This window comes from Vombatus ursinus, unplaced genomic scaffold (genome assembly GCF_900497805.2).
Source record: "Vombatus ursinus unplaced genomic scaffold, bare-nosed wombat genome assembly UNPS02014735.1, whole genome shotgun sequence".
Taxonomy (NCBI): domain Eukaryota; kingdom Metazoa; phylum Chordata; class Mammalia; order Diprotodontia; family Vombatidae; genus Vombatus; species Vombatus ursinus.
Window position 1 is genome coordinate 3,456,070 of NW_020954513.1, and position 72,089 is coordinate 3,528,158.

General features: G+C 40.0%; 2 protein-coding genes across 2 annotated transcripts; one reads left to right on the top strand and one right to left on the bottom strand.

Moving 5' to 3' along the window:
- The first annotated feature begins 3,294 nt into the window (after window positions 1–3,294).
- Window positions 3,295–13,059, top strand: MCTS1 (MCTS1 re-initiation and release factor). Its single transcript, XM_027861403.1, has 6 exons — window positions 3,295–3,426; window positions 4,964–5,116; window positions 7,151–7,248; window positions 8,628–8,761; window positions 12,078–12,145; window positions 12,880–13,059. The coding sequence occupies exons 1-6, from the start codon at window positions 3,416–3,418 to the stop codon at window positions 12,959–12,961; spliced, it is 546 nt and encodes a 181-aa protein (XP_027717204.1). The 5' UTR covers window positions 3,295–3,415; the 3' UTR covers window positions 12,962–13,059.
- A 7,463-nt stretch (window positions 13,060–20,522) lies between these two features.
- C1GALT1C1 (C1GALT1 specific chaperone 1) lies at window positions 20,523–27,639 on the bottom strand. The gene is made up of 2 exons (XM_027861423.1): window positions 27,539–27,639; window positions 20,523–23,982 (listed from the first exon to the last, which is right to left on the bottom strand). The coding sequence occupies exon 2, from the start codon at window positions 23,975–23,977 to the stop codon at window positions 23,024–23,026; it is 954 nt and encodes a 317-aa protein (XP_027717224.1). The 5' UTR covers window positions 23,978–23,982; window positions 27,539–27,639; the 3' UTR covers window positions 20,523–23,023.
- Between the last annotated feature and the right edge of the window lie 44,450 nt (window positions 27,640–72,089).

The following is a 72,089-nucleotide window of genomic DNA, read 5'->3' on the forward strand; positions in this document are numbered from 1 at the left end:
TTCAATATGGACTTAAAGAAAAAAAGCCAACCTGTTTGTCTCATACACAATCCGTTTTTCTTCTCTTCTTCATAAGAGGAAATGTTTATGTTTGTTAATTTGCCAAATTCATCTTCATCATAGTGTTAATAATAATATAACAAGTAAAAATAATATTAGTGATCTCTAAGGCCTCTTTCAGTTCTAAATCCTATGATCCTAAAAAAAAAGTTCTTCTGTCCTGCCTTTCTACCATGCATCCTGAAATCTTCCTCCTTTGTATAGTGGAAAGATCACTGGATTTTGAGTGAGAAGATCTGAGTTCGAATTCTGACTGCTGTTGGACCCTGGGCCAGTCCCTTCTCCTCCCTGGGCTTCAGTTTCCTCTTCTGTAAGATGAGGGGTTGGACCAGCTGACCTCTGAGGTCCCTTCCAGCTCTAGATCTATGATCCTCTGTGTGACCTTGGGTAAGTCCCTTCCCCTCCTTGAGCCTCAGTTTCCCCATCTGTAAAAAACGAAGGGGTTGGACTAGGTGACCTCTTCCAGCTCTATTATCTATGGGCCTATGACCTTGGGGTTCTCTTTGCCTCTTCCCTCTTCTTTGCTTCTCATATCCAATCATCCCTTACTATGTGGCAGACACTGTGGTATCTGCTAGAGATGCAAAGACAGGCAAAAACAACGTCCCTCCCTTCCAGGAGCTGACCTCCCCTATCTTTTGAAGCTATATAACCATTCATTGGGAGTGTTGTAGAGGAGATCCTTGCTCCAGGGACAGTTTCTAGCTCTAAGAGTCTATACTTCTCTGATATTTCCAGTTTCTTATTTGTGGCTAATGAGATCTGGTAGGTTTCTCAAATCAAAAACAAGAAATTTGGCAATCTTTTAGATTACCTTCAACTTCTAGATTTAAGCATTAAAAAATAAAACAAACAAATAACTTGTTAGAGAAAGAAGACTTGGGTTCATACATCCAATTTCTGACACTGCTGTGTGACCCTCTGTACTTCAGGTAACCTCTCTGAGCTTCAAGTCCCTCGCTAGGACTCTGACTCAGTTTATGTATAAAGAAATCTTCTGGACTTTTTTTTTTTTACCTTGAGTGATCTGTGATGTCATGATGATTAACATTTGTCTACTAATCCTGTGGCACTTTTGACCATATTTGATCATGTCTGCAGTAAGCCACGTTTTATTGTTCAGTCAGTCATGTCCAACTTTTTGTGACCCCATTTGGGGTTTCCTTGGCAAAGATACTGAAGTGGTTTGCCATTTCCTTCTCCAGCTCATTTTCCAGATGAGAAAACTGAGGCAAACAGGCTGAAGTAACTTGCCCAGGGTCACACAGCTAGTAAGTGTCTGAGGGCAGATTTGAAATCAGGAAGATGAGTCTTTCTGACTCCAAGCCCAGTGCTTTATCCACTACGTTGCCACATAGCTGCCCAAGCCACGTCAATGAAATGAATGTTATTATGTAATGTGAATTGGTATTTTTGATTCTTCATAGTTCCCTACCTATTAACTTTAGCCTGGTAGGGGAATTGTCTCCTCACCAATACAGTTTCCCTTCATGTCCTGGGAGCTGCTGAGTTGGATCCAAATTGTCAGCCCACAGCTGGCCACCATCCTAACCTGTCCTAAATAATTCTACCTACTCAACAATGGGTTTCCACTATATCATCATGATTATAATGTCCGAATCTGAAATCAGGAGGATAGTCTAAAAAGGAATTTTTTTTCTGATTTCTGAATTTAATTCTATGAAAAATATGAAAAAGTAGAAATAAAATTAGACTTAGTTGTTCACCTAATGATTTAATGGCTGGCTTTTTATTGAACTAGATGAGAAGAGAGACAATGGAGTGGGGGGGGTAAGCGTCACTGACTATAGAGGCAGAGAACTTAGCTTCAAATCTGATCTAAGAAAGATGCTTACTACTGTGGCCTTGAATAAGTCATTTCTCCACACCAGGACCCATTTTTTATGTTTGTACAATGACAGAGAATTGGACAAGGTGGTCAACCGTGCATCAGTCAATAAGCATTTATTAAGAGCCTAGTATGTGTCAGGCCCTGTCTACGGGCTAGGGAGACAAAAAGATGCAGAGGGCTGGCATTGCTCTCAAGGAACTCACAGTCTACTGTGGGGGACAAAAAGCAAACCAGCGTGTACTGGATTTAGACAGGATATAGACAGGATAAATTGGAACCAAGTGTGGCCAGACAAGCTCTCTCCAAGATCAATTTGAAACAATTAAGAGAGGGAAGGCACTAGAAGAGGGGCTGGGAAAGGCTTCTTGGAGAAGATGGTCTATTGGTTGAGACTTGAAGCCCAGAGAGGTCAGTAGGCAGACATGAGGAAGGGGAGCGTTCCAGGCATGGGGGACAGCCAGAGAAAATGCCTGAAGTTGACAGATGGAGAACAGCCAGGAAGCCAGTGTCACTGGATCAAAGAGTATGTGGCAGGGAATAAGATGTAAGAAAACTGGAAATGTAGGAGGGGGCTGTGTCATGAAGGTCTTTGCCAAACAGAGCGTCCTGTAGGCAATAGAGAGCCACCGGAGTTTATTGAGGAGGGACTGACATGGTCAGACTGGTGCTTTAGTACAAATAGGGAAGTTTGGAAGAGGGGTGGATTTTGGGGAAAATATAATGATCCTATTTTGGATAAGCTGAGTTCACAATAGTTTCCTTCCTTCTACTCCCATGACCTGTACCCTCGTTTTGGTGCCAATTTATAGGAATAAGATGGCTTTGACAGCCTCAGACATTTAACACTTACTAGCTGTGTGACCCTGGGCAAGTCACTTAACCCCACTGCCTCACCAAAAGGAAAAAAAAAAATTTTTTAAATAAAAAAAATTAAAAAAAAAAGATGGCTTTGGGATCAAAGGACCTGCGTTCAAATTCAGCCTGTGACACTTTCCACCTGTATGACCTTGTGAAAATCTCTTCTCCTGCTCAGGCCTAGGTTTCTTCAACTGGAACATGAGAGGGTTGGACTAGATGGCCTCTGAGGTCCCTTCCAACTCTAGAGCTCAGATCTTACTTGGGATCTTGGGCAAATCAGTTGCCTTCAATGGGTCTCTTTTGCTCTTCTGTACTATCGGAGGCCTGGACTAGAGGAGCTCCCAACTCTATTCCTAGGGATTCGGGGTCTCCAGCGTCCTTGGTGACCGATCCCTCCCTGGCTCGAGGGGCACCGGGCACGCAGGGAGGGGGGGGCTATAGGCCGAAGGCTTGAAGTGATGCGCAGGGCGGGGCAGCCCACGTGTTTGGCGCGACAGAGCCGTAAAGGGCTCCTGCCAGCCCCAGAGAAGGGCGCATTGGCACCTCCCTCCCGAGCGGGAAGGTCACGTACTGTCCCTGTGGCAGCCTTCTCAAGGAGCGTGGTGCGGCCGGCTGCTCCCGGCGGCTCTCTTCATAGCGGGGACCATGTTCAGAAAGTAAGTCTGGGCTCCGGGGAGATGGGAGGTGGGAGGCGGGAGGCCCTGGAGCCCGGCGCCTCCCCCTGCCCGGGTCTCCGCCCCTTCGCCCCGCCCAGCCCTCCCGGCCACCCCACCGGTCATCCCCTCTCTCCTCTCTTCCCTAGTCTCTCTTCCGAGTCCTTTTCCGACTTCCCTGCTCCAGGGCGTGGGCAGGCTTTTCCCTAGACCCATTAGTCATCCAGATCTTGTGTTGTAATTAATTTGAGACTCCTCTCAGGCTGCTGCTGAATTAATTTCTCCGGCTAGGATCTGAGCCCCACAGCTGCAAGAGATCTTTGAGGTCATCGAGTCCAACCCTCTTATTTTCCAGAGGAGGAAACTGAGGCCCCAGGGAGGGAGGAAGTGACGTATCCAAGTTCATCTAGAGGATTTTTGATCTGGAGCTGGAAGAGACCTTGTAATCTAACCCAAAGCTCTCATTTTATTGATGGGGAAAAGAGGCAGGGAGAGACGTAGTGAGAAATTGAAGAATTGTTGATTCAGAAATGTTACTATGCAGTACCCTTTCTCATTATAAAATATATGATTCCTATATTCATATTCTTTCCAGAACAAATACTTTTTGTCTAGTACTGTGCTTAGCAGTTTGTGGCAGAAACCAATTTTTACAATCTAGTCATGGAGCCAAGACTCAGGTGCATATAGCACCTTCAAAAACTCACATTTTAAAAATGGTTTGTTCTGTGTAAGAAAGATAGTGAGAATGGGCTCTTCCTGGTCCTAGTGAGAATGGTTCTTTTGAGTAACCTTGATAGGTCATTGTCATGAACAGCATATAGCTTATGGAAAATTGGGATTTGAAACCATATTAGGGAGAGGAGAGTGGGAATCAGTTACTCCTAGAGAGAAAAAGGTCCCCCTCTTCAAACCAGGAAGCATTTATTAAGCACCTACTGTATGCTAGTTGCTGGGGATGCAAAAACAAATGAGACATTCCCTGTCAAAGGACTTAAAAAGTTTGTGTACCAGTTCTCATAGTATATTGTTTTCTAACTGCCTTAAAGACAACTCATTTGATCCTCCCAGCAGCCCAGGGAGGTAAGATGTACCAATATTAGCTCTATTTGACATAGAATGATGAAAATAAGGTTCCCTGAAGTTAATTGACTTGCCCCAGGTCACACACAGTCAGTAAATAGTAACTGCCTAGAAGGTTTTCTTTCTGCCTTCAAGTCACTCTTGTCATTTATATTTTTAACCCTAAAAGCGCTTCTTCCTCTTCTGTCTCTATCCCTTACCCTGCTGCACAGCAGACTGCTGTAGATATGACAATTGAACTGGGTTTGTATGTACCAGAAACTAAAATGAGGTAGCATCTTTAAAAGAGAAAAAAGGAAATTTGGTTTTAGCTGTCCAAATAGATGTGTCAAAAAAAGTCCATAACTAAAATAATACCTTTAACCTGTTCTATGATGTCTTTTTGCCTAGAAGATCTCATTTTTCAAGTAATACACTGTGGTGCTGAAATGTTTTTTCTGCAAAAATCACTTGGCAGATTTGATGAAAAGGAGAGCGTATCCAACTGTATCCAGCTGAAAACCTCAGTTATTAAGGGCATTAAGAACCAACTGATAGATCACTTTCCAGGGATTGAGCCATGGCTCAATCAAATTATGCCAAAGAAAGACCCAGTCAAAATTGTCCGATGGTAAGTCACTACTTTAGTATGTGGATTTCAATGAGGCTCAGTAATTATTATCCTTATATCCAGTGGATGTAATTTCATGGTAGGCCATTAGAGATTGGTTTTGGGGGGTGGTGAAAAAACACATATCACTTTAGAAATGTTTGTGATAAATTATTAAGATGGACATATATAGAAAAACTCCTTCAGGTTGTACGTGTGTTTAAGGAGTTCAGCATTTCTATTTTGGCCTTTTCATTTACTTCAGTATCAATGAGCATTTAACACAACACTGGGGATATAAAATGAGATAATTATATATAGTTTTAGACTACTTGAGATTACTTAATAAGAAAGAGTAAAAATGATTTAGAAGAAGGATGGTATAGTGAAAACATTGTAGGATTTGGAGGCAGAAGACTTGGCTTCAGATCCTAGCTCTTCTGTTTATTCTCTATGTGACCCTGGGTAACTCCTTTCCCCTCCCTGGGCCTCAGCTCATCCTCTGTAAAATGAGGAAATTGGACTTAATGGCCTCTGAGGACCCTGCCAGCCCTAGACCCATGAACCTATGATCCTATGATCATTAACTTTGGGACAAAAATTGGTTGCAGCTAGTTCCTTTCCCATTCCACCAAGATGGATACTGTAGGAAAAATGTAAGTGTTCTTATTTTAAATATTTGGAAAGTTTGATTCCCGTCTGAATGTTAAACTTTTTTTAACCATGTCATAAAATGCAGCTCATTTTCTAGATACCTCTTTGTCTTTAGATAACACATTGAACTCACTTGTATTTTTAAAAATCAAATTCATAATTTTTAGCATTCTTTTTTTTTAAATTTAGAGTTCCCAATTTTCTCCCTCCCTCCAGTCCCTCCCCCACCCATTGAGACAGAAAGCAATATGATATCAATTACACATATGAAATCATGCAAAACATATTTCCATGTTAGCCTTGTTGCAAAACAAATCAAGAAAATAAAAGAAAATGAAAATTATACTTCAATTTGTACTCAGAGTTCATCAGTTGTTTCTCTGGAGAGGGATATTTTTTCATCATGAGTCCTTTGAAATTGCCTTGAATCATTGTATTGCTCAGAGTAGCCAAGTCTTTCACAGTTGATCATTGTTACACTATTGTTGTTTGTGTGTACAATGATCTGGTTCTGGTCACTTCACTCTCCATCAATTCATATAGGTCTTCCCAGGTTTTTCTGAAACCATCCCCTGGTCATTTCTTATAGCACAGTAGTATTCCATCACAATCATCTGCCACAACTTATTCAGTCATTCCTCAGTTGATGGGCGCATCCCCTCCATTTCCAATTCTTTGTCACCACAGAAAGAGCTGCTGTAAATATTTTTATACATAATCCATCCTTTTCCCTTTTCTTTGATCTCTTTGGGATACAGACCTAGTAGCAATATTGCTGGGTCCAAGGATATGCATGGTTTTATAGCCCTTTGGGTATAGCTCCAAATTGCTGTCCAGAATGGTTGGGCTAGTTCACAGCTCAACCAGCAGTGCAGTAGTGTTCCTATTTTTCCATGTCCCCCCCAACATTTGTCATTTTCCTTTTCTGTCATATTAGCCAATCTGATAGGTGTGAAGTGTTCTTTAATTTGCATTTCTCTAATTGTTAGTGATTCAGAGTATTTTTTCATATGACTATTGACAGCTTTGATTTCTTCTAAAAACTGCCTGTTCATATCCTCTGACCATTTATCAATTAGGGAATGACTTGAACTCTCTTGTCACAAAGAAAAGCAATTAAGCAAAACCACCCAGGGCATTGACCTCATCTGCCAGTGACACTGACATTCTGCCCTAGGAATCCCTTGCCCCTGCCTTGAGGAGGGAGGGATATTTAATTATCTGCTCTCTGGGACCATCCCTCAATTTTTAATTACTCAGAGATACCCATGTTTTTTTGGCCTTATAAGCTATGTGGAGGGTGGTTTGACCTATATTTATTATTTATTGAATTTATTTATATTTTAAATTTATTTGTAAAAAAACAATATCTAATTTGACACTTTGCCATTTATCCTGCAGCCATGAACATATTGACATTCTCACTGTAAATGGAGAATTACTGTTTTTCAGGCAAAGAGAAGGAAATTTTTATCCAACACTCAGATTACTTCATAAATGTAAGTTTTATGAAAAACAAGTTATAGATGATAAGAGAATTTAAAAATATTTTCTCATAATAAAGCTATTATTTACTAGTGTAAGCTACTATGGAAAGTTAAGCTAAAATCAGCCCACCCTTTAGAAACCTGAAAAGTGTCCCCTTGATAAGCAGTTCTTCTCCGTGGTGTATGTTAGCAAATGTAGAGCCCAGGAAGAAGACATTTATGTTGCCCGATAGCAATTGCTACTCATAGATCTGAATTGACTCCAGTGGAGTGGCCCATTAACTACCAGAATGCTACAGGCCAGGTATTGTGGAAAGTGCACTAGTTTTGGAGTCACAGGACTTGGGTTCTAATCCTGCCGCTAAATGCTTACTACCTGTGGGACCTTGGGAAGTTGCTTACCTTCCGTGGTCCTCAGTTTCATCCTATAAATTGAGGGGATTGGAGTAGATGGCCCCTTTCCACCTCTAGATCTGGGATCCTATGATCCTAAGCCCTATTTGCATACTGCTTGGCTGGGTGGTGTTCACATACAGTTTATCTCAGAGAAGATAATAGGCCCACCCTATAAGGAGCATTCAGTTTTGAAGACAGACACTGGCTTAGATTGACTGGGCAAGAATTCATTTTAAATAAGCTTCCACAGAGCAAAAAGAAGGATGTGTGTTAGCTCGGCCTGACTAATGAGTTGGTATTTTTGAGGGTTAGTCCTTCATTTATGTGGTGATGCTGAGGGCAGGGGCAGGAGGGCTATTTCGGTACAAGACTTTAAGAGGAGGGGAGGCAAGCAGATCATTGGCATTTGGCTAGGTAAGAGTGATAGCAAGGTTTTTTTTTTTAATTAAATGAGGATAGGGAGAAATGAAAGAGGCTAGTAAGTTTTTAAAGTAAACCATTTTGCAGCTCTAAAGATGCTCATATTTAAAATGTTGAAAAAGCTTGATGCCTAATGAAAGAATAATCTACTTACTCACTGGCTAATGCACAAGCCAGGTGCAAGAGGCTGAAAAGCAGGTGTTGGGTTATGAGCTGAGACTAAAGCCAGGGCTAATGATTCGAGTTCATTGATTTATATTCCTTCTAATTATTAGTTGCTGCCAGTGAGACCTGTGAGCTCCCAGGGGGCACAGGTTGGGTCTTATCTGGGATACTTTTCATTACCTCCAGTACTTGAACACAATAGGCACTTCATAAACATTTAGCTGAATGTTGTCCCGTGACCATTTCTTGGTACCATTCAGCATCCTACTGGGAAGGACTGGGGTGGGTGGAGCTCGGAGAAACCTTCTAGAATGTCTACAAATGCTTGAGAGCTTGACCTGGTCCCCAGTGGTGGATGCTATCTCTCAGGGTCTTTTAACTTATTAATTGAATGATTTCTTTTCTTCCAGATCCTTTTATTCTTCCACACCAGCAAGTTGATAAAGGAGCCATAAGATATGTACTCAGTGGAGCAAACATTATGTGCCCAGGCTTGACCTCTCTGGGAGCCAAGCTTTGCCCTGCTGCATCTGACACTATTGTTGTATCCTTCTTGGGGAGTGATGGCCCCAGAGTGTCGTCAGTGTCCCTTCGTGTCTTGTTCAGATTTCTGTTCTTTGAGTTCTGTTCAGAACCATTGTCCATCAGAGTAGCAGCAGTATGACTCCATGGTGATCTCCCACACACTGAAGAAGTGGGGGCTATGTTTGATTTCTTAGGACTAACTTGTTTGAGTGACACCCCATTTCTTTTCTTCTTTTTAGTGGGGGAGGGATGCAGCAGGAGAGCGAGGCCTGTAATTTCACTAGTATAAGGAACTCCAGGTGAAGAAACACCCTATCCAAGGGGCAGCTAGGTGGCGCAGTGGATAGAGCATCAGCCCTGACATCAGGAGGACCTGAGTTCAAATTCAGCCTCAGACCAAACACTTGGCACTTACCAGCTGTGTGATCCTGGACAAGTCACTTAACCCCAATTGCCTTTAAAAAAAAAAAAAGAAAGAAAGAGAAGAAAAAAAAAGAAACACCCTCTCCCAACGGAGATCACCAGTCACTGCTCTGTACCTCGAGGTTTATGGAGCTTCTCAAAATCTAGCTCAATCTAGTTCTTATCAGATTGCCTGGGATGTGGAGGGATTGTTTAGACTTCTCTTGCATTATACTTATTTTGTTAAGTTACTACTTTGGGTAAGTGATTGGGTCATTTCCTCAGCAACTCCTCCAAACTACACAGAGCTCCAAATGATTTTCCAGAGTCACAGCTAGCAAGTGTCAGAGTTGGGACTTGAACCCAGGGCGTCCTGACTCTAAGCCCAGGTGTCCACTATACTTTTGGGGATCAGTTTCAGTCGTGTCTGACTCTTTATGACCCTTTATTTGGGGTTTTCTTGGGAAAGATACTGGAGTGGTTGGCCATTTCCTTCTCCAGCTCATTTTACAGATGAGGTTTGCCATTTCCTTCTCCAGCTCATTTTACAGATGAGGAAACTGAGGCAAACAGGGTGAAGTGACTTGCCCAGGGTCACACAGCTAGTGATTGTCTGAGGCCAGATTTGAACTCATGGAGATGAATCTTCCTGACTCCAGGCCTGGTACTTTATCCACTGCAACGCCACCTGGCTGCCCACACCTTTGGGGATAGTAGGCTGATTTCTATGAGTGTATTACCTGGTTGCACTGGAATTAACTAACCTTCTTCTTACTGCCAGCACAGTGCTCTGCACATAGTAGGCACATCTGAAAAAAAGTTTGTGAAAATGAAATTATGAAACAAAGTATAGTGTTTCTTTCACTAAAGCAATAATCTTGAGTTAGATGAAGTGAGACTTAACTACATTGTTCAACTTATGAATTTATGTATTTCAAAAGTTCACTGTTTAGTTGGCTGTTTGGAACTTAGGATATTTTCTTCCCTAGAAACTGTTATAAATGGTAATTGGCTTCCCAGACTAATGCACAAGGGTCAACTGAACCAAGAATATAGCTTAAATCCTTCACTAAAGGCCTTTTCTGATGCCTTGTCATGGTGTGCAGGTGACTTGGGCTAGGGCAGTGGTGCATAAGCTCTCTCCGGGCTTTCACCATCCTTGAAAAGCTTTGAATCTGGGTCTGGTGGCCCCACTCTTCTCCCTTCAGTCTTGACCCCCATTATCAGCCACTTCATCCATGATCATGACCATCCATGGCTCCTTTGCCCTTTTATCCTCTTCCTGCTTGCTCCTTTCCAGACCCCTGCCTGGTTTACCCCACCATCTGCTCTTTCAGTTCCTGTTCCCAGGCTGCTGCAAAAAGTCACACAGACATGCTGACCTGTTCACTATCCATTTGTTATCTTATCTCAACTGGGCCTTTATTATGGCATTGGCATCTTTTTATTCCACTCTGATTCTGTATCATGCTCTGAAGTGGCTGTTTCTCGGGCATTCTTCTCTAGCCCTTATTGTCTGCCTGCTTGATCACATCTCATTAAACTATCTATGAAGGTTTGAGGGGTTTGATCTGCCTGGAGGGGTTGGTACCTACATCAAGAAAATCACACATCCTTGCAGTTTTGAAGTGGCTGAGATATGATACCGTAGCACTATTTAAGCTAAATTAAAGGCTTTGGTGTACTTTGCTGGGAACCTGGTCACTGTTTATAACATTTCTATGAGAAAAAAGAATTCATAGTTCTAGCTAATACACTTCATGTAAGCCCTTGATTGCAGGTTAGGAAGGAAATTCTCCCCCATCCCCTTAAAACACTTTTGACTGCCTGGGAAGAAGGGAATTTCTATACTAGGGGAAGTTGAGGGGATCCTCAGTCATGGTTACTATTTGTCTATAAATTGTAAATTGAGTGATTTTTGTTCTGAAACTGACCATATTAAGGTCTGCTGAAAAACATTCTGAGAACAGACATAATAATTCCTTATTACCTTGGTTATGCCCATGGTTTGTCATTTCTTTTCAGTATGTGTTGGCAGGTTTACATAATTAGCTAAATCCTTTAAATTTCATAATATTTTATGGTCTTATTTTTAAAAATTTCAGAACTTCATAGTATTTAGCATTTTGCCAACTTTTACCTTCAAATGGTACTGGAGGAAGAAAGGTAAAATGGGAAGAACATTGGATTTGACTTGTAAGATCAGGTTTTTGAGACTTCAGCTTACTAGTAGTGTGACCTTGGGTTGAGTCTCAGTTTCCCTGTCTTTAAAATGAGGGTGTCAGACTAGATGTTCTCCAAGGTCCCTTCCTGAGCTTGTCTCTTGTGATTCTTAGAGCATTCTGGGAATTCTACAAAGGCTGGGACAGATACGCTAAACTTTTTTTTTTTTAAACCAAGTTTTTATTGATGTCTTTTGTTTTTTTACATCACCATAGTTTTCCCAGTTATCTCCTCCCAGTCCCAGAGAGCCATTCCATATAACAAATAGTATCTTTTTTAAAGACAAAAAGAATCAGCATAATAGTTGATCAGTATATGGAAAAAGTCTGAAAATATGTGCAGTCTACAACACTTGTATGCACTAGCCTCTTAAAGGAAGGAGGAGAAGATACTATTGTGAGGATATTGAAATGTAAAACTCACCCATTTTTTAGTGATTGTAGTACTTGAACATTTACCCTTTCAGTATTGCGGTTTTTATTTTTTTGCGCAAGAAATTCCTCGGCTCACTGCTTTCTGAATGTGGTGCCTGTAGTGGGTAGTGAATATTATTTCTGCTAACAATTGATTGGAGAGTGGAGAGAATGTTTTGAAGGTGACTTAACTAGTAATATGAACATCCGATGGCCTCAATTTAAGGACTTGTTTTTCTATGGATCTTTTGCTGTGTTCTCACCCCAGAACTGGATTTCTCTTAACCATATTTTCAGGCAGTAATGGCAGAGGGAAAACAGCATGCACTTTCTGTTGGGGTCATGAAGATGTCTGCCGAAGATATGTAAGTCTCCCTCAAACACCACAGATCCAAAAGCCTCTCAATGATACAGGAAGCTCATTAGCTTGTATGGATTTGTGCCCCATAGATAAGCACAGACTCCTTATTTCTGAATGGTGTTAGCTCATTGAAAGCTGTTGACACTTACCAATGTGTCATTGATTTTCTGGTAGGCTTAAAAATAGCCATGTTTCCCAAATTGGAATAGTTAATAAGATTTAAACTGGGAAAAAGTCAGATTTTCCTGCTAATTTTGGATAGTGGCCTTATTCCTGACTTCACAGTATTTATTCTAGGTGGGCAATAGTATCTTTTTTACTTTCTGAATTGGGGAGTAAAGGGAAGGTAGAGAATGAGCAATATCCTGTAAGTATAATCACTCTTTTTCCCAACTTTGTCACCCATTTGATGATGAATTATTCTTATTAGTTTTTTGTAAGCTTAATGTAGCTGTTTTTTATATTCTCCTAGTGTGGAGGCTGCCATGATCCAGCTTCTCCGAAGCCACCAGCTCTTGATTCTTTATGCTTTTTCACTTTGCCACATGAACTGCAGAGGGCTGTAAACAGAGAGTTTAATATAGCTAATAACATAAGTACAATGTAAATGCCTTACACAGCACTCTATAATTGCCCAGTAGGTATGCTCCTGATCCTTAAGCTTTACAATGATCACTGGTAAGTATATAAAGCAGCATAAATATACATTCGTGCTCACTTGCTTTTGTCCTTCCACAGCGTGAGAGTCAACAAAGGAACTGGTATTGAAAATATCCATTATTTAAATGACGGCCTTTGGCACATGAAGTCTTATATGTGAGCTTCCAAAGAAAAGCACCTCACCTCAACTTCAACTGTTTTGTCATTCTGTTTTTACCTGTTAATGAATTAAAAATCTTTTGTTATGTGTTTAACAAATTAGACAGATGCTCAAATCCTGTGAGCATTCTTCATTTTTCATGTGTTCTTTTCATCTCAACTCAAGTTATTACTGGTTAGGTGTTTAATTTTTGCCATCAAACTTCTACATCAAACAGTATCTATACATCTAGCCCTCATTTCTTTCTCAGACCTTAGTTCTGCATTGCCAGCTAGCTAGCTGCCTGCCAGGCATCCTTGCCTGAGGTCTGCTAAGTATCTCAAACTCACCATGAAACTCAATTCTATGTCCTCCCAAACCCATCCTCCTCCTAACTTGTCCATTTCCAAAATTCCTAATTTTCTGACACTTTCCCAAAGTGTTGAGGGCACTTCCATCCTTCCAGTCACTTATATTCACAACCTTCCACGACTCATTCCTCTCCTTTATACCCTCTGCCCAACCACCAGCTGCTTCCACACCTCTCCTCTCTATTCAAACAGCACCATCCTAGTTCAGGCCCTCATCAGCTTGCCTATATCTAATAGAGCTATACTCATATATAATAGCTATATCTATAATACTATATAATATCTATAATATATCTATATCAATCAACATATATCTATATCTACAATATAGCTATATCAACTAGAGTCCTATTTGATCTTCCTTCCATTCTCTCCCCTCCTTAATCCTTCCTCCAAACAGCCTCCAATTGACATTGCTAAAACAGGTCTTACCATGTTAATTCCTTACTCAAAAATTTTCAGTGGCTCACTTTTGTCCTTAGGAGAAAATATAAAATCATCAGTCTGGCATTTAAAGCTCTTCACAGTCTGACTCACACTTGCCTTTTCAGTCTTACTTGGTGTTATTTGTCTTCATGTGCCATCCCTTTCAGGAAAACTGGCCTACTAGCTGATTCCTGAACCTTGTTTCGTCTCCCATTTTCATGCTTTTGCATAGGCTGTCCCTCATGTCTGGAAACGTACCCTCCTTGCCCTTGCCTTTTAGCTTCTTTCAAAGCAGGATTCAGTAACCACCTTAGACAGGAGACCTTTTCTGATTCCCTTCCCCTCCAAATTGTTAGTGCTTTCTATCTCTTGGAATTACTTGGTACTGCTTTGCATTACATGTGGACTCGCCTATACTCCCCTTCCCCCCTCTTCTCCCCTCCTCTCCCCATGCTCCTTGAGGGAGGAATGGTTTCATTTTTATCTTTGTACCCCCAGTGTCTGACAGATACAACATGAATTGAATTGAATTTTCTCCCCACCTCAGCAGAGTTTGGGAGTTAATGTTCACTTGTATATTAGGGAGTAAAAAGGGCAATTCCAGAATGAATGACTTTTCCTCCCTTTGATTTGTCTGCCTGGCATTTGATGTTGGTAGAAAGAGTACTGGGCTTGGAATTAGGAGAGACTTGGGTTTGAATCTCAATCAAACACATTTGTTTTATTTGGGGCTTTAAAAACTTCCGAATTTAACAAACACCAAATAAAAGGCAGTAAAAAAGATTGCATGTGAACCTGCAAATCTCTTATGTATAGCTTGCTTTTCCTTTTAAGTATATAATAAAATCCAGATTTGTGTAACTTTCAAAGCTGTCCCGCTTATCTGTGATTCCTTCTGCCTTGCCTTCTATGAATTAAAAAAAAATGCTCCAATGGCTTTTTTTAACTGTGTTAACACTATCACTATTTCTCTTCAAAACCTTGTAACAAATATGTATAATCAAACAAAACAATTTGTCATATTGTCCATGTCTGAAAATGTCTTACTCTGCACTGTCATCTGTTAGGAGGTAGGTACAACAAACATTAAGTGTCGACTGTGTGCCAGGCACTGGAGAGACAGAAAAAAAAATGAATTAGTCTCTACTCTAAAGGAGTTTCCATTCTATCAGAAGAGACCAGTACATAATAAGTAAGTAACCTTGCCAGGAAAGGCCTTATGTGTTCTTGCCCCGGGAGGGAGAGGTAGTACAAAGACCCCTAGGCAAGAAGGCCAGTTCCCAAATCCAATCCTAACTGTGTGACCATGGGCAAGTAAGTGGCGACTTCTTTCTGCTTGTTTCCTGTCTGTAAGATGAGACTGAATTGTAGTAGCACTTACCTCACATGTGCCAGTCAAATGAGATGTCAAATACTTTGCAAACCACAGCGTACTGTTTTATTCTTCCTAAGAGAATCAGGGTGTTCGTTAGAGCATGCCACATACAGTCATCCTTTTTGAGACAGACACAGAAATGTCCCTGGTTAGGGTACCCTGATAAATTTATAGGATACCAATTCTGTGATTCCAAACATGTCCTACTTCTAAAATTTGTTTAGATCCCCCCCACCTTTTTTTTAAAGGTTTTGCTTTCCTATCAGATTGTTGGTATTTGTCCTTTGATCTCGAAGAGAACCATGACATCTGAGAGGTGATGCCATGACATATGAGTGAACTGGATTGAAGTGAGGGAGGGCTTGGGCTGCTTTAGAAACTTGTGAGTCCTTCCTGCCTGTAGGAAGCAGAGACCCCCTTGCTGGCCTCCCCTCAGGCACCCATGTAGGATGTCAGGAACTTGAGGGCAGGGACCACTTTAGCCTTTGTCTCCCTAGCACCAAATACAGTGTCTGGCACATAATATGTTTTAAGAAATGCTTGTTGGATTTTATTGAATGTTGCTTCCCTATCACTTCTGCCTGAAACACACGCACTTTCTACATACAGTACTGCTATTTTAACAACTTGACTGGTTCTATGGATTATGTGGGCTCATTGTCCTGAAAGGTTTTGTAGACACTGTTGCAGCAATCAAGCCCGGATGTGAAGTTTTCACTGATAATGCTAGAGATGTCTGGGAGGTTTTCTTTTTGATTTGTCTTGTGTAGGCAGTGTGGCAAAGTGGACAGAGTGTTGACCACGAAGACATGGAATGAAGTAATGCCTCTGACATATACTGGCTGTGTGGCCCTGGGCAAATCACTTGACCCCTCAGGCAACTCAAGATTATAAATTACATTGGTAGAGGGAGTCTGCTCACCTGTGAGTTCCCTATACCAATGAAATCACCGGTCCATCCTCTATCTTTTGCCCAAATAGCTTTCCAAAGCCCATGAGCAGGGATTGTTTTGTATTTAGACTGCTTTATTTCAAACCTGTCTTTATTAAGGAAATGAGAAGAGAGAGATTCAAAATTTGAAAGCTGTTGGTCCTAAGATTTGGGTTAAATTCAAAACGTAAGTGTCCGTGAAAGGTCTGAAAGAGCTGTTAAAGCAATTCTGCTTCTCTCGCCATCTCATTAGCTGTTGAACACTGAAACCCAAATGTCTCTGAAGTAACCAAAAACCAGATGCTGGTCAGTAACACATTTGAGTCTGCAGGTGTCCCAATTCAACAGCAGTTTCTCCCAGTAATGCAAAGGGTAATATGATTACCTGAGACACATCTTGACTCAAGTCTGGCCTGATGTAAACCACATCAACTTGAGCCATTTAAGCCTCACTGGCGACATCTGGTTTGCTGTGAAAAGAGGAATGTGTTCTCTCTAAGCTCGGGGTTTAACAATCAATCTATATTCATTTTATTAAATGAAATTCAATGTTTGAAAAATAAGCCCTTCTGTTCTTGCCTAGATTAACTGGGGACATTTTATCTTTACCAAATCATTGCACAGCAAAGACTTCTTCAGCTTTAAAACTATGAAGCATGAAAGGGCTCACCTGGGAGTTCAAACATTTAGCTTCAACTGCTATTCCCATCAATATTGCTTTTTGTTCCTTTTATTGATGGCTTCTTTTCACATGCCCTTCATTTCTGAATGTATCCCCCCTCCCTCTCCTGACTAGGGAGACTTCCCTTGTAACAAAGATTAAAAAAGATAAAAACAAGATCAGTAAGACCAACCAACACATCGACCATGCTTGATGTATATGCAAAGTCCCACAGCAAGAGTCTCCAAGCTTTTGCCAAGAAAACGGAGAATGGCATTTTCTGTCTTTTTTTTTGAGGGAGGAATTACCCCTACAACAGGTTCTTAACCTGGGGTCCAAGAGCTTTTAAAAATATATATTTGCATAACTTTCAACATAATTGATTTCCTTTGCAAAGGAAATCCCTCCTATATATTATATATTTTATTCATTTAAAAAATATTAATCTGAGAAGGGATTCTTCCCTGAGATTCCCCAAACTGCCAGAGGGGTCCATGACAAAAAAAAGGTTGAGTCCCTGCTCTAGAAGGTTTACTTTAAAAAAAAAACCAAAAAACCCCCAATTTTTTTTTTATTGTGAACGTAACAAGCCTAAGCACATGCAAGGAACTAAAAAGAGAACTGTATATAAAACTGCAAACTTAAAAACAGGTTTTTTTAAAAAGTGCATATTAAAGGTAGCATGATAGTAACAATACAGCCCTTTCAGAACTTTTCTGTTTCCTTATTTGTATTTTAATGTTATATTTTTTTCTTTTTCTTTCATCTTTTTCTTTTTTTTTTTGGCAAGGCAATTGGGGTTAAGTGACTTGCCCAGGGTCACACAGCTAGGTGAGTATCATGTCTCTGAGGCCGGATTTGAACTCAGATCCTCCTGACTTTAGGGCCAGTGCTCTATCCACTATGCCACCTAGCTGTCCCTTTTTCTTTCATCTTTATCTCTATAAATGACCCCCATGAAAGCCCTCTCTTTTAATACAGAAGTACAGTTTAAAAAAAAACCAAATCAATACATCTATACATGGGCCATGTCTTAAAATATATGTTTTAATGTATATCTAATTCTGAACCAGAAGTAAATTTTCTCAACTATTTTCCAGGACCAACTAGTTTATTATAATTACAGTGTTCATTTTTGTTTTATTGTCCTTTCCATTTCCATTGTTGTCATCGTATACATTGTTTTCATGGTTTTTATTTCATTTTGTATCAGTCCATATTCTTCCCATACTTCTCTTCATCAACATCACTTTCTATAGTGTGGTATAAATAGTTTGTTTAGCCATTCCCCAGTGAGCACTTACTCTATTTCCACTTCCTTCCTGCCATTTAAAAAAAAAAAAGAATACTTTGGTACTTGGGATCTCGGGGGTCAAAGGGTGTGGACATTTTAGTTACTTGGTATAATTTCCAGCTTCCAGAATAGTTGGTATCAGTGTTCCTATCTTCCTGTAGCCCCTCCCATATTGACTATTTCCACCTTTTATTATCTTTGCCAATTTGCTGGGTGAGATCAAGAATCAGAGTTGTTTTCATTTGCATTTCTCTTACTAGTGATTTGGAGCATTCTTTCATAGGGTTGTAGTTTGCAATTCTTTTGAGAACCATTCATTCACATTCTTTGATTGTTTGTCAGCTGGAGAATGGCTCTGGGTCATATATTTGTGTTCATTTCCTATGAATCTTGGATATCAGACTCTTATCAGAGCTATTTGATGGGGAGATTTTTTTCCTCAATTGAGTTTTTTCTGTTATTATCCTAGCTGCAAAAGCTTTTCAATTTTATGTGCTCAAAATTATTTATTTGATCTTTTGTTATCTCTATCTCTTGTTTGGTTGAGAAGACCCTTTACCATGGTTATGAAAGATAACTCCATCTATTTCCTCCAGTATATTTTTAAGTGACCTTTTGTTTGTCAAATATTCATTTGGAACTTGTTGTCCTATCAATATTCTTATTTGACATTTCATCATGGAGAAATTTGATACCACAGGATTTGTAGGTGTTTGGCAGAAGGTGCTTTTCAAAAAGGTGTTTGTACCTTGGATTTATTGTAGGTAGCAAGGTTTCTATAACTGCAGCAAATTTTCTTTTTTAATAATTCATTAAATGTTAACCCTTTGCTTATGCTGTTTCAGGTTTTGACCTGGGGAAGATCATCTGGAAGTCTGGGTGAGCCTCTGATCCCAAGGGGGAATCTGAGGCAAGGGGGATTAGAAGAAACAAGATTTATCCAGATAATACTAAGTAAACCCAAAATGTTATTGAGGGGTACATTACTAACAATTGTGATTATCAGGAAGGGGCAATAGATAACTAGAGAACTGAGAAGGGAATAGAGTGTCTGAGGGAGAGAAATGTGAAATGTACATAAAGATAGGTTACTGGTATGTTATGAAGTATTTTAAATGCCAAACATGTTGGTTTGTTTTGTAAGGCATTAGGGTAGCCATTGCAACTTCTTCAGCAGAAAAGTAGTATGATCACAGCTGTGCTTCAAAAAGATCCATCTGACAGCTGTGGGTGCAAAAGAAATCAAAGAGGGGAGATACTGAAGGTAGGGAGACCATGTGGGTTATTTCAACAGTCCAGGTGAGAGGTATTGTTTGGATCGTACTTTACTTGTTCTAAAGGGACACAGGACTTTTCTCCTTTTTTTGGCCAGATAGTCAGGTGGTATCAGCAGGATCTTTGGAAATCTTATAATATCACTTGTTAGAGAGGTTGTTGAGGTCCAACCTTTCCTGAGGGCCATCAACCTTGAAACTGTGATTTGTGGCAATAAAAATTACCTTTGGGATGGAGGGATTATAAGGGAGAGAAGGGGGTGGTGTTTAGGGTGGGTGGTAGCTGCTTGGTAAGGGGGAAAATGCCATTGGTACGAAGATGGCAGAAAGATGAGCTTTTGCAAAGTTTTCTAAGTCCCAGCACAATGGCAGAGCTGTCAGGTACTCTGAGGTCGCCAATACTCACACAAGGTGAATGGAGAAAAGAGGCTGGGAAATAATGACATTGACCATTGACATGGCAGGGGGGGGAAGAGAAGAGAAGTCCAGAGCTGAGGAATTTAGATACGACTTTTTGAAGGTAATTCAAACATCCCACATCTGGAACTACTTAGAAACTTAGACAGGGAGTAACACCTCCCCCCCAACCCCCAATTCCCCAGTAGAGGTGAAATGCTTCAGATTGCCAAATGCTGAAAGCAAGAAAGCTCCCATGAGGCCAGTTGGGGAAATCCAAGTCTCTTTTCCTCTCACCCACTTGGGTTTCTCTGTCCCACTTCTGGAGGAAAAAGAGGGAGCAGAAGTAAAGGAGGTCCCCATCAACCCTGGACCAGCTATTCCCTCAAGCACAGAGCCAGGAGCAACTGAGAGGGTCAGAACTTCTCCATTCCCAGAACAGAGCCCTGGGCTAGGACTAGTAGCAGTCTGGGGATTGCTTTGAGTGCTGGACAAAATAAGTTCTTGTGGCCTTTTCCTGCTAGGGCATTTGCTAAAATGCCAGAGTAATGATATAGCCAATATGGCAATATGGTATGTGTGTGTGTGTGTGTGTGTGTGTGTGTGTGTGTACACACACGTCCCCCAGAGCAAGTAAGAATGATGGATGGCAATTGTGGGGTATACTTATAAGTGTACAAAAATCGTGTGGCTTGACTATCCATTTGCTGGACTCCTTGCTGGTATGGAAATATTCCTTTTGTTTCTCGAGAACCTAGCATAGCTCTGAGCTCATAGTCACTCAAGAAATACTTGTTGAATGGAACCGAAATACAGAGAGACAAAAAGAAGGTCATAGAAACAGTTATTAGGGTTCTTAGTTGAAATTTTTATTTTACTCAAGCTTTGCCAGGGCACATCTCTGAAATTATAATGAAGTCAATGGAAAGAGGTGATTCAATATAGAAACATGCTCAACAAGACTTCTTCAAGCATACAGCTAATACATACAACCCGTACAATAAAAAATGAGTCAACACATGATGATGACGTTACTGGGTCACCATCAGTAAGATATGTCCTTTTCAGTGGCTTCGATAAAAATCTGACTTTACAAATGGATTGGGGAGTGACTGATTAAGTCACACGGCCAAAGGATGTTTTTCTTTTACAAAGGATTCTGCAGAAAGGACTTTTAAAAATGGGGGTTTCTGATACAGTACAAGTTAGTTGATTTACATGCAATCCTTTAGGAGCACATCTACCACATAAAGTGAGGCTAGGTTTGCACTGGGCCATCCATACACTCACCGAGACCCTCAGTGACCAATAACACAAAATGAATTAGCTGGCTAGGGTCCGAGCAGCAGTTTGTGGCTATGGACCAGAGCACTTTTCTGTATGGAGAGAAAAATCAGTGACCTTGGCCTTGACAGCTTTATTTTTTGAGTTATTGGTCCAGGCTTTTATCTACAAAACTACAGTGGATACAAAGAGACACATAAATCTTTAAGGCAAACTGGAAGTTATACTTATGTGGCAGGAAGGGTCATTCAATATTCTGAGGACTAATTGGCTCAAATACAATGCCGACAGTGCAAGGCTGTCAGTAAATTCGACAATGGATTACAGTCTCCGAAATACTTATTAAGATTTGACTCTTGTGCGTCACCAGACCTAATAGTCCACTAGCATACTTGATTACAAATACAGTAGAAATTCCTCAAACTGCTGGTGTTGTTGGACAAGATTAACACCTGCACATCATGAGCTATTGGTTATTGTGAGGGATACTAGACATCACTAGGTACACGGGGAACACACGCTGACCCATGGTAAAATCAAAGCTGGTAGGTACTGGAAGAGTCTTGTTTTAAGACTATTTCAATTATCATTTAAAAAAAAAATCAGCATCGTAAAGCCCCCAACCTGGAGAACCTGGCTGCTGGAGGATGCTAGATTAAAACCCAGGGCTTCCCACAATTCTTGGAAGGTTTCATTTTAATTTTATTGCAATATATAATGGAAGAAGGAAATGCAGGAGCCTGGGGCCCTCTTTGGAAAACAGCTCTGCCTCTGATTGGCTAAAGTTGACGACCATTAAAACTCTAAGGATGATTAAGGCAAATGTTCAGCTCTAAGATGTCCTGGTCTTAAACCATACAGGGCTTTATTGACCTGATGCAATACGTCATTCAGGATTACATCATAAAAGAACCAGGTGCACAGGCCAGCTTATAGGGGAAGCCAACCCCAGATGTGGCATGCTTCAGTGCTATATTCTGCACTAGGTGAAGCTTTACAGTCATAAGGCCCTGTTGCACTGATTCAATGAAGAATGATGATGTCCACATGTGAAAGAGGGCAAAGCCTCCAGGCTAACCAAATATGGAATGAGACACTCAGTCACAGTCACTGAATGAGACAGATTATGAGCAACTGAGTGAAGTGAGATGGCTTGAGACCTATTCTGCAGTCACCAACATGATCTCTGGCTCGGCAGGCATGAATCTCAACTGATGGATTTTCAGTCAAGTTGCATGCTTGATTAGCAGGGACACCACTCACAATCATACCACATTAAGTAGAAAGAGGAGCAGGATGTGGGTGTATGCACTGCTCAGTTTCAGTACCTACATGGAGGAGTGTGACGACCACACTGTAATTTCTAGGAGTCTAGCTTCAGCACCCACAGATGTCACCAGATTAGAACCATGAGGGTTAAATAATTCTTGCAGCCACTTGTTCTGATACAAAAATTTCATCCATCTATTAAGTTTGCTTAGGTACATTGCCTCAGTTGCTTGGCTGCTCAATTTGAGAAGGCAAATCCACTGGCACTTGTCAAAGCTCAGTATGTGTGCCATCAAGAAAATAAATATCCAGCTGAAAGGCCTACTTGAATAGCAAATTTATGTCCAGTGATTTAATTTATGTTTGATTTGCATATCTTAGAAAGATAGAAAGATATTAGCAAGAAATGTTGTAAAGAAACCTTTCTACAATAAAAAAAATTTAGCAAAAATATATTTCACACTGGATTTTCCAAATATTGATAGTTTGGAAGTGTCATATAAATATTTGCAAATACCCCTTACAAATCTGATCATTTACTCACATAAGCCTTACTCTTAAGAGATTTTTCTTTCCAACATAGTTGAAAGCCAGAAACTTTTATAAAAAAGTTTAGAAAAAAAATACCCATTTGTAAAACCTTATTATGTGCCAAAAAACACCAATTCCCACAAATAAAAAAAAAACCAACAAAAAACAAACCCCCAAACAATCCGCTATGAGGACGTGCAGTTAAGTTACCATATGCAATGGCAAATCATTGCATGTTCTATACCATCTACACGCTGACTTCTTCTAGAGCTCAGTCATTGTCTGACCCATTTGGAGGTAAGAAAACTAATGCGTCATTAAAAGTGTGTCCATATGCCCTAAGCCGGTATACGCCATACATCATCACATGCATCTGGTTCGGAGTCAGGTCATTAAAAGTGACAGCCATGTCTGAACAGCATCCTTCTACTACTTGCTGGGGGTTATTAGACATTGCCTCTTTAATAAGAAACCCAACTGATTTGGTGTTAAATACATCTTTTCCTTCGGAATCTTCGGCATTTTCTGCAAACACTCCAGAATATTTCAAGCAGACTGCTAGCTGCTTATCTTCAGATATCTTCCAAATCATACCTCCTTGTTCAGGACACTTTTCAGGGTCACTGAGAAGGCTGTTCAGTCTTTTTACTGATTCTATACTTAAGACAATTCCTCCTTCAACATCCACATACTCAAGCTCTCCAGATTTTATAGTATGGCCTATATAAAATGGTTGTGTTGCATCTCTATTCAACAAGAAAAACTTCAAATTTTCAATTACAGCAAATGTAGTAGGTCGGGTAAGGAAGAACCAGTTGTATTCGTCTTTATACTTATCATAGGCATATTTATATGCTTTTCTCATCATTGTCCACATGTCATTTGTTTCAAGATTAATTGACTCAAACACCTTAATACTTTCGGTACAGAAGAACTCTACTTTGTCACAGTGTTTGGTCCAAGTGTCTTTCACGGCCGCCCAACGCCCAACATCTTTGGGTTTGACAAGTATCATACAGTATACACGAATACTCTTAACAAGTTCCATGCGCTCAGCTTCGGAAATTTTCAAAAAGTCTTCTTTGCTAAGTGCTTGAAGGTGATGGTGCTCATGATGAGTTACATTTTCATGACCAATCCTAATGTGTCCTAGCATAGTAACCAAAGCACAGAAAATGCTTCCAAGCATCATACCCTTCAAAAATGAACTGCTTTCAAAAAGCATTTTTCCTATAAAGAAGAAAAAGACCCTTCAGATACCTTATGGAAAGGCACAGTCTAGTCATTTCATTTTCCATTTGCTCATATAATGACTTTTGTCTTTATAAGGCCTAAAATTACAGTTACCAGGTTCTTTTTATAGAACATATACATACAGTGGCAACATGTCTCCTAGATTTCAAGGAAAGAAAACATACTTTTAACAAGGCCTTGAAAGAAAAAGTATCTTTTGTCTGACTATGTATCTGGATTTCTGCTTTGGAAAACACGGCCACTGCACAGGTGGTTATAACAGTCTATCTTGCAACAGTACAAAATTACTGGGTAAAGCCAGAGCTTTTATGCATCACTTCTCTAAGGGGTAGAATTGGAATGGAAATGCCAGGCACATAGTAAGTGCTTATTAAGTGCACGCTAACTGATTGATTCTTGGCATCCATCTAAGGGAATTTAGTTCCTTGACTTTATTATAGGGTAGCTTTGAAGAAAGGTAGTGTGGAATGGTAGATAGAGACAGGGAGACCTGGGTTCAAATCCTGGTTCCAGATGCTTGTCATCTGTGTGATTCTGGGCAAGTCACTTAACATTTCTGAGCTTTAATTTCTTTACCTGTAAAATGGGGATAATAACAGCATCTACCACATAGGGTTCTTGTGAGGCTCAAATGAGGTAATATTTTGGTCACGTCCAATGTGGGAATATGTTTTACTTGACTATGTATATTTCTTACATGAGGTTTGTTTTACCTTTTTTCAGTAGGGGGAAGGGACAGGTAGGAAGGAAAGGAAAATAAATACTTGTTAATTGAAAAAATAAAAAAAGGTTATCTAATAGATAGCATGTAAGCATTTTGACAAAAGGGACTATTTCATTTTTTTATTCCTAGTGCCCAGTAGTGTGTGGCACATTGTGAATACATAATAAATACCTGTTGATTGATTGATATGTAAAGTGCTTTGCCAACCTTAAAGTGAATTCTTATTATGTCGAATTTTATCGAAATGTAGGGCGCTGTCTTTTCTCCTAAACAATGAAAGACAAGAAGAGGTAAATTCATTATGAATCAGCAAGTTGATAGGTAGCACCTGTATTGACACTTCCATTTTCTTTCTATGTCATGTTTGTTGAGCCAGACAGCCCATGCTGTGTTTACATTGATATTTTTGTTCCTAAGGCTAAGTATTTGACTATTATCCACCTTTTTGCTCTTTCTCAGAAGGAGGAAGTATCAACACAAGGCATAACCTACTAATTAGCTGACCTTGATGGTGGCCATTTATACATAAGATTTGAGCTCTAGGGCTGGAAGGAACCTTACAGGTCATCTAATCCAACTCTTGTTTTACAGAGGAGGAAACTGAGGCCCAGGGAGGGGAAGTGACTTGCCCAAGGTCACACACAGGATCCTAGATCATGAGCTGGAAGTGATTCCAGCAATCCTCTCATTTTACAGAGGAGGAAACTGAGGCCCAAGGAGGAGAAATGATTTGCCTAAAGTCACACTGGTTTTAAGAGAAAGAGGCAGGATCTTCAAAGGACCATTTTCTTCCTTCCATTTAAGATAAAAGGTTTTCAGAAATGCTTTCAGAAAAATAATCCCAAGAAGCTACTTCAATGGGATGGCAGGTTTGGGAGAGTTTCAAGGGAGCAGGGTGATGCCATTGAAAGCATACCAGATTTGGAGTCAGGACTGCTCAAATTTCAGCTCTGACACTATCTATGTAGCTTTGGTCAAGTAATTTTAATGTCCTTGGATCTCAGTTCTTCATCTGAAAGAAAGGGGTTGGTTTAGACAGACACTAAGAGCTTTTTCTTCCTAGACCTAGAATCCTATGGATGAAGCTTCTTCATTTCTCTGGGTCTCAATTTCTTCTCTGGAAAATGAGGGAAGTGGACTAGATGGTGTCTAAAGTCCCTTCAAGCACTAAATCTATAATCTTATAGATAGGGACTGGACCAATAACTTTATTGGTTTAGGGAAATCCCGGATGAGGAAACTCTACCAATACAATTTACATAATCTTAGAGGGTTGCCTAGGGCAACCCTTTAAGTGACTTGACCAGGGTCACTGTGTCACACAGTGTGTATGTGTGTGTGTGTGTGTGTGTGTGTGTGTGTGCTTAAACCCAGGTCTTCTTCCCTTCGAGGCTTTCTATCCACTACTCCATGGTGCTGCAATACTACAGAAAAGACTACATCAACATTTTGATGAGAAATAAAATCGAGGTTCTGTCAAATACATTTACAGAAGAACAATTTGTAATAACATTTATGCTACAAAAAAGTGAGTGTTTCCTCAACCATGACTCTACCAAAATTAAAGCTCAGTTCTAATATTCTATTTATTCTCTTAGAGTTTTCTCTTTGTTTACCTATTGGAATCCTTAGATGTCAGAGAGAGATGGATTCTTTACAGATATAGCTGGCCCAAATTTCCCACTTTAGAGAGAAGGAAAGTAAGTGACTGGTTGGAGGTCACAACGATTTAGTGGTTGGGCAGGCTCCTTGATACTCAAGGTCAGTTTCCTTACTAGCATGGTATGGCAGCCTTTACAACACTTCCTTCTACTACAAATTTCACAAATGAGTCATTTAAGATCTGTCCTTTTCTCCTTTAGATGAAAAGGATTTGTTTTCCCTAAATGACCCTCTATCTCACCACCAACCCATACTTTATTACCTAAAACAAACCCAGCAATCATTTCCCCCTTCCCTACGTTGCCTTAAAAAAAAAAATGGAATTTCCCTCAATCACCTGAGGACTTGCAAAGGGAGTGGAGAAGCTTGGCAGGGAGGATGGGATGGGGCAGGAAGGAGTTCCGGGTTGGGCAGTCTCACAGTGACACTTGCTGCATGAACATAGTTATGTATAAGAAAAAGGAGAGCTGGCAGTTCATAGGAATTACCAGGTGGCACAACAACCCAGTGTGCATGAGGGACCGGCTGCTACAAACATTTTTATAATTCTGATTTCTGGTCCATATATACGACTATTCCAAGCGGACATCTGGCTTGTCAGTGGCCGACACAGGTATCAGAATTTTGCCTCAAACACCAAGGTCGTTTATAGGGGGAATGGTGCGATGATGGTGATGGTGCTGGGGGAAGGGGGGGGAGAGGACCACTGCATTACAGGCAATGTGTTCTTCGGAATAAAAAGGAAAAACACTTAATTTCTCCAAACTTTCCTAAACGATGAAGCTTTTTCCCAGGAAGGCAAGAGCAGAGGGGTTGAGTCCTGGGTCCAGGAATCAATTCGGTGGGACAGGAGGGAGGGGAACAGAAACCCTCAGCAGAACTGACAGCGGGATTGTGAGGAGAGGGTAAGGTACGGGAGGAGGGGGAGGGTGGGAGGGAGAAAGGCGCGCGCACGCGCGCTGTGTGTAGTATATGTGTGCATGTGTCTCTCCAGGAGGTGCAGGAAGGGAGGGGAGAAGCACGAAAAAGATAAGAGGGGGGAGGGGAGAAGCTCAAAAAAGAGGGGGGGCGACGCTTCCCTCCAGCACTCCCACCCCTTCGCAAACAGCGCCCCCCACAGGGCAGGGGCAGGGCCCCGGCACTCACCGGCGAGGAAGCTGGCGGCCGGTGGGCGGGAGGGAAGCAGGGTGCTCGCGGGAGTCCCACCGCAGCTCCTCTGGTCAGGCTGGGGCAGGCTGTCAGTCCGTCAGGCCCCGCACCCCCCACCCCCGGCTGCGCTCCCAGGTGGGGCCGGCTCCTCGGAGGCGGGGCCAGGAGAGGGGAGGGCAGGGCAGGGCGGGGTTAGGAGAGGGAAAAGGAGGAGGAGGAGGAAGCTGCGCGCGGCGGGGGGCGGGAGGGGGCGGAGGGGGCGGGGCCGGGGCCAGTGAGCGCGCGGCTGCCGGCCTGGCGGCGCGGCGTCTCCCAGCGTGCTCCGGGGACGGGACGCACGGTCCACCTGGGGAAGAGAACGTGGAGGCTGCTAGCGTCCCGACCCCCTGTGACGCGCGCGCGGCGCATTGTGTGACGCCAGACCGGTTTGCTGGCCTGCAGTTCCAGACGTAAGTCGGCAGCTCATTGGTCAGGCCCGAAGGGCCAGTTCACGTAGACGGTGGCACGCGTACTTCGGGCCCCGTGGGGGCATTCCAGCAGCGCCCAGTGAATTCCCTTCTGGAGTCGTGCCCCCAGGAGCTGCAGTCAAAGGCGGCCTTTAAAATTAAGGTCTTAAGTCTAGAACTGGGAGGGGCCTGAGAGGCCTAGTCCAACCCCCTTAATTTGATGGACGAGGAAACAGCCTCAAAGAGGAGAAATGACTTGCCCAAGGTCTGCACTTTTCGTTCATTCAGTCGTGCCCTACTCTGTGGACCATAACGCAACAGGTCTTCTATCCTCCACTATCTCCCGAAGTATGGCCAAACTCATGTTCATTGTTTCCTCTTCTGCCATCCCCTTCTCCTTTTACCATCAGTGTTTCCCAACATCAGGGTCTTTTCCAATGAGTCCTGTCTTCTCATTATGTGGCCAAAGTATTTAAGCTTCAGCTTCAGTATTTGACCTTCCAGTGAATAGCCCGAATTAATTTCTTTAATATTGACTTCCTTGCCGTCTAAGGGACTCCCAAAAGTCTTCTCCAGTGCCACAATTCCAAAGTATAGATTCTGTGGCCATATATTGCTACTGGAAAACTTGACCATAGCTTTGACTATGGACCTTTGTCAGTAAGATGATGTCTCTGCTTTTTAGTATGCTGTCCAGATTTGCCATAGCTTTCCTTCCAAGGAGCAAGTATCTTTTAATTTCATGGCTGCAGTCACAGTCTGCAGTGATCTTTGAGCCCCCAAATATAAAATCTGACACTGCTTCTATTTCTTCTCTCTCTATTTGCCAAGAAATGATGAGGCCAGTTGTCATGATCTTAATTTTTGTACTGGTAAGCTTCAAGCCAGCTTTTACATTCTCCTCTTTCACCCTCATCAAGAGGCTTCTTAATTCTTCCCTTTCTGCCATCAGAGTGGTATCATCTGCATATCTGAGATTGTTGATATTTCTCCCCTGCAACCTTAATTCCAGTTTATGATTCATCCAGCCTGGGATTTCACATGATGTACTCTGCGTATAAATTAAATAAATAAGGTGACAATATACAGCCTTGTCTCACTCCTTTCCCAGTCTTAAACCAATAAGTTGTTCCATGTTTGGTTCTAACTGTTGTTTCTTGATCCAAATACAGTTTCCTTAGGAAACAGGATGATCTGGTACTCTGATCTCTTTGAGGACTTGCCACATTCTGTGATCCACACAGTCAAAGGCTTTAGTGTAGTCAATGAAGCAGAAATAGAGGTTTTTCTGGAACTCCCTTGCTTTCTCCGTTATCCAAAGAATGTTGGCAATTTGGTCTCTAGTTCCTCTTCAAAAACCATTCTGCTCTTCTGGTAATTATCAGTGCACATATTGCTTAAGCCTTGTTTGTGGAATCTTAAGTATAACCTTGCTGGAATGTGAAATGAGCTCAATTGTGCAGTAAAATTACTCTTCTTTAGGAATGGGATGTAAACTGATCTTTTCCAATCCAGTAGCCACTCTTGAGTTTTCCAAATTTGCTGGAATATAGAGTGCAGCACTTTAACAGCATCATCTTTTATTTATTTATTTATTTATGTATTTATTTTTTAGGCAATTGAGGTTAAGTGACTTGCCCAGGGTCACACAGCTAGTGTCAAGTGTTTGGTCTGAGGCCGGATTTGAACTCAGGTCCTCCTGACTTCAGGACCAGTGCTCTATCCACTGCGCCATTTAGCTGCCCCAACAGGATCATCTTTAAAGGATTTTAAATAGCTCAGCTGGAATTTTGTTGCCTCCACTATCCTTATTGTTAGTGCTTCCTAAGGCCCACTAGACTTCATTCTCCAGGATGTCTGGCTCTAGATCAGTAACCACACCATCGCTGATGTTAAGATCTTTCTTGTCTAGCTCTTCTGTATATTCTTGCCGCCTCTTCTTAATCATTTCTGCTTCTGTTTTTTCTTTTATTGTGCCCATTTCTGCATGAAACTTTCCCTTGATATCTCTAATTTTCTTGAAGACATCCCTTATCTTTCCCATTGTATTGTTTTCTTCTATTTCTTTGCATTGCTCATTTAAGAAACCATTCTTAACTCTCCTTGCTATTCTCAGGAATTCTGCATTCACTTGGGTATATCTTTCCCTTTCTCCTTTCCTTTTCACTTTCCTTCTTTCCTCAGCTATTTGTAAAGACTCATCAGACAGCTATTTTATTTTTCTTAATCTTCTTTTTATTTGGGATGTTTTTTGTTGCTTCCTCCTGTACAATATTGCAAACCTCTGTCCATAGTTCTTCAGGCACTCTATCTACCAGATCTAATCCTTTAAATCTATTTGTCACTGCCACTTCATATTCATAAGGGATGTTATTTAGGTCATGCCTATATGGTCTGATCTTTCTTCAATTTAAGCTTGAAGTTTGCAAGAAGAAGCTCATGGTCTGAGTCACAGTCATATCCAAGTCTTGTCTTAGCTGACTGTATCGAGCTTTTCTACTTTTCTGCAAAGTATAGGATCAATCTGATTTCAGTACTGACCATCTGGTGATGTTCATGTATAGAGTTGCCTTTTGGGTTGTTTGCTATGACCAGCAAGTTATCTTGACAAAATTCTATCAGTCTCTGCCCTGCTTCAAGACCAAACTTGCCTGTTATTCCAATTATCTTTTGATTTCCTTCTTTAGCATTCCAATTCCCTCTGATGAATGTGACATCTTTTTTGATGTCATTTCCATAAGAATTTGTAGGTCTTAATAGAACTAAGCAAGTTTGGCCTCTTTGGCATCTGTGATTGGAGCATAGACTTGTATTATTACTGTGATGCTAAATGGTTTGCCTTGAATTCATTCTGTCATTTTTGAGATTATACCCCAGTACTGCTTTTCTCACCCTTTTACTGACTATGAGGGCTATTCCATTTCTTCTAAGGAATCTTGCCCATATGCAGTGATATCCTGAATTAAAGTCACCTGTTCCTGTCCATTTTAAGTTCACTGATACCCAAGATGTCGATGTTTAAGCTTTCCATTTCTTGTTTGACCACATCTAGCTTATCTTGGTTCATAGATCTTACATTCCAGGTTCCTATTAATCTTTATGGCATCAGATTTTCCTTTCGTCACCAGATATATCCCCAGCTGAACTTCCTTTTGGTTTTGGCCCAGCTGCTTTGATCTTTCTGGAGTTACTTTTAGTTGTCCTCTGCTCTTCCTCAATAACATGTAGGATACCTTCTGACCTGAGGGGCTTATCTCCCGGTTTCATATTTTTAATCATTTTAATACTATCCGTGGGGTTTTCTTGGCAAAGATCCTGGAGTGATTTGCCATTTCCTTCTCCAGTGGATCACCTTTTGTCAGAACTCTCCACAATCACTTGTCCATCTTGGATAACCTTGTATGGCCTAGTCCATAGTTTCACTGAGGTTTGCAAGCCCTCCTTCACAACAAGACCAGTGATCTAGGAGAGGAGGTCAACACTTAGTCTCACAAATCCAGAGCTGGAAGGGACCTTAGAGGCCCTCTAGCCCAGCCCCCTCAGAGAAGAAAACTGAAACCCAGGGAGGGGAAGGGACTTGTCCAAGGGCACGCAGAGGATCCTAGATATAGAACTGGAAGGGACCTCAGGGCCCAGCTTGTCCAACTCACTCATTTTACAGAGGAAAAAATAGACCCAGGCAAAATCATTTGCTCGAGGGCACATGTAGAATTGTAGCTTTAGAACTGGAAGGGACCTCAGAGGCCATGTGATCTAACCATATCATTTTATGAAGAAAGAAAGAAAGCCTCTGTTATCCCTGCTCACACTTATCTTCAGTCTTTCCCTGTCTACTGACTGCTTCCCTACTGCCTACATACATACCCATGTCTCCCCTGCCTTAAAAAAACCCTTTACTTTATTCATCCCTATTTATCGTCCTGGATCTCTCCTCCCTTTTCTGTATAAACTTGAGAAGTGGTCTAAGCCAGGAACCTCCAATTCCTTCCCTCTATATTCTTTCTCTTGGTGATGTCATCAGCTCCCATGGATTCATTTATGCTGATGATTCTGAAATCTACTCATCCAGCTCTAACCTCTATGCTGACCTCCAGTTTTGCATATCCAACTGCCTATTGTACATTGGAACTGGATGTCCCATAGACAACTCAACATGTCAAATGCTGAATTTATTCTCCCCCTGCCCCCCAACCCTCATCTCTTTCTCATTTCCATATTGCTATAAAAATACCACCATCCTCTCAGTCACCTAGGCTCCTGACCTACTTGTCATCCTTGACTCCTCACTCTCTCTCATCCTTTATATATCCAATCACTTGCCAAGGCCTGTGGATTTTACTTTCATAACATCTCTTGAAAATTCCCCCTCTCTTTTCTGACACTGCCGCCACCCTGGTGCAGGTCCCCATAACCTTATGCTTGGACTATTACAAGGGTCTGCCACATGGACGTGTGCCCCAAGTCTCTCCCCTCTTCAATCCAGCCTTTACTCATCTGTCAGAATGATCTTCCTAAAGTGTAGTGACCATATCATCTCTTTCCCCACTCCTCTCATTCAATCAACTCCACTGGCTCCCTATCACCTCCAGGAGAAATATAAAATCCATTGTTTGGCTTTCAAGACCTTCATAGCGACTCTCCCCAACCTTTCTAGTCTTTTTACACTTTACACTCCCTCAAGTACTCTCTGATCCAGTGACACTGGCCTCCTTGATGTTCCTTAAACAAGGAACTCCATCTCAACTTCAGGCATTTCCCTGGCTGCCCCCATGCCTGGAATGCTTTCCCTCCTCATCTCTGCCTTCTGGCTTCCCTGGCTTCCTTCAAGTCCCAGCTAAAAACTCAGTTTCTACTGAAAGCCTTTCCTAATCCTTCTTAATTCTAGTGCCTCTGTTGATGACTTCCCTATTTCCAATTGATCTTGTATATAATTTGTTTGTACATAGTTGTTTGCATATTGCCTCCTCCATTAGACAGTGAGCTCCTTGAGAACAGGCACTGTCTTTTGCCTTTCTTTGTATCCCCAGCACTTAGCACAATGCCTAGCCCTTAGTAAATGTTTATTGACTGGCTGACTGACATAGCCATTGCTTAATAAATGTTTATTGATCAAGAAGTGATTTACTTAGGGTCACACATAGGATCATAACTTTAGAACTGGGAGGGACCTCAGGCCATCTAGTCCAACATCCTCCCCTACCCCTCCCCACCTCCATTTTATGGACGAGGAAGCTCAAGACCAGAGAGGTTAAGTTAAATTTGCCCAGAGTTACACATAGACTCCTAGAACTAGAACTGGAAGGAACCTCAAGGGATCTCGAGTCTAGCACCTTCATTTTGCAGAGGAGGAAAGTGAAGCTCAGGGAGGGGAAGGGACTTGCCTAAGGTCACACATAGGATTCTAGATCTAGAGCTGGAAGGAACCTCAGAGGCCAGCTAATCCGGTCCTCTCATTTTACAGAGGAGGGAAAGGTAGAATTTTAATACAGCACTTATTGACGGTAAGCCTTCATTTCCAACAGCATCACCTGCCACCTTCCTACTCAGGGATTCATCGTTTGTAACCAAAAAAAAATTTAATAGGAAGGAAAAAATCATTTTTGCAAAATCAGCTGTGTCTACTGAGGCTTCCATTACATGCAGCATTTCAGGCAACTAGCATTTATTAAGCACCTGCTGTATGCTAGACACTGTGCTCATCGATGCAGTTAGAAAGAAAGGCCAAAAAACAAAAACAGAAACAACCAACCCCAGAACCAAAAAACCAGCCCCTGTTCTCAAGATGCTCACTGTCTAACAGGGGAGACATCATGCAAACAACAACATGCAAATAACATCTACACAGAATAAATTGTAGGTAGTGTGAGAGGGAAAGCAGGGCTTATAGTCTCCCACCTCTGCCAGTAAGGGAAAGAGGTAAATTTTCAGCAAGAGAGTGGTCATTACAATGAAATAGCATTCAGTTTCCTTTCAAAAAGTCTTAGATTTTACATGTGTGAGGAATTATGGGTGTGGAAAATTGCTTATAGATTCAGTTGATTTGTTGGATGGCTTTTGTAGTTTCATAAGCTTTTAGTTTCTTTTAGCTTTTAGTTTCATAAGGTTTCGAGGTAGAAGGGATCTCAGAAGTCATATAGTCAAACATTTTACACATGAGGATACTGAGACAAGAAGTTAAGTAAATAATCCAAGGTCACTTCAGTAGTAAGCAGCAAAGTCAGGATATTAATCCAGGTCCTCTGTCTCCAAGGCTAACATGCATCTTTTTTTCTCTCCCTTTAGAAGTGTTTTTCTCCTCAGTTATCAAGCATTTATTTTTTTTCTCTGATAATAATAGTTAACATTTTAATAGTACCTACTATGTGCCAAAGCACTGTGCTAAGCACTTTACATTTATTATCTCATTTGATCCTTACAACAACCCTGTGAGGTAGGTGCTACTATTATCTTCATTTGACATATGGGGAAACTGAGGCAGACAGGTGAAGTGACTTGTCTAGAGTGACAAAGCTAGCTTATCATACTGCTTGGAACTGAACTGCTTTTTCTCCTTTGTTACAACGGAGGAGTGAGTGTGCAGGGAGAGGAGAGGGAAGGTATTTAGAAATGAAGGCAAGGTGAAAAATAGAAAGCATCAGTAGAAATTTCAAAAAGTCTTAGAAACTCACCATCAACAAAGACACATAATCAAACAAATGTACAAAATGAGGAGGAAAATCTGATGTCAAACTATTAACATTTAACAAAGTAGACCCTAATGAATTTACAAAGTGACAAAGAACAAAATGTTTTTTGTTCTATGTCCTTTTCCAAGTCTGTCTCCTTTTGTTTTCTTCTGTTCTCTTTTTTCCTTTAATTTCCTTTAATTTTCTTTTATGGTATCTAATAGTCAATGTATATGTGCCTTTTGATATATATATATATATGTATATATATATACACACACAGTATACATATATATACACATACAGTATACATTGTTGAAGTCATTTTTAAAAATTTATTTTTTTCTCAACTACATGTAAAAACAATTTTTAACATTTATGAAAAATTTTGAGTACGAAATTCTCTTCCTCCCTTCCTTCCTTTCCCCCTCCTAGAGAAGGCAAGCAGCTTGCTATAGATTATATATTATATATACTAACGCAAAACATATTTCCATATTAGCTGTGTTGCAAAAGAAAACACAAAAAAACCCAAGAAAAATAAAGAAAGTTTAAAAAGTGTGTTTGATCTATATTCAGCTTTCACCAGTTCTATCTCTGGAGGTGAATAGAATTTTTCATCATAAGTCCTTCAGAATTGCCTTGGATCATTATATTGCTGAAAATAGCTAAGTCATTCACAGTTCTTCATTAAATAATATTGCTGTTACTGTGTACTGCTGTGTTACTGGTTCTGCTTACTTCACCCTGCACTGGTTCAAATAATTCTTCCCAGGTTTTTCTGAAAGCATCCTGCTTGTCATTTCTTATAGCACAATAGTATGCTACCACAGTCCTGTACTACAACTTGTTCAGCAGTTCCCCAATTGATGGGCATCACTTCAATTTCCAATTCTTTGCCACCACAAAAAAGAGCTGCTATAAATATTTTTTGTACATATAGGTCCCTTTACTTTTTCTTTGATCTCTTTGGGATAAAGACCTAGTAGTGTTATTGCTGGGTCAAAGGGCATTCACAGTTTTATAGTCCTTTGGGCATAGTTCCAAATTGAACCATTTTCCAGAATGGTTTACAATTCCACCGACAGTGGTGTCCCAATTTTCCCACATGCCTTCCAACATTTGTCATTTTCCTTTTCTGTCCTATTAGCCAATCTGATAGGTGTGAAGTGGTATCATAGAGTTGTTTTAATTTGCATTTATCCAACCAATAGTGATTTACAGTAGTTTTTCATATGACTCTAGATAACTTTAATTACTTCCTCTGAAAATTGCCTGTTAATATCTTTTGATAATTTATTAATTGGGGAATGGCTTTTATTTTTATAAATTTAACTCAATTGTTTATATGTTTGAGAAATGAAGCTTTTATCAGAGAAACTTGCTTCAAAATTTTTTTCACAATTACGACTGCTAACTGTATTTCCCTCTATCCTATTTCCCCTTCTGTTTATTCTATTCTCTCTCTCCTTTTACCCCGTCCCTTCCCCAATCTGCCCTCCTTTCTGTCACCCCCCCTTCTCTTATCCCCTTCCCCTCCTACTTTCTTGTAGGGTAAGATAGATTTCTATACCCAATCGAGTGTGTACGTTATTCTGTCTTTGAGCCAATTCTGATGAGAGTAAGGTTCACTCATTCACTCTCACCTCACTTATCTTCCCCTCCATTGTAAAAGCTTTTTCTTGCCTCTATTATGTGAGGTAATTTGCCCTGTTCTACCTTTACCTTTCTCTTTCTCCCAGTGCATTCCTCTCTCCTCCAATAATTTTATTTTTTTAGATATCATCCCTTCATATTTCAACTCACACCTGTGCCCTCTGTCTATATATACTCCTTCTAACTGCCCTAATAATAAGAAAGTTCTTATGAGTTACAAGTATCATTTTCCCATATAGGAATGTAAACAGTTTAACCTTATTAAGTCCCTTATGATTTCTCTTTCCTGTTTACCTTTTTATGCTTCTCTTGAGTCTTGTATTTGTAAGTCAAATTTTCTATTCAGCTCTGATCTTTTCATCAAGAATGCTTGAAAGCCCTCTATTTCATTGAATATCCATTTTTCCCCCTGATGGATTATACTCAGTTTTGCTGTGTAAGTGATTCTTGGTTGTAATCCTAGCTCCTTTGCCCTCTGGAATATCATATTCCAAGACCTCTGATTATTTAATGTAGAAGCTGCTAAATTTTCTGTTACTCTGACTGTGGCTCTATGATACTTGAATTATTTTTTTCTGGCTGCTTGCAATATTTTCTCCTTGACCTGGGAGCTCTGGAAATTGGCTATAATATTCCCGGGAGTTGTCATTTTGGGATCTCTTTCAGGAGGAGATCGGTGGATTCTTTCAATTTCTATTTTACCCTCTGGTTCTAAGATATCAGGGCAGTTTTCCTTGATAATTTTTTGAAAGATGATGTCTAGGTTCTTTTTTTGATCATGGCTTTCAGGTAGTCCAATAACTATTTTTTTTTTTTGGTGAGGCAACTGGGGTTAAGTGACTTGCTCAGGGTCAAACAGCTAGTAAATGTCAAGTGTCTGAGTCCAGATTTGAACTCAGGTCCTCCTGACTCCAAGGCTGGAGCTCTATCCACTGAGGCACCTAGCTGCCCCTAATAACTTTTAAATTATCTCTTCTGGATCTATTTTCCAGGTCAGTTATTTTTCCAATGAGAGATTTCACATTGTCTTCTATTTTTTTTTTTTGGCGAGGCAATCAAGGTTAAGTGACTTGCCCAGGGTCACACAGCTAGTGAGTATTATGTGTCTGAGGTCGGATCTGAACTCAGGTCCTCCTGACTACAGGATCCGTACTCTACCACTGCACCACCTTGCTGCCCCCATTCTTTTGGTTTTGTTTTATTGCTTCTTGATTTCTCATAAAGTCATTAGCTTCCATTTACTCCATTATAATTTTTAAGGAATTATTTTCTTCAGTGAGCTTTTGTACCACCTTTTCCATTTGGCCAATTCTACTTTTTAAGGAGTTTTTTTCTTCAGTGAATTTTTGTGCCTTCCCCCCCCCATTTGCCCAACTCTGCTTTTCAATGCATTCTTCTTATTGGTTTTTTGTACCCCTTTTACTATTTGGTCTAGTCTATTTTTTAAGGTGTTACTTTCTTCAGTATTTTTTTTGTGTCTCCTTTGCTAAGCTGTTGACTCTTCTTTTATGATTTTCTTGCATCACTTTCATTTCTCTTCCCAATTTTTCCTCTACCTCTCTTACTTGATGTTCAAAATCCTTTTGAGCCCTTCCATGGCCTGAGACCAATTCATATTTTTCTTGGAGGCTTTGGATGTAGGATCTTTGACTTTGTTATCTTCTGAGTGTGTGTTTTGATCTTCCTTGTCGCCATTGTAACTTTCTATGGTCAGAATTTTTTTCTGTTTTTTGCTCATTTTCCCAGTCTATTTCTTGACTTTTAACTCTTTGTTAAAGTGGGGCTCTGCTTCCAGGGTGGAGGGTGCACTGTCCCAAGTTTCAGGGGGTTTTGTAGCTGTTTTCAGAGATACTTCTAGAGACTTGTAAGTTTTCAGTTCTTCCAAGGTGGTATGATCTAAGGAGAGGTGTTTACTACTTTCCTGGCCTGTGCTCTGGTCTGCGAATGACCACATGCACTTTTTTTTTTAGGCAGTTGGAGTTAAGTGACTTGTCCATGGTCACACAGTTAATAAGTATCAGGTGTTTGGTCTGAGGCTGGATTTGAACTCAAGTCCTCCTGACTTCAAGGCTGGTGCTCTATCCACTGCATCATCTAGCTGCCCCTAACACAAGCACTCTTTTCTGCCCTGGAACTGTGACAAGGGTCCCTGCTGGACTGTGGCCCATAAACTCTGGTGTGTTAGTGCTCCTCCTCACCGTGGAACTGCCACCCAGGACTGTGACTCAGATTTGAATATGGGCAAAGCAACAGAGTCCTGCCTCAGTGCCAGCAAAGAGACCCCTGTAATCTCCTTCTGATCAGTTGTTTGACCCCCTTACCATCTATGGGCTGAGAGCTCTGGAACCAGCTGCTGCCCCTACCACTACAGATTCAGTGGCTCCCAAGGCCTGCTCCTGCTTTGCTGAGGCCTGGTCTGTGCTGGTACAGCCTCCACTGGACTGTGCTCCACTCTCACCCTGGTGTAACAGACCTTTCCTGCTGACCTTCTAAGTTGTCTTTGGTGGGAAAATTATTTCATTGTTCTTTTGTGGGTTCTGCTGCTCCAGGAATTGTTTTATGGCATTATTTAAAGGTGTTCAGAGGGGTTTTGGGGAGAGCTTAGGCAAGTTGCTGCCTTTTCTCCGCCATCTTGGCTCTGCCTCAGTGACTTGTATTCTTATGCATTTGACTGATTTTATATATTTGAGAAATGATGCCTTTATCAGAGAAACTTGCTGTGATTTTTTCCCCCCTAGTTTCCAGCTTTCCTTCTAATCTTGGCTTTTGTTTGTACAACCCCTTTTTAATTTCATGTAATCAAAGTTATTCATTTTACTTCTTGTAGTGCTCTCTATCTCTTGTTTGATCATAAATTCTTCCCTTATCCATAGAACTGACAGGTAAACTATTCCATGCTCCCTTAATTTGCTTATGATATCACCTTTATGTCTAAATCATGTACCATTTTGACCTTATCTTGGTGTACAGTATGAGATGTTGATTTATACCTAGTTTCTGCTGAACTGCTTTCTAATTTTCCTAGCAGTTTTCATCAAATAGTTCTTGTCCCAAAAGCTTGGATTTTGCATTTATAAACAGTGGATTACTATGGTCATTTACTACTATGGATTGTATACCTAATCTATTCCACTGATCCACCACTCTATTTCTTAGCCAGTGACAGACTGTTTTGATAATTACCACTTTATAATACAGTGTGAGATTTGATACTGCTGGGCCACCTTCCTTCACATTTTTTTCATTGATTCCCTTGATATTCATGACCTTTTGTTCTTCCAGATGAATTTTTTATTATTTTTTTCTAACTCTATAAAATAATTTTTTCATAGTTTGATTGGTGTGGCATTGAATATGTAAATTAATTTAGGTAGAATTGTCATTTTTACTGTATTGGCTTGCCTACCAATGAGCAATTAATATTTCTCCCTTTGTTTAGATTTTACTTTATTTGTGTGAAAAATGCTTTGTAATTATGTTCATATATTTCTTGGGTTTGTCTTATCAGGTAGACTCCCAAATGTTTGATATTGTCTGTAGTTATTTTAAATGGAATTTCTCTTTCTATGTCTTCCTTCTGGGTTTTGTTGGTAGTATGTAGAAATGAATTTATTTTATATGCTGCAACTTTGCTGAAGTTGTTAATTATTTCAACTAGTTTTTTACTTGATTCTCTAGGATTCTCTAAGTATACCATCATGTCATCTGCAAAAAGTGATAGTTTTGTTTCCTCATTGCTTATTCTGATTGTCTCATTTCTATAGCTAAGTTTTCTAGTAAGATATTGAATAATAGTGGTGATAATGGGCATCCTTGCTTCACCCCTGATTTTATTAGAAAGGCTTCTAGCTTAACCCCATTATAGATAATGCTTGTTGATGGTTTTAGATAGATACTACTTATCATTTTAAGGAAAGTTCCATTTATTCCTATGCTTTCTACTGTTTTTAATAAGAATGAATGCTGTGTTTTGTCAAAAGCTTTTTCTGTATCTATTGAGATATTCATAAGCTTTTTATTGTTTTTGTGATTGATATGGCCAATTATTCTGATAGTTTTCCTAATACTGAACCAGCTCTGCATTCCTGGTATAAATTCCATCTGGTCATAGTGTGTGATCTTTGCAATATATTGCTGTAATCTCCTTGCTAGCATTTTATTTAAAAATTTGCATCAATATTCATTAGGAACATATTATCCGCCTCCAGAGAAAGAACTGATATTGATTGAATACAGCTGAAGCATGCTATTTTTTTCACTTTCTTTCTTTCATTTTTTTCTTTTATTCAAGTCCTCTTGAACAAAATAACTAATATGGAAATGTTTTACATAATTGCACATATGTGACCTGTATCTGACTGCTTACCATCTCAGGGAGGAGGGAGAGAGGAAGGGAGGGAGGGAGAGATAGAATTTGAAACTCAAAACTTTAAATAAAAATGCTTAAAAAATTAAAAAAAAAGAATATTCATTAGGGAAATTGGTCTATAATTTTCTTTCTTTGTTTTGGCTCTTCCTGGTTTAGATATTAGCACCTTATTTGTGTTGTAAAAGGAATTTGGTAGGACCCCTTCTTTGCCTATTTTTCTAAATAGTTTACGTAGTATTGGAATTAACTGTTCTTTAAATGTTTGGTAGAGTTCATTGTGAATCCATCTAGTCTTGGGAATTTTTTCTTAGGGAGATCATTGATAGCTTGTTCAATTTCTTTTTCTGAGATATGATTACTTAAATATTCTATTTCCTTTTCTGTTAATCTGGGCAATTTATGTTTTTGTGAATATTCATCCATTTCACTTAGATTGTTAGAGTTATTGGCATATAATTGAGCAAAATAGCACCTAATAATTGCTTTAGTTTCATCTTCATTGGTGGTAAATTCATCACTTTCATTTTTGATACTGGTAATTTGGTCTTCTTTCTTTTTTAAATCAAATTAATCAATAGCTTATCTATTTTATTTTATTTTATTTTATTTTTTTTATAAAACCAGTCACTGGCTTTGTTATTAGTTCAATGGTTTTCTTCCTTTCAATTTTATTAATATCTCCTTTGATTTTCAAGATTTCCTATTTGGTGTTTAATTGGGAATTTTAAATTTGTTCTTTTTCTAGTTTTTTTAAAAAAAAGTTGCATGCCCAATTCATTGATCTGCTCTTTTTCTATTTTATTTATGCAAGCAATTAGAGATACACATTTCCCTCTAAGTACTGCTTTGGCTGCATCCCATAAATTTTGGTACATTGTCTCATTGTTGTTATTCTCTTTGATGAAATTATTTATTATTTTTATGATTTGTTCTTTGACCCACTCATTCTTTAGGATTAGGTTATTTGGTTTCCAATTAATTTTTAATCTGTTTCCACAGATTTAATTGAGTATAATTTTATTGCATTATGGTCTGAAAAGAATGCATTTAATATTTCTACTTTTTTGCATTTGGTTGTGAGGTTTTTATACCTTAATACATGCTCAGTTTTTGTGAAAGTGCCATATATAGCTGAGAAAAAACATATATTCCTTTCTATTCTCATTCAGTTTTCTCCAGAGGTCTGTCATATCTAACTTTTCTAAAACTCTATTCATTTTCTTCACTACTTTCTTGTTTATTTTTTGGTTAGATTTATCTAGTTCTTAGAGGGGAAAGCTGAGGTTCCTCACTTGTATAGTTTTGCTATTTCCTCCTGTAACTCATGTTTAGTACTGATATTAATTCATTGTCTATTGTACCTTTTAGCATAATGCAGTTTCTTTTAATTAGAGGTATTTTTGCTTTTGCTTTGTCTGAAACCATAATTGCTGCCTCTGCTTTTTTTGCTGTTGTTTCTTTAGCTGAAGCATAATAGATTCTGCTTGAGTCCCTTATTTTTACTCTGTCTTTCTGTTTCAAATGTGTTTCTTGTAAACAACATATTGTCAGATTCTGATTTTTATCCTGCCCCTCCTCAAAAGTCTATTTTGCTTCTAACCACTGCCTCCCCGAATCCATCTTCCCTTCTCTCAGCCCCTTCCCTTTCTTTTATTCCCTTCAGTTCCTACTTCCCTGAAGGGTAAGATAGGTTTCTATACCCAGCTGAGTGTGTATGTTTTTCCTTTTTTGAACCAATTTTGATGAGAGTAAGGTTCAAGCATTGCCCACCACTTCCTATCTTCCCCTCCACTGTAAAAAGCTCTTCCTTTTCCACCTCTTTTATATGATATCATTTCCCCCATTCTACCTCTCCCTTCCCCCTTCTCCCATTGGATCACTCTTTCTCATCCCTTAATTTTACTTTTTTTGAAAACATCCCATCATAGTCCACTTACACCCATGTCTTCTGTCTATGCATACTCCTAATTGCCCTAATAATGATAAAGTTCTTGGGAGTTACATGTATCATCTTCCCGTATAGAAATATAAACAGTTTAACTTTATTGAATCCATTATGATTTTTCTTTCATGTTTACCTTTTTATGCTTCTCTTGAGTCTTGTATTTGAAAGTCAGATTTTCTATTCAGTGCTGGTCTTTTCATCAGGAATGTTTGAAAATCCTTAATTTCATTAAATGTTCAATTTTTTTCCCCTGAAAAATTATACTTGGTTTTGCTGGGTAGTTGACTCTTGGTTGTAATCCTAGTTCCTTTGACCTCTAGAATATCATAATTCCAAGCCCTCTGATTCTTTAATGTAGAAGCAGCTAAATTTTGTGTGGTCCTGACTGTGACTCCATGATATTTGAATTGTTTCTTTCTGGCTGCTTGCAATATTTTCTCCTTGACCTGGGAGCTCTGGAACTTGGCTATAATATTCCTAGGAGTTTTCATTTTGGGATTTCTTTCAGGAGGTGATCATTGGATTTTTTCAATTTTTATTTTACTCTCTGGTTCTAAGATATCAGGGCAGTTTTTCTTGATAATTTCTTGAAAGATGACATCTAGGCTCTTTTTTTTTAAAGTCATGGTTTCAGGTAATCCAGTAATTCTCTCTTCTTGATCTATTTTCCAGGTCAGTTGTTTTTCCAATGAGATATTTCACATTTTCTTTTATTTTTTCATTCTTTTGATTTTGTTTTGTTTCTTGATTTCTTGTGGAGTCATTAGCTTCCACTTGCTCAATTCTGATTTTTAAGGAATTATTTTCTTTCCCCTCTATTTAATAGTATTTTATTTTGTCTAATTACATGTAAAAATAGTTTTTAATATTCATTTTTTATAAGATTTAGAGTTCCAAATTTTTCTCCCTCCCTCTTTCCCCTTCCCCCTCCCCGAGACAGCAAGCATTCTGATATGTTATACATGTACAATCACATTAAACATATTTCCACATTAGTCATGTTGTAAAAGAAGAATCAATACAAAAAGGAAAAACCACGAGAAAGAAAAAAAAAGTAAAAATAGTATGCTTTGGTCTACATTCAGACTCCATAATTCTTTCTCTGGATTTGGATAGCATTTTCCATCATGAGTCTTTTAGAATTGTCTTGAATGATTGTATTGCTAGGAAGAGATAAGTCTATCATAGTTGACCATCTCAAAATGTTGCTGTTACTGTGTACAATGTTCTGCTGGTTCTGCTCACTTCACTCAGGTTTACTCAGCTGAGTAAACTTTTTATTCAGTTCATGTAAGTTTTTCCAGGTTTTTCTGAAGTCTGTCTACTCATCATTTTTTAGGGAACAATAGTATTCCATCACATTCATATACCACAACTTGTTCAGCCAATACTAAACTGATGGGCATCCCCTCAACTTCCAATTCTTGGCCATCACAAAAAGAGTTACCATAAATATTTTTGTACATGTGGGTGTTTTTCCCATTTTTATGATCTCTTTGGATTACAGACCTAGAAGTGGTCGAATTCTACTTTTTAAGGAGTTCTTTTCTTAAGTGAATTTTTTTTTTTGCCTCTTTTCCATTTTGCCAATTATGCTTTTTAAGGAGTTCTTCTTTTGAGTGCATCTATTGATATAATCATATATTTTTGTTACTTTTGTTATTGGTATAATCAATTATGTTAATAGTTTTTCTTATAGTAAACCATTCCTGAATTCCTGATATAAATCTCACTTAGTCACCACGTATAATCTTTGTGATATATTGTTGTAGTTTCCTAGCTAGTATTTTACTTAGGATTTTTGCATCCATATTCATTAATGAAATTGGTCTATAATTTTCTTTCTCTGTTTTGAGTCTTCCTGGTTTAGGTATGAACACCATATTTGTTTCATATAAGGAGTTTGGTAGGACTCCTTCTTTGCTATTATTCTAAATAATTTAATATTGGAATTAGTTGACCTTTAACAATATAATTTAAAGCAAGACTAAAGAGCAGCCAAGTCAGATGAATTACAATGACCAATGTCAGTCCCAGTGAACAGATGATAAAACAGACTTTTCTGAACTTTTGATTAGTGAGAGTTCTTCATATCTAGCCCACACCCAGACTGATTCATGTTGCTTTCTGGTTATCTTCATTCCTTGCCATGGCCCTTGTACCCTTCCCTCCCCCCATTCCTACCTTACCTCTCTGCTTTCCAGTCCTAGTTCTAGGAACAGTAACTAGCTCAAAGAACTGTAATGAAATCTTCCTGGAAAGGGTAAGTTGGCCATTTGCCCTATGGTTCCACTCTTGGTCCCTGTGACTTCCCAGACCACAATACCCTTCTCTGACCACCACTCTTTTATATATGTCCTCTTATCCTATTAGAATATAAGTTCCTTGAGGGCAGGGACTGTCTTCTTTTTGTATTTATGTCTTTCATATTTAGTTCAATACCAGGCCTATATTAAGTGCATAATACAGGAGTTCTTAATCAGGAATCTACGAATTCCAAAGGGTCTGTGGATAGATTTCAGAGGATCTGTGAACTTGGATGGGAAAAAAAATACATCTTTATTTTCACTAACCATTTATTTTTTTGGTAATTTTATATATTTTATTTTATTTCTTTAAAATCATTCTTCCAAGAAGGGGTCCCTAGGCTTTGTCAGCCTACCAAAGGGATCCAGGATGCACAAAAAGGTTAAAAACCTGTGACTTGATACGTACTTATGCATTCATGCTTGATAAAGAGGTGAAAGTTTCTGCATAGAATGGTACATATGCTGTCAGATGTGGTCATTTTGTTGGATAACTGTTTAATTGGTATATAAATGTGTTTTTTAAAGACATCAGTTAAAAATTAAAAAAAAAAGAGGTCCTTCCAGTATAACTTTATTTCCTTTTTGACAGAGTTACTAGACAGATAGATCAGGGAGATGCTGTAGGCCTAGAATGCCTACATTTCAGTAAAGCATTTGGCAAAACCTCTTATCCTATCCTTAAGAACAAGATGAAGAGATGGAATCTGTGTCATCCACGAATGAATCAACAGTGACATGGGCACAAAAAACATTAACAGGGTGTTAGGGCACATTCAGAAAGACCTGATGTTCAGAATAAGAGAAATGCTTGAGTCCTTGTTATACTTTGTCCTGTTCTAACCATAGCTAGAACAGTATCAGTGTTGTATCATATTTTAAAGACATTGACAAACTGGAATGTGTCTAAAGGAAAAATCATAGGATATAGAACTGGAAGGGAACATGGTGGCCTTCTAGTCTAATTCTTTCATTTTACAGATGAGGATACTGAGGCCTAGAGAAGTTAGGTGACTTGTTCAGTGTCTCAGGTGATAAGGTATAGAGGAAGGATATAACCACAGTGCCAGAGAAAAGGCAACCTGGATGATTAAAGATCTTGAGGTCCTGCCATGAGGATCAGTTAAGGAAATGAGGGTATTGAGCATGCATAAAAGAATGCAAAAGACACCTGATAGCTATCTTTAGGTGTTTGAAAGACTTTCACATGGAGGTCTGTTTGGGCCTAGAGGCTAGGACCAGGAGCAATGGGTGGGAGTTGCAGTGGGAAATGAAGGCTTGATGTCAGGAAAAACTTCCTAACACCAAGAGTTCAAAAAAATATGGAATGTGTTGTTGCAGAAAGTGGTGGGCTCCCCCAACTTGGAAGTCATCAAGCAGAGGCTGGGTCACCTCTTGTCCTTTTTGGCATGAGATGGACCAGATAGCTTCTGAGCTCTCTTCCAACTCCATAATTCTTGCCTAATTATGGTCTGCTTTGGGAGATAGTTGGGTTCTTCAAGTGGACCATTGTTAGGGACTTTTTGGAGAGATCACAGGATCTTAGGGAAGCTAGGTGGTGGATAGAGTGCCAGGTCTGGAGTCAGGAAGACTGACTCTAACTGAGTTCAGATATGGGCCTCAGACACTTAGTAGCTGTGTGACCCTGGGCAAGTCACTTTGTTGAGGTTTAAATGTTTAAGAGTGCTGGGACCCCAAAATCATGACACACAGATCCTGCTCGAATGAATTCAACCCAAGCTTTCTTTTAGCCAAAGACAAGGTTTATTAAAAATCAGCCATATTGGCCAGACTCTTAAGGAATTTAAACATTTGTGACTCTCGTAAAGATGAGCTGACATGAGGAAGTCTTGGCCCCTAAATGGCAGCCAGGATGGATCTTATATACAGAAAGACTGTGAGAGGGATCTAGAAGCGGTCAAGTAGTATGGGGTGACTGGAGGAGAAGTCTGGGAGAAGGGGTATCTTGATGGGAGTGGACCGTAAGCTGGGGTGACTGGAGGAGGGGTCTAGGGAGGATCTTGATAGGGTCTAGATAAAATCAAGGATAGGAAGTGGCTGGGGAAAGGTCAGTTGATAGGACTGTAGCTTCAGGCAACCACCAGAGAGTTCAAGGAAAGTTCAAGGAAGGGTTTTTTTGGGGCCGTCTTGAGCCTGTGCTTCATCAACTTCACCCTATTTGCCTCAGTTTCCTCTGAGCTAGAGAAGGAAATGGCAAACCACTCCAGTATCTCTGACAAGAAAACCCTAAATGAGGTCACCAAGAGTTGGACACGACAGAAATGACTGAACAACAAACAGGATCCTAGCTCTAGAGCCATAAGGGACCTCAGAAACCATCTGGACTAACCCTTTAATTTTATATAGATGAAGAAATTGGGGCTTGGGGGATTCTTGTTCATGTATAAATAGGACTTGGCCTCTGGTATGCCTTCTAACTCTGGGATTATCTGCTTCTGTGAATTTGTGGAAGGTATTTCCCCAAGGTCACATGTACAGAAGATCTGGGTTCAAGTTCTACAACTTCCATTACTACCTATGTGACCTTGGTCAAGTCACTTCTCTTTTTTTGTGTCTCAGTTTCATTTCTGTAAATTGGAGATAAGAATACTTATATCACCCACTTTGTGGGGTTGTCGCTAGGAAAGCACTTTTGGAAACTTTAAAGTTTTGGATGAATTTTCAAAATGCCCAGGTGGGAGTAAATAAGGACCCAGATGTATGTTACCTTAGTTGCCCTCTTCTCCTCTGCTATTGTTTTGTTGTTGAACAAATCCTGTTATTTGAGCTGCTACCTCTAGATCTGGAGAGTTTGGCTTGTAATTGCCTCTTACTTGGGCATTCAGATAATGGGAAAATGAGTCATTGCAGAGATGTTTTTCTATGTGCTGTCCACTTGAGCATTTGTTTGTCAAAAATCAACTGATGAAATTGTCATAGAGGTCTAGGGTGTCCCACGTTTGAAAATCTCCTGTAAATCCAAATCAATTGTATCCCCTGGTTCTCCAGCCTGGGAGCATTGCCAGGAAGATTCAGAATGCCAGAAGTATCTATGGCAACCAAGCAGCCTTTTACCCAAGTGACATTTTAATGGAAACTATTAGTTAGCAGGATTGTGAAGTAGGTACAGTTTATCCCCATTTGACCTTTTCTTCCTTTCATAGAGGCCTCATGTTACCTCTTAAGATGTTACCATGGTCCAGAGAACCCCTTCCTGCAAGGACACTGGCCCTGGGCTCACGTGAACCCAGATTTATCGGTAGGGAAGGAGGTGGACCTTACCTACGGTGAGGCAATGTTCCTAACTATATTGCCAGTTTTGTGGCCAATATTAGGAAAACATCATCCATATTTTTATTATGATGATTATTACAAACGGGACCTCCGTTTGGCCAGATGCTCTATAGCATGCGGCCAGGACAGTAACACTCATTTCTCCTTTCATAGGCCTCATTTTACTTTGGTAGCTTCATGATCCTATTTATGTGGGCACTCTCATCACCAGCCTTCTCCTCCTTTGGAATTCTTATCCATCCTCTACCATCTGTCCTTCACAGAGGGTCTGCCCCAATGTGGTAGAAGCCTTCTTCTAGGTCTTTTGGCATTCCATGGGTAACAGTGCTGTAGCCAGGCTGTTCACCTGTTGGTTATCTCTTATTCTTACTGCATGACAATGTCTTTAATCATGTCTCCTAGGCCACTTTGAGTGCTTAAGTTACCATGAGTAATAGGCTTATGTCTGCTTATGACTACTTATGTTTCCTTTTTGCAATGGAACCAGGTTGCTGTCTGCTGAGTCACTGCAGAGAACCAAGTAGATCCCTTTGGTTTTCAAGAAGTGCATTGTTGCTGATTACCTCCTTGTGGTAAGCTGGCCTCCTTACTATCCCAGGACATGCTGATGCGGTTTAGAGGTTCAGGGGTACTGGGACCCCAAAATCAGAATATGCGGGTCCTGCCCAAAAGAATTCGACCCAAGCCTTCTTTCAGCCAAAGACAAGGTTTATTAGAACATCCATCATATTGGGCAGACTGTTAAGGAGTCTGAACATGAGTAAGCAGTGGCTAGATTATAAGAATCTGAGCCTCTTAATGGAGACAAGACCTTATATACAGAAAGACTACGGGAGGGATCTAGGAGTGGCCAGTAAGGAAACTGGAGTGAACAGAACTCCAGAGACCTGGACCAGAATGAAGCCTAGCTAGGATTAAGGGTGGGAAATGGCTAGGGGCCATAGGGAGGTAAAACAATGGAGATTGGGTGTAGCCACAGTGAAAAGGCCACTTGATGGGATTATAGCCTCAGGTGAATGCCAGAGATTTGGCCTTGTGGGAAAGTCCAGGGTTTTTCCTTTCTGGGGCCCAGATCCCAACCCCATCAATGCCATAGGCGTTTTCATGTCTCTGCTTTTGCTCTTACTGTACCCTGGGCCTCAGGTGCCATCTCCCTCTCTGATCATTAAAATAGCTTCTCCGTGCTCTTTTCACCCACTCTCTAAAGCCTTCCCCTTTTTTAACTTCTATAGAACTTGCCTATAGAAGCAACACACTAGTCTAAATTCCCCCAAGCTGTGTAATCTTGGGCAAATCTCTTAATCTCTCTGAGCCACAGTTTTCTTATCTGTAAAATGAGGATAATATTATTTACACTACCTACCTTTCCTCATAGAGTTGTGGGAAAGTATGATAGAAATGTTATTGTTGTTGTTGTTTTTTCTTGAAATATTTCCCTCCTAATTTTTTTAGGAGGATCAGTACTTTGTAACTTTATGTAACTTGTGGCCCAGAATCCTCCAAGCTCTGGATTTACATGGACCAGGTCCAATCTTGGGGTTAGTCCAAAAGTTATATGTTTCTTTGCTTGGTTATGTCCCTACCAAGAATTTTCTTTAGGTAAATCTATAATATAATTTGTGTCTAGGTTTCCGCAGTGACTAAAAGATTTCCTAGAGATAATAAATAGAAAAGCATTTACATTTAGGTGTAAAGCACTGAGGTTACAAATGCAAAAAGATAGCTCCCATCCTCTGGGAGCTTCCATTCTTCTTTTATATAGTCCTTAGGTAAAGGAGAGGGGTGGAAGAAGGTGTGACTCCCTGTCCAGTCTCTCAGAGGTTTACATTATTGAGGGTTCAGAGAAGAGTACCAGGTTGAACAGCTCTACAAACAGTTAAGCAAGATCACAGAGGGGGCAGTTCCTTACAAGATCCATTGAGATGTATATCCCTTAGTATAAACATTTAAATTAAGGTCCTTTGAGAAAAGCTGAAACATTCTGATTGGGGAAACCCAAAACTTTTGGATGGACTCCAGATCTGAGTGGGATCTAAGCATTCCCTGAAGCTATTTGGCTTCCTTGGAGGTCTCTGAGGTCAGTCTGACCTCTATAGTAGGGAACTTATATTCTTTAAAAAAATTTTTAATTTTATTATTTTTTTCTAATTAATAATAATTTTATTTTCTCTTCCTCCCATTTCCTGCCTCTCTCAACAATAAAAAAGAATACGAAAACCCTCATAATAAATATTCATAATGAAACAAAGTAAATTGCCTCATTCGTCATGTCAAAAATTGTATGCCTCATTCTGTATTTGGAGCCCATGACTTGTCAGGAGGTGGGGCAGCAAGCTTCATCTTTGGACCCCTGGAATCATATTTGGATATTACATTGATTAGTATTTGAGAGGGTTTCTGTGTCTTTATTGGTTATTGCATACATTGTTCTCCTCGTTTTGCTCACTTTACTCTGCATCAGTTTATAGAATTCTTCCCAATCTCCTCTGAAACTGTTCATTTTGTTAGTTTCTATAAGGTACAATGTTATTCCATTATATTCATATACCACAATTGGTTCAGCCAGTCTGCAGTTGATAGGTACTCCCTTAGCTTCCAGTTCTTTGTTATGTAGTGACGAAACTTTCCACATTTTTGTACATAAGGATCACTTTCCTTTCTTCACTGAGTATCACTGAATCAAAAGGTATGCACAGTTTAGTGACTTTTTGTGCATAGTTCCAATTTGCTTTCCAGAAGGGCTATGCCACTGTACCAGTTTACAGCTCCATTAACAATGCATTAATGTGCTCGTTTTGTTGTGGCCCCTCCAAAATTTGTCATTTTCCTCTTTTGTCATCTTTGTGAGTCTGATGGGTATAAGGTAGTCCCACTGGGTTGCTTTAATCTGCATTTCTGTAATGATTGGTGAGTTGGTACATTTTATCATATGGTTATAGATAGTTTAGCTTTCTTCCTTTGAAAACTGCCAGTTCATATCCTTTGGCCATTTATTTATAGGGGAGTGGCTCTTAAAAATTTTAATCAATTCCTTATATATCTTGGATATGAGACCATTATCAGAGCCACTTGCTGCAAACATTTTCCTCAATTACTTGTTTCCCTTCTAATTTTAGCTGCATTGGTTTTGTTTGGGCAAAAACTTTTCAATTTTATGTAACCAAAATTTTCCATTTTCTCTTCTGTGATCCTTTCTTTCTCTTGTTTGGTTATGAACTCTTCCCCTATCCATAGAAAGGTAATTTGTTCCTTGCTCCTTTAATTTGTTTATGTCACTTCAACATTCTAATTTAATAATAAGGGGTGCTAGAATGGGAGGAGGTAGAAGGGTATGGTTAGGAGACTGTGGGAAGTTGCATGGAATTTTGAGCCTCTCCCTGCAGGGTAAAACAAGAAGCCTATGGGAGTGGTAGTGGGACGCATGGGAGGAAAGACCCTGTCAAACTGAATTTTCCTGTGCAGTGGAGATATTGGGAGAGTAGGGCCATAGAGAAGGGATTATGGGAAATTGTGTGGCCTTTGGTAAAATAAGGCAAATGCCTTCTCTACTGGCGCTTGAGGTAATAATATATTTGGGGTACAGTACAGCCTTTAGTAACCCCATAAAAATGTAGAAAAAGCAAAATGACTTATGAGAGTTCATAATCAATGCAAGAAACATATCAAGGATTCTCAGTAGCCCACAAACAAACAATATAATACTCACCATTCTCTGGTGAATCCCATTTTCTCCAGGATCTTAAAGTCACTAATCCTAGAATTATGAGAGTTGGAAGGGACCATGATGACCATTTGGACCAACTGGCACATGAAAGGAAAACTCATGATAACATACCCAAGAAATTGTTGTCTCACCTCTACTTGTGGGAACCCACCATGTTTTAAGGAAGCCCATTCAATTTTTGGAAAACTCTAATTATTAGGAAGTTTTTCCTGACACTGAGCCTAAGTCTGCGTCTTTGTTATGTCTACCCATCACTTCTTGTTCTGTCTTCTGGGGTCAAATGGAACAAGTCTAATCCCTCTTCCACTTCAGAGCCCTTCAAAGACTTGAGCAAAGCTATTGTGTCTTCCCTGAATTTTCTCTCCTCAGTGTGAAACATGCTCATTTCTTTTACCTGATCCTCATGGACTCAGGGTTCTTCACCATCTTGATTGCTCACCTCTAGACACTCTCCTGTTTATTAGTATCATTCTTAAACTGTGGTACTGAGAACTGAACACAATGTTGCAGATGAGGGATGAGGGATGAGTGCAGAGTAGAACGAGATGATCTTCCTGTTGTGAGAAGCTTATTCCCCTTGGTGCAGCCCAAGATGGCATTTGCTTTTCTGGCTGCCACATCACACTGCTGACTCAGATTGAGTTTGCAGTCCATTAAAACTCCCAGGTCATTTTTTTCAGAACTGCTCTCTCACCATACCTCTCTCATATTATACTTGAGAAGTTAGGTTTTTAGCATCCAAGTACAAGAATTTACATTTAATCTGATTGAATTTCATCCTATTAGATTCAGCCCAATGTTCTATCTAGCTTGTCAATATTCTTTTGGATCCTTACTCTGTCATCTTGTTCTTAGCTTTCCCTCCCAGCTTTGTGTTATCTGCAGATTCGGGGAGTATACCATCTAGGCCTTTATCTAAGTCATTGATCAAAATATTAAATAGCATAGCATCAATCACACATCCCTGGGCTACTCTACTGGAGACTCCTTGCCACAATCACTTGGAGCCATCAACACCTATTCTTTGAATCTGTCCATACAACCAGTTTGGAATTTATCATCATCATCATCATTACCATCATCACCCCTACCACCCCCACCTCCACCACCACCATCATCATCATCATCATCATCGTCATCATCGTCATCATCATTATTCCTATCAAAAAAGGAAATGAAGTCAATCTGGCAGGGCCTGTTCCTGACAAAGCCATGCTTCTTCTTGGTAATCACCACTTCCCTTTCTGGATATTATCATCCATCCCCTTAGTGATCCATTCTTAAATTTCCCCAAGAATTGAAGTCAGGTTCATGAGCCTATACTCCTCAGACTCTTCTCTATCCTTTTTTGAAAATTGGGACATTTGCTCTTCTCCAATATTGGGGTACCTCTCTCATCTCCCTTGATCTTTAAAATACCAGCAATAGTGGCTTAGCAATCACATCTGCTGGTTCCTTTAGAATGTAAGGATGGCCATTCATCCAGACCTTATAACTTGAATTCATTAAGGACAGCTAGGGACTCTCTTACTATGGCTTTGCTTATTTGGGTTATCAAGTGCCTGTTATTCATTATTGTACTGTCATTTCCAGTGTCAAGGTCATTCTCCTTTGCAGAGAAAACAGAAAAAGCACAGTAAGAATTTAGTAGATCCTTCTTTCCTCTGTTCTTATGGCCCTGATCAACACAAGCAAAGGTCCCAGCCCTTTTTTATTCCTCCTTTTTCTCCTAACATAGCTTAAAAAAACCCAAAACCCTTTTTTATCCTTAGTTTTCCTGATTAGCTTTAGCTCATTTTGAATTTTAGCATTCCTCACATAATTTTTACAGCATTGGATCCCACTCTTACTGTAATTATCTTCTGTTACCTGGCCTTGTTTCTATCTTCTGTACAAAAACAAAACAAAACAAAAAAACAAAACCAGAAACCCAGGTTGATTGATGAGTTCTTTATGCATCCACAGTTGTCTCGAGATAAATTTTGTTTTTCTTCCTTTCTGGCATTATTTCTTTTGCATATTCAGAATTTCTTTCCTAACTATCATCCATCCCTCCTGGGCTGACTTCCCTGGAAGCATTTTTACTCCATGGGATCTTCCCTTCTCTAAACTCTTTGAAATCTGTTTTCTCAACATCTAGGGTCCATGCCAGACTATGCTCATATTTCCTCTCCTTTTGTATCACAAAGTCTAGGGAGTGGTCATTTCCCCACAAGGTTACCATCATTTCTACCCCAACAACCAGTTCCTTCCATATTAGTGACAATCTGATACAGAATTGAATTTCCCCTTTTGGGTTCTTCCACCTTTTGGAGGATGTTGTTGTACAGTCATTTCATGTCTGACTCTCTGAGACCCCATTTAGGATTTTCTTAGCAAAAATACTGGAGTGGTTTGTCATTTCCATCTCTAGCACATTTTATTGAGGAAGAACTGAGGCAAACAAGGTGAAGTGAGTTGCCCAGGATCACACAGCTAGTAAGTGAGCTCAGGATTTGAGGCCAGATTTGAGCTCAGGAAGACGAGTCTTCTTGATTCCAAACCTAGTGCTCTATCTATTGTGCCACCTAGCTGCCCCTTTGGAGGATGAAATTGTCCCTATTAGTTGCTGTGCTTTTGACAGAGAGAGTTCTAGCAGACGTCTAGATAATTGAGGTTCGCCTATCACTATTGTATCATGCCTCTTTGTCAGATTTGTGATCTGTTTCTTCTCACCTCTGAGATTAAATTTATTCCCTTGAGTTAGGATCTCTAGTTCTTCTTTGTTGCCTACACTTTGGCCTTTATCTATAGACACTTGAGGCCATGCATAGGTTTTACTGCTGAGTCCTTTCTTGGCTTTTGACTCCTGTGAATTTGTGGTTGCTATCCTTTTTTTGTGGCTCCTCTTAAGGTATCTAACCTGAGGTGGATATACAGGCAATATAAGTCTTTTTCCTTTATCCTTTTTAGTTGGTTTAAAGCCTTTGGTAAATCCCTAAGATTTACCAAATACCTGGCGAATGCCAGCCTTGGCTATATTACTCTACCATCTCTGGCCAGAAATCTGTCAACTCTATATTGTAAGCTACTATCCACAATCTAGATCTTGTTCTCTGACACCACCTTCTTAGCCAGCTGTTCACTTCTCAAATTAATTTTTCTCTTCTACATCTCTTGCCTTCAATGGAGCCAAAGTGAGGAAAATACCCCATGTGCCCTTATGGTCTTCAGTTTCTTCCCCAAGACTTAATAATCATTGGCAATACTTTTTAGGTCCCTTCTGGAAGTGTCATTTGTGTCCACATGACTCACCAGAAATGGGTAGTTTGTCATCAGTTCTGATAAATCTTGGGAGAAAATTTCTCTGTTATGTCATGGATACATGTCCCGGGAAGACAATAGACCTCTTTGTTGTTCCCAGGTTGATGAGTACCCATCTCAGTTCCCCTGAGCAGAGAACTTTCCTGCCTTTTCTTTTCTCTTACTCTTTCTGGATAATTCCTCCTAAGAGTATCCATTTCTTTCCTCTTTAGGAAGAGCCTCACATCTGTCTTTAAACTGTAATTGTACAGATGTCTCCCTTTTTGTACTTCCTCCATGTAATACTCTTCCATTTGCTATTGTCTTGACAGACCTTGTTTCTCTTTTCTTTAGGAACCCATCGTCATTCTCCCAACCAGTATGGAGTGTGGAAAGACATTTGCCTGCCTCTTCACTCCACCTGTTTCTCCCTGAGGGAGATTATCAGCCTATGTATGGATCACAGTACATATATATGAATATTGTACAAGTCATATGAATATGGATCACCATACAATATATGAATATTGTACTGGTCATTATGCAGTTTCCCCTAATCTCCATTTTCAGCCTTGTCTGCTGAAATTACTTAGTGGGTGTTTATAACTCTGAGTACTTGATTAAAACTTTTTATAGCCAACTATTAATTTTAAAAAGTTAAAGACTTTTTTTTACAACCAATTTGTCCCATCTACTAATCCACTCTGTCAATTTACTTAGCTCTCTATTTATTCCACTTACCTTTCTGCCTTGCCTTGCCTTGGTAACTACCTTATCATCCTTTTTGAGTTTACCTTTTCATTTTTTTTATTTTTTAATTTTTAATTTTTTTGAAATTTTTAACATGTGTTTTTAAAACTTTGGGTTACAAATTTTCTTCCTTCCTCCCTCCCCACCCACCCTCATTGAAAAGGCAAGCATCTCGATACAGGTTATAGATGTGTAGTCATGCAAAACACTTTCATAGTAGTCATGTTGTGAAAAACTAAGCATATTTCCCTTCATCCTATCCTACCCTCCATTTATCCTATTCTCTCTTTTGACCCTGTCCCTCCTCAGAAGTGTTTGCTTTTGATTATCCCCTCTCCCAATCTGCCCTCCCCTCTATCAACCCCCTGCTCTCTTGTCCCCTTCCCCCCTTATTTTCCTGTAGGGTAAGATAGATTTCCATACCCCATTGTGTATGTTCTTCCCTCCTTAAGCCAAATCCTATGAGAATAAGATTCACTCATTCCCTCTCACCTTCCCCCATTTCCCCTCCACTGTAAAAGCCTTTTCTTATCTGTTTCATGTGAGATATTTTACCTCATTCTACTTCTCCCTTTCTCCTTCTTCCAATATAATCCTCTCTCACCCCTTAATTTTATTTTCCAGACATCACCCCTTTATCTTCAACTCACCCTGTGCCCTCTATCTATCTATACATACATATAATTTTTTTCCTCCAACTACCCTAATACTGACAAAGGACTCATGAGTTACAAATATCATCTTTCCCTGCAAGAATGTAAACAGTTCAACCTTAATAAGTCTCTTATGATTTCTCTTTCCTGTTTACCTCTTCCATGTTTCACTTGAGTCTTGTATTTGAAGGTCAAATATTCTATTTGGCTCTGGTCTTTTCCACAGGAATGCTTGAAAGTCCCCTATTTCATTGAATGATCATTTTTTACCCTGAAGGATTATACTCAGTTTTGCTGGGTAGGTGATTCTAGGTTGTAATCCTAACTCCTTTGCCCTCCAGAATATCATACTCCATGCCCTCCGGACCCTTAATGTAGAAACTGCTAAATCTGGTTTTATCCTGATTGCGTTTCCACAATACTTGAATCGTTTCCTTCTGGCTGCTTGCAATATCTTCTCCTTGACCTGGGAATTCTGGAATTTGGCTACAACATTCCTAGGAGTTTTCCTTTGGGGATCTCTTTCAGGAAGTGATCGGTGGATTCTTTCAATTTCTATTTTGTCCTCTGGTTCTAAAATATCAGGTTAGTTTTCCTTGATAATTTCTTGAAAGATGATGTCTAGGCTCTTTTTTTAATCATGGCTTTCAGATAGTCCAATAATTTTTAAGTTCTCTCTCCTGGATCTATTTTCCAGGTTAGTTGTTTTTCCAATGAGATATTTCACATTCTCTTCTATTTTTTCATTCCTTTGGATTAGTGTTACAGTGCCTTGATTTCTCATATAGTCACTAGCTTCCAATTGCTCCATTCTAATTTTTAAGGAAGTATTTTCTTCAGTAAGCTTTTGGACTTCCTCTTCCATTTGTTCAATTTTGCTTTTTAGGGCATTCTTCTCCTCATTGGCTTTTTGGACCTCTTTTGCCATTTGGGTTAGGCTATTTTTTAAGGTGTTATTTTCTTCAGTATTTTTTTTGGTCTCCTTTAGCAAGCTGTTGACTTGTTTTTCACGATTTTCTTGCATCACTCTCATTTCTCTTCCCAGTTTTTCCACTACTTCTCTTACTTTTTCTCAAAATCCTTTTTGAGCTCTTCCGTGGCCTGGGACCAATTCATATTTTTCTTGGAGGCTTTGGATGTAGGAGCTTTGACTTTGTTGTCTTCTGGTTGTATGTTTTGATCTTCTTTGTCACCGAAGTAAGATAATATAGTCGGATTCTTTTTGCGCTGCTTGTTCATGATCCTGGCCAATTACTTGAGTTATAGACTCTTTGTTAAGGTAGGAGTCTGTTTCCAGTGTGGAGAATGTACTGTCCCAAGCTTCAGGGGTTTTGTGCAGCTGTTTTCAGAGATATTTCTAGGGACCTGTAAATTTTCAGTTCTTCCAAGGTGTTTTATGATCAAGAGTGAGGTGTTTACTCCTTTCCTGGCCTGTGCTCTGGTCTATGAGCACTCTTTTCTGTCTTGGAACTGTGAGGAGGGTTTCCTTTCCACAGCCACTACAAGCTCTACCATGCCAGCGCTCCTTGCCCCAGGACTGCCACCCAGAACTGTGACCCAGATCCAAGCACAGGCAAAGCAAGAGAATCCTGCAGTAGCAGAGAGATCCCTGCAATTCCCCTCTGATCAGTCACTCGATTCCACCTTAGTCTGTGGTCTGGAATCTGAGGAGGCAGCCGCTGCCCCAGGGCCAATCTTGGGGAATGGGGCTGGAACCCCACAGTCCTTCTCTCTCAGCACCACAGAAACAGACTTTTCCCACTGACCTTCTAAGTTGTCTTTGGCATTCATGGGTTGAGAAGTCTGGAAAACGCCACAGCTGCCTGTGATTCAGTCCTCTGAGGCCTGCTCCAGGTTCGCTACGGCCTGCGCGCCCACGCCAAACTGCGCTCCTCTCCCCATCTGGCGCAATATACCTTTCTGATCAACTATCCAGGCTGTCTTTGGCTGGAAATTTGTTTCACTCTGTCTTTCTGTGGGTTCTACTGCTTTAGAATTTGTTTAGAGCCATTTTTTATAGATATTTGGAGGGGTTTGAGGGAGAGCTCAAGCAAGTCACTGCTTTTACTCCACCATCTTGGCTCCTCCTGAGCTTACCTTTTCAAGTTCCACTCCCTATTCTTCCCTTATCTCCTTAGTCCTTTTATATACTCCTAAATAATCCTTGATCCTGCTTCTCTTACAACTAGGAAGTAGACTCTGGACCAATAGAGATTAGAGATTGTTTTTCTTCAATTTTTTTTTCAATTTGTCTCAAATTTGCCAAATTTCTCTTCCTCACATTCAACTTTTTACTTACTTCACTAGTCTAAATTCCTCCAAGTCGCCTACATGATTTCCTTTTTCTTCTATTTGTCTTAAGCCCATCTCTATTCTCCTACAACTTTCTCCCACAGATGGTTTCCAGACTCATAGTGTCACACTGTGTTTTGGACTTTCATCAGAAGAGAACTGAATTTGGGGATGTCACTGGGGCAGCAGCTCTTCCTCCTTGGCGTTCTAGTGGATCTTACTTTTCATAGGGATACATATATTCCCTAGAGTCATAGTAACACTTCTCTGGATTCTTCCTGGAAGGGAAACACCTTTGGGGTTGCTAAACTGGCAACCTCCTTTGCCATTTGAACCATACCATCCAAGTAACTCACTAATACCAAGTGCAGGTCCTTTGCTCCTTCATATTGTGGCTTTAATCCCTTAGCACTCCCAGGACCAAGGGCCACATATATTGTTCTCTCCTCTTGCCAAGAGACACATTATATTGGCAATCTGCCTTTTCTTGATGGAAAGCTGGATCCTACTGATGAGGATGGCATCTGAACCCCTAAAAGAAAAAAGACCATGTCTTTGGGATCTGGACCCTAAAAAGGAAACACCCTGGATTTTCCCATATGGTCAAGTCTCTGGTGTTTGCCTGAGGCTATAATCCTCTGAACTGCCCTTTCATTGTGGCCTATGCCCAATCTCCCAGTTCCCAACCTCTCCGTTGCCTCTGGCTACTTCCCACCCTTGATCCTATCTAGACCCCATTCTGCTTCCCAGTCACCCCAGCCTACTGGCCACTCCCATCAAGATCCTTCCTAGACCCCTTCTCCCAGTCACCCTAGACTACTTGGCCACTCCTAGATCCCTTCCACAGTCTTTCTGTATGCAAGATCCATCTCACCTCTATTAAGGTGCTTAGATTCCTTAAAAGTCTAGCCAATGTTTAGATTCTTTAAGAGTCTGGCCAGTATAGCAGATTGTTAGAATCACACCCATCCTCTATCAGTGTTTCAATAAGCCTTGTCTTTGGCTAAAAGAAGGCTTGGGTCGAATTCATTTGGGCAGGACCCATGTGTTGCTATTTTGGGGTCCCAGCACCCCTAAACCTCAACCCTACCCATCTCCCCCTTAGGAGGCTAGATTCCAGGAAATCTTCATTCTCTGGTTTGAAGGCTGGATTCTAGGAGTCTTGAGTTTGGGGCTGCTAGAGAAGGCAACTCCTAGGAACTCTCTCTACTTGGCCTTCTAGCTCTCCTCTCCATGGCTGTTCTGTGGTTGAGAGGTTTAGACACTGACATAGAACTCCCTGCTATGCTCTTAGCTTTCTTTTTTCTACTTTTATCTCTAGAAGAAAGAGGAAAGGGAGAGATTCAAAGGGTGTATATAGGTTCTCCTTTATAGGCCAGTGCAAAGGGGTAGCTGTTCCAAAAATAATCTGTGACTCCACAGTGAGAGCCAACCAGTTTGTCTTGGGGGCAAGCCCTCATCCTTTTTTAAATTTTTATTTATTTAGGCAATTGGGGTTAAGTGACTTGCCCAGTGCAGCTAGTAAGTGTCAAGTGTTTGGTCTGAGGCCAGATTTGAACTCAGGTCCTCCTGACTTCAGGGCTGATGCTCTATCCACTGTGCCACCTAGCCGCCCCTGCCCTCATCCTTTAGGAGGTACTGAAAGGTCATGTCCTTACCCCCCATAAGGAGGTGAAATCAAAAGTCCCAAAGGCCGACTACACTGTATATTCATCACATTATTCAGGGAACTTTCCTGATAGACTCTCTAAATTTATTTCTTTTGGGCTTGATCTATGGTTTCATCACTGTACAGAACTCATTTGCTTCCTTTATGGAAACTCCCTTCATTGATGCAGTATTATGCAAATTGCTGGGACAAGCAATAATTTTTAATGTGGTTTCCTTTTAGGATAGCAGTGGTCATAGGTATTTGCTCTACCAACCCAAGGCTTTGGGTTAGAGTATCTAACCTTGGCCAGATGAAACCAGATTGAGTTGGTTCCCCACCTTTAGTTAGTTCTCTGTCAGTTGATTACTGGATGTTTCCGTGTTCTCTTTTGTTGTTTTTAACTCTGTGGCTTGAAAGAATAGATATTATTCCAAGGGAATGTGCAAAAGTTGTAGCTGTTAAAGAGCATGCTTCAATGACTATTAGTGATACTGCAGTGGCTATTGGCGTGGGGAAGTCAAGCAATTCAAGGATCTGATAAATCATGTAAGCCCATAGTGAAACAGATTCAGTCACATTAAAGTACAAAGGAAAGTGTGGTTGAAAACAAAAAATAATACTGAGAACTCACATGCTATTGTTGCAGAAGAGCCTAATTAATCCTCAGAAAACAAGTAAAGATCTTCAGAGGGGTCTCGTTACTCAAGGGATTGATCTCTCTGAAGTGCAGTATAGACTTCTTGAGGTCAGAAGAACGGTGAGAAGACCAGTTGAAAACAACAACAACACGACAGCTCTTAACCTTTGCCTTGAAGAGAAAAAAAATGTCAAAGACTGAAGTACTAAAGATTGGATAATGGCATTTTTATTGATGAAATTCACTTTTTATTTAAGGCTATACCAGAAACATTGATGAAAGAAGCCTGTAAGATCTGGGTGTCATCATCAGACTGTGAAATAATCACCCAAACAAATATTTTGGGAATTTTCATTGCCAGCATACCTGGAAGTCTTGTCCTTTTTGATCAATTCTGACAAATCTGTTAGATATATTAGGAAGCAGTATTATCCAAATAATTGTTCTAGAATTACAGAAATTTCCAAATGGAGATGGGATACAGTAAGATGAACTAGTACCATGCCATGCATCATGAAAGGTTAAGAAATCTATCCAAAAAACCTGGAAAGACTTACATGAACTGATACAAAGTGAAGTAAGCAGAACCAGAAGAGGCCATTGTACACATTAACAGCAATATTGTATGATGAAGAACTGTGAATCACTTAGCTATTCTCAGTAAGTAATACAATGATCTAAGACAGTTCCAAAGGACATATGATGAGAAATGCTATCCACCTCCAGAGAAAGAACTGATGTTGTCTGAATACAGACTTGAGCATACTTTCTTTTTTTCTAGTCTTATTGCAAAAAATTACTAATATGGAAATGTTTTACATGATTGCACATGTATAACTTATATCAAATTTCTTATCTCAGGGAGGAATAAAATTTGAAACTCAAAACTTAAAAAATACCCAACAAATGTTAAAATTTGTTTTTATGTGTAATTGGGGAAAAAACAAAATATTATTTAAAAAAAAGAAATCTACCCAAGGGATGGGGATAAATTTTCTTCAGTGGCCTGGAAACTCACCTGACAACCCCCTTGAAAATCTATGGGATAATAAAAAATTAAAAATCATTAATAATTACAGAAATGCAAATTAAAGTAACTCTGAGGTTCTATCTCATACCCATCAAATTGACAAATATGACAAAAAAGGAAAATGACAAATGTTGGAGGGAAAAGCAGATATATTAATGCATTATTGGTAGAGCTGTGAACTGGTCCAAGCATTCTAGAAAGCAATTTGGAACTATGTCCCCAAAGTTACTAAACTGTTTATACCCTTTGACTCAAAAATACCACTATTAGGCCTATATCCCAAAGAGATCAAAGAAAGAAGAAAAGGACCCATGTGTAAAAAAAATATTTATAGCAGCAATTTTTGTAGTAGAAGCTAAGGGAGGTAACAATCAATTGGAGAAGAGCTGAACAAATTATGGTAGATGAATGTGATAGCACCATAAGAAAATATGAAACGGATACTTTCAGAGGAAACTGGGAGGAGCCCTGTGAGTAAAGTGAGCAGAACCAGGAGAACAATTTATATAGTAACAACTTGAAAGACATAAGAACTCTGATCAGTGCAATGACCAGTCACAATTCCAGAGTACTGATAAAGAAGCATACTACCTAGCTCCTTATAGAGATATGATGGACTCGGAATGCAAAATGCAGAATACAGAATGTGAAACACATTTTTGGATGGCTAATACAGTAATTTTTGCTTGATTGTGAATATTTGTTACAGTGATTTATTTTTCTTTCATTTGTGGGGAGGGGAAGGAGAAGTGAGAAGGAAAGAAGATAAGTAATTGTTAATGAAAATAAAAATTAAAAAACAAACAAAAAACCACCAATCAAACAAAGAAAGCTTATGGCCTGTAATCAGGGCTAGATTTGGAAAAAATAAAAGGCTTATCAAAGATATGCTTAATATCCAATATGGTACAAATGTATTTTCATGATGGAGAATTAAAGAATATGTGTCAAAATTGTATGACTTCAATGCCAGATTGTGATCAGAGCCAAATGAGGTCATATTGCATATTAAAATATTTTTTAAAGATATAAAAAAACACAAGGTTTATTGTAAGTCACTAAATTGAATAATTTTACTTTGTTCCAGTTAATTTGCACACCTTTGCATAGTCTTGGAGAGTTTTGTGGGGCACTGAGTGAAGTGACTTGCCCAAGATCACACAGCTAGTACATGGGTCAGAGGTAGAACTTGACCCCAGCCCTTCTTGGAGCCAAGGTTAGTCTTCTAGCTATTTGCCATGCTCTTCTTTGTTTATGACTTAATGGTAGAATACAAAATGATTCTTTTGGCACATAACTGTATATAGTGTGTTGTCATTTACTTTCATGTGTATGTCAATCTTGTCTTCCTGAAGGGATTGTTATTAATTTGAAGGTAAGCACCAGTGTCTACATTTCTTTTGTCCTCTGGTCAATGCCTGACATATCCTCTTTGAATGAATAAAGGAGGCTGGCCTCCTTTAAGGAAAAAAAAAATATACATACATGCACACGTGTGTGTGTATGTATGTATGTATATACATACTATATCTATATCTATATATACAAACACACACAAAGTAAATATTGCCATCTTGTGGTCATTTGCTTTTATGGTTGCCATTTTCTCTGGGTTCTGGCCTAGCCCTAAAAAACTCAAATCAGAAAAGAGGATGGTGATGGAAAGCAAGACCAGTAGGAGTGGGAGGGCAGGGAGAGATGCTTTCCTCCTTCCCACAGAGTCCAAACATCACAGTAACATTTAAGACTGGAAAGGTCCAAAAGCAAATACCCAAGAGACTGGAGGAAATTGATGCAGTTTGCCCAAAAGGCCAATGGAGAGCTGCAGGGTGAGTGTAACTAGGTTGGCAGCTTGTTACTGATGATGAATTGGGCCTGGGAGGCAGCATCAGACAGCTGCATCACTTGCAAAGCCAGTCAGTTAACAGACACCTTCTGTGTGCCTGGCACTGGGCTAAGCCCTTTGGATACAAAGAAAGGCAAAAGACAAGTCCTGACCTCAGGGAGCTCACAGTCTGATGGGGGAGACAACATGCAAACAACTATGTATATTCAAGATATAGACAAAGTAAAGCAGAAGGTAATCTCAGGAGGAAGGTGCTGGGGGAAGGGGGAGGGGGTGCACAGAGCAGGCAAGACCTCCTGCAGAAAGTTGGATTTAAGGAGGCCAGGGAAACAAGAGGGCAGAGGTGAGGAGGGAGGGCATTCCAGGCATGGGGCACAGCCAGTGCAAAGGCATTAAGTGGGGAGATGGAGTGTCCTGTGGGAGGAACAGCAAGGAGGCCCATAAGGCTGCATTGTAAAGTTTGTGAAAGGGAATAAAGTATAAGAAGACTAGGGAGGTAGGAAGGGCTAGGCTCTGAAGGACTTTAAGTGCCAAACAGAAGATTTTATATTTGATCCTGAAACTGACAGGAAACCACTGGAGTTTACTGAGTGTGTGTGTGTGTGTGTGTGTGTGTGTGTATGTGTATGTGTGTGTGTGTGTATATGATGTGTTCAGAACTGTGTTTTTGGAAGATCACTTTGGCAGAAAATCGAAGGGGGTAGACCGGCTGTGTAGACACTGTGAGGGATATCAGACAGACTACCCTAGTGTTGAGCCTGAGTCTTTGAAATGTCAAATGATCTAGAGGCAGGCTCCCATTTGGAGCTTTGTGGGAGGACATGGACAAGAGTGGCCCAGGATAAGAAGGCATGGATGGAGGAGTTGCAGTATGCCCTACTGGAGGGAGTCCCCACATTGATTTTAAAAACAAAGAACATTAAAAAAAATCTGAACTTAACCAATACCAAATAAGATGAGCACATGTATATATGTATATATGTACATATACATACACACACACATACACACACATAGCAGAACAGAAAGATTTCCTCCAAGTAGAACATACCTCCGCCTTCCCCCACCTTGTTCAGATTAAATGAGATACTATTTGTAAAGTGCTAGCATAGTACCTGGTACATAGTAGGTGCTTAAGAAACATTTGTTTCCTTTCTTTCCTCCAAACATACAATAAATTAAACATGGTATCCTGCTCATCTGTTTTTCCTAGTCACCTTTCTTCTTTTCTCTTCTGTGCATTTCAAAAAATGCTCCAATGGTTCTCTTTGCTTCTTTTTCTTTCTTCGCTTTGGCGCCCTATCACTGGACGCCCAGCCCCAACACTGATGAAGGCATTGCTCCCTTGAAGTATTTTTAACGGAGGGTTTCCCAGCTGCTGATGACAATGCAATCTTCCAGGTCCTGCAGCCGTAGTGATGTGCTAGTGTTACCTTGTGGGCTTGAGCCTCGGAAACTGCCCTCTGCCAGAAGGGTTGCCTAGAGGCTTGTCTCTATTTTCTAGGTGAGGAAACTGAGTTTTAGAGAGGCAAGTAACTTGCCTAAGGTGGCCCAATTAATAAATGTACAGGTGTGATCAGAAGCTCATAGATCTAGGCCAGGAGTTCTTAAGCTTTTTTTATGTCTCAGACTCCTTCCTTGGGCAGTCCCAGGAAGCCCATGGGCCCCTTCTCATGATAATGTTTGTAAATGTTTAAAATAAAATGCATAGGATTACAAAGAAAACTGATCATATTGAAATGCAATTATCTGAATATTTAAAAAACCCCAACAGGTTTAGAGACTCCAGTTTAAGAACCTATGATCTGGAGACTGAAGGGCTCTCAGAGGCCTTCTAGTCCAACCCCCTCATTTTACAGAGGAGAAAACTGAGGCCTAGGGAGGGGAAGGGACTTACCCAAGGTCACATGGGTGTTAGAGGCAAGATTTGAACCCAAGTCCTCCTAACTCCAAAGTCAGCATTCTTTCCACATTTGAACTTAGCACTGTCATGCTTCTGGGTCTGCTCCACTTTCCACAACCCCACCCTGTCTACCTGGGTAGGGTGTGTCTATGCTTTTTTTGAGTAGGGGGAATCATTCCCTAGACCTTAGAGAAGGCTCCATAGGCTGGTACATCCATCCCAAGCTAAGGAGGGAGCATGGAGCACATACAGGTGATGGAAGGAGGGATGGGGGCAGGAGGGAAGGCAGTACCTTGGGAACATAAGCAGGATAGGCAGCAGTGAGAGGGAGCATCTCCAAAGTCATCTAGTCCAGCTGTGCATCCTTATACTGGGTAGAAGGGATTTATTAGAGCAATTCAGGATCAGGTAGGTAAATACTATCACAAAATACAGAAAGATCATGGGACAGCTAGGTGGCACTGCAGTGGGTAGAGCCCTGGGCCTGGAGGCAAGAAGACCTGAGTTCAGATCCCACCTGGGCAAGTCACTGAACTTGTCTGCCTCCATTTCCTCATCTGTAAAATGGGGATAATAACAGCACCTATCCTCCAGTGTTGTTGTGAGGATCAAATGAAAATATTTGTGAAGGGCTTATAGCTGTGGCTAATAGTAGGAGCTGGCATATAGTAACAGCTATATAAATGGTAGCTGTTATTATTATTATCCTTAAGGAGCCTGGACTTATTGATTGGTATAGGTTATTATTATTAATAATAACATTTTTGTAGCGCTTTAAGGTTTGCAAAGTACTTTATGTCCTTTTTTTGTGTATAAATTTGCAAATATTATCTCGTGTGAGCCTCACAGCCACCCTGTGAGGTAGGTACAGTTATCTCCTTTTTCACAGATTAGGAAACTGAGGCTGAGAGAGGTTAAGGAAGATTTACCCAGGGTCACACAGCTAGTAAAGGAGGTCTGAGGCAGAATTCGAACTTAGGTCTTCCTGACTCCAGGTTCAGTGTTCTATCCACTGCACAACCTACCAAATCATATGATAAAATAGTGGAAACTATGTAACACATCACAGCAGGCTACAAAAATTTAGCATCTATGGCATATGCCTAGAAAGACACTATCAACTGGCTAGAACTATACATCAGAAATTTGATATCCTTTATTAACTAAAAGATGCCAGATCCCTTTATTACAAATACAAACTCCAAAATAATTTTGAGAATTCAGTCAATGAACTCTACTGGAAGTAGAGTATCATTAGAGACAGAACTATTGCCTGCAACCACTCAGACACAACATTGATACAGAAACATTTAAGAGTAATGGTTTTAATAGATGTTTCCATATCTAACATTCACCATCTTCAAACTACATGGAATGAAGCATTTTTAAAATATAGAGACATGTCAGAATGGTAGCTTTTTCAGAGAGAGGACTAGCTTGCTTTTCTGCTGGTGCTCCCTCGGTGCTTAACGGGGCTTTACGCACAGTAAACAATTAAGCAAAGCCTCTTCCTACCTTTCTTCCTTCATTCCCCTTGTAGAAGAAATAAAAGCATGTGGGAGCAGAAGGAAGCCCCCGCATCTCTGCCCGCCTGGCGGCTACTGGCAACTAGATATTCCAAAGATGCTTTCAGCAAATCCACAGAAGATGAGCTCATATCCCAGTACTCTTACTTCATTTACAAAAAGTGGTCATTTCATCCACCTGAACAGAACATTCAAAATAAAACAAGAACAGGGTAGACATTTGGCCTTGGACACTATCTGAAGGGATGAGAATGAATAATAATGTTTTATTGATTACTAATTCTCTGAATTCATCACTTCCTTCCCTCCTTCCTTCCTCCGTCTCTTCTTTCTTTCCTTCTTTCTTTCCTTCTTTCTTTCTTTCTTTCTTTCTTTCTTTCTTTCTTTCTTTCTTTCTTTCTTTCTCTCTCTCTCTCTCTCTCTCTCTCTCTCTCTCTCTCTCTCTCTCAACTACTAGGGCAGCTAGGTGGCAGAATGGAAAGAGTGCTAGGTCAGTGACTCATTTTCCTCAGTTCAAATCTGGCCTCAGACACTTACTAGTTGTGTGATCCTGGGCAAGTCCTTTAACTCTGCCTCAGTTTCCTCATCTGTAAAATGAACTGGAAAAGGAAATGGCAACCACTCTAGTATCTTTGCCAGGAAAACCCCAATGGCATCTTCATTGGTCAAATGATGGTAATAAGAGCACTTGCCTCATAGGGTGCTTGTGAGGATCGATTGAGATAACATATGCAAAGCTCTTTGAAAACCTTTAAGTTATATAAATGCTAGCTATTATTATCATCTTCCCTCTACCATTGCACGTCAACACCTTCTCTGGAATTTGTAGTCCTAGAGAGTTGCCTGGGGCACTGAGAAATGAAGTCACTTACTTGCCCAGGGTCACCCAGTCAGCATGTCAGAGGTGGGATACCCGTTATTTCTTATTGTACATTACATTTGTATACCATAGTTTGTTCAGCCGAATCCTAATCTATGGGCACCCTTTTTGTATCTCATTTTTTGCTGCCACAAAAAGTGCTCTTATAAATATATACACACATGTTTATGCATATATATATATATATATTTTAAACCTCAAGAACACATCTTGTCCAACTAACCTTGTGTCCTTTTTTTGACAGGGTCACTAGATTGGTAGCTCAGGGGAATGCCAAGGATATAATTTGCCTTGATTTTGGCAAAGAGTTTGACAGAGTCTCTTGTGCTGTCCTTGTAGACAAAAGGGAGGAATGTGGGTCATGATAGTACTTATTAGGAGGATTCTGAACTGGCTGAACTAGAACTGGTTGGCAGCATGTAGTAGACATTAATGAATTGGTGTCAACTTGGAGGGAAGTTTCTAACAGAGTGTCCCAGGACTCTATCCTTGGCCCTATGTATATTATCAGTGGCAATCACTTATCAGTACTGAAACCATAGAAAGTAAGAGGGATAGCTTCAAGGCTCTCCCTTGAGATATATCAACAGGCTACATGGCCATACTTAATAAAGATGAAATTTAATAGGAATAAATATCAGATTGAAAAAAAAATCAGCTTCACCAGTACAGTATGGGGGAGGGGAAATGTAGCTGTACAACAATCGGAGAAAAAGCTGGGGTTTCTAGTGGACTGCATGCTTAGAAGTGAGTGAGCCCTGTTCATGTTTTTGAATATTTCAGTGGATCCCTGATCTTGGTAATGTGGGTACTCCTTCAGTGCAGGGCTCATCCATTCTTTCATATCCTGTGCACTTCTTGTCGATGGTCTCCTCTACAGCTCCTCTACCAAAGATATACACAACATACTGGAGGCCTTCCTTTAGGTCTCTTGATGTTTTGTGGGTACCAGTATTCCACTGGGGCTGTCCATCTGTTAGCCTTCCATCTTTTGACATGACTGGCTCATCTTTATTTCCTTTTTTATAAAATGAATTTGTTCTCATCTTAAAAAATTTTTTTCTTTTCTTTTTGGGTCATTTTTGGATTACTTTTAGTTATTATTATTTACTTGGTTTTAATTTTTGGGTTATCATTTTTATTTGGTTATATTTTGGTTATTATTTTTTGTTATTTTGGGGGTTATTTTTACTTTTGGTTATGAACCAAATAAAATAAGCATTTTGATATACAAAGAAGAATGAAAAAAGAAGGTTGTGCACAGAACTGTGAATCTCCATTACATACAGCTTGTTCTTTTTTTAAAAACCAAACATTGATAATAAATTCAGTATGCTGGTTGTAAAGCCATCCCGATTGTCTGCATTTCTCTTTCAACATCATTCTGTTCTCTGTGCATTTCTAATTCTTACTTGATCTTATAATTTTTTTTGCATCACCATCAGTTAGTCCCTCTCTCCTCACTGATTTCCCCCTGCTTAAAAACGTAACAACTACCCTTTCCCCCCAACCAAATCCTCCTTATTACCAATAAGCATAGTCAGCAGAAACCTATCCACATGTCTGCCATGGCTGAAAACGTGTGTCTCATTTTGTACCTTTAGTCCATCTCCTCTGTCAGGGGGTGGGCAGCACGCTTCATCATTGGGCCTCTAGAAAAGTCATTGCTCATCATATTGATTGGATTTCTTAAGTTTTTCCAAGTTTCTTTTCTTTACAATGTTGTAGTCATTGTTTAAATTGTTTTCATGCCTCTGTTCCCTTCATGGTATGGTATAGTGGGTAGCATACTGGTCTTGGAGCCAAGAAGCCCTGAGTTCCAGTTCCATCTTTAGACAATGATTAGCTGTGTGACCCTATGCAAGCCCCTTCTCCTCCCTGAGCCTCAATTTCCCCCTCTGCAAAATGAAGGGGTAGGACTAGGTGTCCTGTGAGGGCCCTGCCAGCTTAGTTCTAGGCTCCTATGTGTGACGTTGGACAAATAATTTCCCCTCTTGGTGTTTCAGTTTCCTTCTCTGTAAAACGAGGAGACTGGTCCCTTAGGTGGACCCCCTCGGGTGTCTTCTAGCTCTAGATCTAGGATCCTGTGATCTTATGATTCTTCACTGGTTCATACAAGTCTTCCCAGGTTTCTCTGAAACTATCCTCTTCATCATTTCTCAAGACCTAATGCTATTTCGTCCCATTCATATACCACAATTTGTTTAACCATTCCCCAATCGATGGGCATCCTTGGTTTCCACTTCTTTCCTACAACAAAAAGAGCTGCTGTAAACACAGGTTGTCCCAAAAGACTTAGTGCAGCTTTCAATTTTCTTTTAAAGCCTCAAATTGCACTAAGACTTTTGGGACACCCTCCATTTTTATGCATACAAATCCTTTATCTCTTTGGAATATAAGCCTAGAAGTGGATTTCTTTTATTTTTCTACATTTCCCAATGTTTCCCTCCCAGGGAGCCATACCTTATAAACATAAAAATAAAAAAGGAAAACAACAACAACTACACCAATGGTACAGCAGAACAAAGCAGCACATTAAACAAATATGACATTCTGTGCAGTGTTGCACACCCACAGACCCCTGCCTCTGCAAAGATTGGGGGGGCACCTCTTTTTCCAATTGGATGTTTCCTTGTTGGTCTCCTTTATTTCCTTTATAATTAGAGCTCTGCTATAGCTGACTTATGTCCCCACCTTGCCTGCCTTCATTGCCTTTTGGGACTCTGGCCTCTGATTCTTTGGAGACAACAGTATTTGTTTGTTTTTTTTTAATTAATAAATTTATTTGTTTTTAGTTTTCAACAATGACTTCCATAAGATTTTGAATTCCAAATTTTCTCCCCATCTCTCCTCTCCCCCCACCCCAAGAAGGCATGTAAATTGATATAGGCTCAACGTGTACATTCATATTAAGCCTGTTTTCACATTAGAAACTACAGTATTTGAAGATACTGCATTCCTACACCCACCCAGCATGCAGCACCACCAAGAGAACATTCTCCTTAATGAGATGGCTTTCGGGGCCAGGGAAGCTCTTGAGATATTTGGAGAGAGCAGTTTCAGGTGAGTGATGTGAGCAAAACCCAGATTGCAAGTGGTTTAGAATAGTTATCTATCACACTTTAATGTTTGCAAGGCATTTTACTTATATTATGTCATTTGGCCCTCACACCAAGATAGATACTATAATTATCCCTATTTTACAGATGAAGATATCAAGGCTGAGAGAGGTGGCTCAGTGGATGAAACACCTGGCTTGGAGTCAGGAAGACCTAAGTCCAAATCTGGCCTCAGACACTTACTAGCTCTGTGACCGGGGACAAGTCAGTTAACCTCTTTTTGCCTCAGTTTCCCCATCTATAAAATGGGAATAATAATAGCACCCACCTCTCAAGGTTGTTGTGAGGATCAAATGAGATAATAATTGTAAAGCACTTAGCATAATGCCAGGCATATAGTAAGCACTATAAATGTTGTGGTTGTTGTTATGTGACTTGCCCAGGGTCACACAGATAGTATCTGAGACAAGATTTAAAGTCAGCTCTTCCTGATTCCAAGTTCAGTGCTCTATCCGTTGTCTAAAGTTGAGTGGGAAAAGAGGAAGTAGAGACAAGTGTAGCTGACATTTTCTTTCTTTCTTTTTCTTTTTTTCTTTCTTTCTTTTCCATTTCGATCACCTGTTGCTCAAAGGAT

Excerpts from the sequence above, each read along its gene's own strand:
- MCTS1 (XM_027861403.1), top strand. Across the intron at positions 7,249-8,627 it reads ACTCAGATTACTTCATAAAT|ATCCTTTTATTCTTCCACAC; the intron begins GTAAGTTTTATG and ends CTTTTCTTCCAG. Across the intron at positions 8,762-12,077 it reads CTGCATCTGACACTATTGTT|GCAGTAATGGCAGAGGGAAA; the intron begins GTATCCTTCTTG and ends CCATATTTTCAG.
- C1GALT1C1 (XM_027861423.1), bottom strand. The coding sequence starts at position 23,977 with ATGCTTTTTGAAAGCAGTTCATTTTTGAAGGGTATGATGCTTGGAAGC.